The sequence below is a fragment of the Chenopodium quinoa genome, unplaced genomic scaffold (assembly GCF_001683475.1).
Source record: "Chenopodium quinoa cultivar QQ74 unplaced genomic scaffold, ASM168347v1, whole genome shotgun sequence".
Taxonomy (NCBI): domain Eukaryota; kingdom Viridiplantae; phylum Streptophyta; class Magnoliopsida; order Caryophyllales; family Amaranthaceae; genus Chenopodium; species Chenopodium quinoa.
Genome location: NW_018745275.1, coordinates 1358680 through 1430768, shown reverse-complemented (window position 1 = coordinate 1430768; position 72089 = coordinate 1358680). Strand labels below are relative to the sequence as shown.

The 72089-nt window shown below is 38.9% G+C and overlaps 1 protein-coding gene and 1 long non-coding RNA gene across 6 annotated transcripts; both read right to left on the bottom strand.

Annotated features, from left to right (window-relative positions):
- Positions 1 to 38178: 38178 nt before the first annotated feature.
- On the bottom strand, positions 38179 to 46363 carry LOC110711474. Of its 3 annotated transcripts, none has more exons than XM_021889856.1 (2): positions 40399 to 46363; positions 38179 to 38907 (listed from the first exon to the last, which is right to left on the bottom strand). In XM_021889856.1, the coding sequence occupies exon 1, from the start codon at positions 46337 to 46339 to the stop codon at positions 44924 to 44926; it is 1416 nt and encodes a 471-aa protein (XP_021745548.1). In that variant the 5' UTR covers positions 46340 to 46363; the 3' UTR covers positions 38179 to 38907; positions 40399 to 44923. The 3 variants fall into 3 exon arrangements, with proteins under 3 accessions (XP_021745548.1, XP_021745546.1, XP_021745545.1); XM_021889854.1 differs by having other exon boundaries at positions 38179 to 40572; positions 41944 to 46363; XM_021889853.1 differs by having other exon boundaries at positions 38179 to 42183; positions 42435 to 46363.
- A 1368-nt stretch (positions 46364 to 47731) lies between these two features.
- LOC110711436 lies at positions 47732 to 64301 on the bottom strand. Of its 3 annotated transcripts, none has more exons than XR_002509356.1 (14): positions 63691 to 64301; positions 61377 to 61701; positions 56292 to 57111; positions 55935 to 56207; positions 55453 to 55833; positions 55305 to 55376; positions 52668 to 52818; positions 51450 to 51519; positions 51246 to 51332; positions 49986 to 50126; positions 48762 to 49034; positions 48062 to 48665; positions 47857 to 47967; positions 47732 to 47771 (listed from the first exon to the last, which is right to left on the bottom strand). It is a non-coding gene; the product is annotated as an uncharacterized LOC110711436 (long non-coding RNA). The 3 variants fall into 3 exon arrangements; XR_002509357.1 differs by having other exon boundaries at positions 61613 to 61701; XR_002509358.1 differs by having other exon boundaries at positions 63728 to 64301.
- Between the last annotated feature and the right edge of the window lie 7788 nt (positions 64302 to 72089).

The window sequence follows — 72089 nt, the reverse complement described above, 5'->3', positions numbered from 1 at the left end:
CATGTATATCACTTTATATAAACACTGACTTCATGTTGCCATTTTGTTTTTGCTACAGCTTGAGTACACTGGAGAGCTTGTTGAAGGCAAGCTCGTCCCGACGGTAGAGAAGGACCCCTTCACCTTGGCTATGGGAAAGCCCTACCATCCGGGACGGGTATTAGGTGCTGGGGGGAGCTTGCTAGGATGGGAGAAGGTAATGGGTCCCGAATATACCAAATCAGGAAGATCCCGAGCAAGTGTGAACTCGCCACAGAACTTCGATGCCACAGTGGCATCAATTAAAGAACAAGTGCGCAATGAGATGCGCGAAGAGTTAAATGCATGGGCGAAGCAAATGAATTTGCCGACCTTGCCCTTTTCCTCGACAACACCGGCCGACGCAAGTAGCCACCCACGAAGAGAAGGAGAACAGGAGGTAAATGATTAGAATTCAACTCTATAAGTTTTGGTATGCTGAGTTACGTGGGTACGGTTCTAATTAATGTTTCACTATCAATACACTACTGCAGAATGATACTCCTTCACATGCGAACTCAAGGGGGCTTGATACTCCGACACCTCATCACTTTCCTATTCTACAGGTGATTTTGTGCTTACTTGTTTGGATAATGATATTTGTTTTTGGATTGTGTTGTGAAATGGTTAAGTTGGCTGTGAAATGGTCGAGTTCGCTGTGTTGTGTTGTCAGTATGCTTTGTTGATGTCATGTGTTGTTGTTGTTTGCTCTTCCTTCTCATTCTCCTCATTCTCCTCTTCCTTCTCCTTCTCCTCATTCTCCTCCTCCTTCTCTTTCTCCTTCTCCTTCTCCTTCTCCTTCTCCTCCTCTTCCTCCTCCTCCTCCTCCTCCTCCTTCTCTTTCTTCTCATTCTCCTTCTCTTTCTCCTTCTCCTTCTCCTTCTCCTCCTCCTCCTCCTCCTCCTTCTCTTTCTTCTCCTTCTCCTTCTCCTTCTCCTCCTCCTCCTTCTCTTTCTTCTCCTTCTCCTTCTCTTTTTCCTTCTCCTTCTCCTTCTCCTTCTCCTTTTCTTTCTCATTGGGAAGCGGAGAAGGTAGAAGAGGCTGCCGGAGGGGCTTCCGGAGAGGGTGCAGCAGCTGTGCAGCACTGCAGCAGCTGTGCAGCCTGCAGCTGCTGCCCTTCGCGCTCGGGTTTTTATTTTTATTTTGTTTTTGCACTCGTTTTGGTTTTTTTTTTTTTAACTAGCACCTAAGATACTTAGTGATGAATATGTATGGCTTGAAACAACCTTAAAAAAGCAATTTCACAAGTTTGAGGTTCATTTACAGTATTTACGGCTCCAAAATGGCCTAAATGAGTTCTAACTTGCCCATTTTTCGTCATTTTAGCTCAATGCTTGATTTAACTCCTATATTACACCTAAGATACTTAGTTATGAATATTTATGGCTTGAAACGACCTAAAAAAAGCAATTCCACAAGTTTTAGGTTCATTTACAGTATTTACGGCTCGAAATGCCCTAAATGAGTTCTAACTTGCCTATTTTTCGTGATTTTAGCTCAATGCTTGATTTAACTCCTATATTACACCTAAGATACTTAGTTATGATTATTTATGGCTTGAAACGACCTAAAAAAAGCAATTCTACAAGTTTTAGGTTCATTTACAGTATTTACGGCTCGAAATGCCCTAAATGAGTTCTAACTTGCCCATTTTTCGTGATTTTAGCTCAATGCTTGATTTAACTCCTATATTACACCTAAGATACTTAGTTATGAATATTTATGGCTTGAAACGACCTAAAAAAAGCAATTCCACAAGTTTTAGGTTCATTTACAGTATTTACGGCTCGAAATGGCCTAAATGAGTTCTAACTTGCCCATTTTTCGTGATTTTTAGCTCAATGCTTGATTTAAATCCTATATTACGCCTAAGATACTTATTTATGAATATTTATGGCTTGAAACGACCTAAAAAAAGAAATTCCACAAGTTTTAGGTTCATTTACAGTATTTACGGCTCGAAATGGCCTAAATGAGTTCTAACTTGCCCATTTTTCGTGATTTTAGCTCAATGCTTGATTTAACTCCTATATTACACCTAAGATACTTAGTTATGTATATGTAAATGAAGTATCTTTGTAATTGGTGCAGGAAGAGACCCGTTGTGAACTTCTTCACCCGGGCGAATCATATGATGGACCTTTGCATGTTGTTGCCTATGGTAGTGCACAACCGGCCGAACAAGGTACGGTCCATGGCCGACCTCTTCTGCCTGAGCATTATTCTGTCGGGATCCATTATGTGGTTCCCGGGTCCGAGGACCTCTTAGTACCTGTGCCCGTGGAAGAGGATGAGTTCACTACACTCTGGGCAGCAAAAGGTAGTTTTGTGCAATGGCCATCTGCTTGGATACGGTTGATGAACCATGTAATTAAGATTTAGATTTCACGCTTTAATCCTTAATTCCCAAGAGTTGGATGGAAATCTTTTCTAACCATTTGTGTGATCATACTTATTAGCCATCGAGGAAAAGCCAAACGCCAAAGAACAGAAGTGAACATGGCTCAGTGAGTGGAAAGGCGCCGATGAAATTGCGTCCCAAAACCTCTTACTTGCTCTTTTTTTGTAATCTCAAGCATTAGTCACCTATAACTAAGTGATAATGACATGTTTTAACTAGTTATGAGTTCAATAGACATAAAATATAGAATATAGGCATCCTAGTAGCCAAAATGGCCTTACTTGAGCAATTTTGGTTGAAATTGCGTCCCAAAACCTCTTACTTGCTCTTTTGATGTAATCTCAAGCATTAGTCACCTATAACTAAGTGATAATGACATGTTTTAACTAGTTATGAGTTCAATAGACAGGAAGTATAGAAAATAGGCATCCTAGTAGCCAAAATGGCCTTACTTGAGCCATTTTGGTTGAAATTGCGTCCCAAAACCTCTTACTTGCTCTTTTCTTGTAGTCTCAAGCATTAGTCACCTATAACTAACCCCAATTATTATTATTTCACTTCTACTAACTCACATTTTGTGTATTCTAAGTTTTGCTAGGGGCAAACGAGACTTCCATACACGAGCGAGGAACTCCATGTAATTCGGGAGATGTTGGCGACCTACATCACATTTAATTTGTAAATATCGTCATACATTTTTGTACTATATCATCTCTTCATCAATCCTAGCCTTAGATGTATAATTATGTACTATAAATTTTTGTACTATATCATCTCTTCATCAATCCTAGCCTTAGATGTATAATTATGTACTATAAATTTTTGTACTATATCATCTCTTCACCAATCACTTGCGATTGTTATTATTAATTATTTATGTTTTGTTATTAATGTTACTAATTATTGTTACTATTATCATATATAATAATAATAATAATTATTATTATTAATATAATAATAATAATAATTATTATTATTATTATTAATATAATAATAATAATTATTATTATTATTATTATTATTATTATTAATAATAATATTGCAGCAAAAAAAAAAAAAAAAAAAACAGGTCAATATTACTGCAGCAAAAAAAAAACAAAAAAACAGGTCAATATTAGTGCAGCCAAAAAAAAAATACAATACAGGTCATTGGCAACGGTTAACCGTTGCCAATGTTTTTAAAAATAAAAAATAAAAAAGCGCGCCATTTGCTTTGGCAACGGTTAACCGTTGCCAACTCAAGCAATTGGCAACGGTTAACCGTTGCCAATTACTTTTAAAAACAAAAAAAAATGCGGCATGGTCAATGGCAACGGTTAACCGTTGCCAATTGCTTGAGTTGGCAACGGTTTTGAACTGTTGCCAATTTTTTTGGGATTTGGCAACCCTCAAATACTCAACGGTTCAAAACCGTTGCCTTTGGGGGGTTTGAACCGTTGCCAATTTGTTGGTTTCGTGTAGTGTTGTCCTCCTTTGCCTTGTCTGACCGGGCAAGCCATGGCCAACAGGGCACAGGGAAATATTCTTCTTCACTCACTAACATCCTCTATAAACATTTAAAATACGTCCGATTTATCCAACAAGCTCCGTATTCCTATGAAACTAACAAAAATAGATTGAACACACTAGAGAAGAGATTGTTAGGAAGAAATGGCTCCAAAGAGCCCAAAACCATGCAAATATACATTGTAAAACCGGGATAAAACATGGTATAAAACTCATACATCAAATTCCCCCAAGCTAACCTCTTGCTTGTCCTCAAGCAAGGCAATCAAGAACAGCAAACAACCAAGTTAACATACTTCACCCCATAATGCAATTGAAAACAAAGGACTCAAAACCGAAATCAAACAAGCATACATCATAGCCAACCAATCAAATCACTCAAACCATCAATCAACCTAAATAGTTGTCAAGTGAAACCAACCATGTACAACTCAAGAATCGATGACTAGAATAGCTCACCTTGGTGGTCACTCAACACACTATTTATGTGGAAAGCTAAAAATGAGCTCGATCTCTCACCATCCCCACCAATAATGCAAACCTCCCATCTCACAACACTCGCGTGTTTAAAGGGTTATATTATCACTCAACCTAGTCAAAGGTCGACTCGAAATGTGACATATACTCCTGCATTTTGACAAAAGACTCGTTTCACATGAACACAATACCATGCACGAAGATCGGAAGGACTTTTTTCAAGCTTGTAATGTAGGCCGGGTAAAAGTGGGTAGGAAATAAATTTGGAAAATGTGGGCTATTATAGTCTAACCGGGGAGCTATCAAATGCAATCAATAAACACCCTCGATTCATCATTTTCGTTAACATGAGCACATACCCAAATTATTCAAGAAACATCCACCACTACTATTTATATTTTTTTCAACTTCAAACTCTTTTCTTTTTCTCATATCAACCAATTTTTCTTTCGTTTCTTTTTCAAGAACAAACATTCCTTCTTTTGTATCGATTTTTTCTTTGTTCTTATTTTTTCTTTTCTTTCTTTTTTTTTTTTTTCTTTTTTTTCCTTTTCTTTTCAAGTTATAAACCTCCATACTTATGATTCCTTCTTCTCTTTTTCTTTTCTTTCTTACAATTCCACATTCAACGCCAAACTCATAAAAAAATTACACAAAACACCTCGCAATGAAGCTCCCCCAAGCTAGACATGGAAAAAGTAACCAATTCGGGGCCAAGGGTTATATTTGTGAGTTTCACGAAAAATATGGACAAGCAACAACATGGGTGAGCAAGAAGGGAACAAACGTTCTAAATTCATCTGGAGGTCGCCTAATGAACATGGCCTTCGTCATTCTCATCGTGCACGTGCAATGTATCATGACACATTACTAAAATTCTAGAGTCAAAACTAAGATGAATATCACACCAGGAACTAAACACACATGAATGAATAAATAAGGCTCAAGCCTCACGATTAACACAGTCAAGCTCCAAACTCATTCATGGTTAACAACATTGACTCCTACTAGGGATCAAACAATTCGAGGTCAAATCATGATCTTTTAATCCGCAATGCTAGCCTTTCAATCGAGATTGAATCAAAAACCTTTTTGGCATTAAGGATAGGGGCACAGGGAAGCAGTTCATTGGCCGTTCATCATCATGATTCTCGTATTTTTCAATTTTTCATTTTTTCATTTTTTTTTCATTACTACCAAAGAAACTAACTACCAAAGCAAAAACAAACAAAAGAAAAAGTACTAAGAGAACGTACCGAAGAAAATATAAATATGCACAAACTTCCCCCAAGCTACACTCGGCAATGGCCTCATTGCAAGGTGTGGGAAGTGAGAAAATACTCACGAGCTCTCACTCGAACTCATCATCATCACCATCTTCATCGTTACCAGCTGCCCCGCTACTACCTGCGATGTCTCCCAAATCAGGAAATTTATACCACGAGGGATGGGAAGCATCCATCGGGATGTGACCTTGCCTGCAAAAATAATCATAGACAAGCTGCATAGACTGGCGAAAATCAGTCTTGAGAGTCTGAAGACGAGAGTATAGGCCTAACTGAAGCTCCTGTTTTATGGCCATGATGGCCACATGATTAGAAGAGACAGATGAAGTAGTGGAAGAGAAGGAGGGTCCAGTAGGCTCTCGCCTATGGTAAGTCCTCGTGGGGATAACTGGTGGATGTGGACCGCTAGGAGCCTCTAAAAGGTAGGAGGGCTGGTGAGGGTGAATCTTAGTGAGCTTAGGGGCAGGTAAAGGGATAGAACGCCTAGTGCTCTTGTCTAGAAGCTAGTTATAACAACCAAAATCCACCGACAACTAGCCGGTGGTGGTGAGGTAGTGCTGGTCCAAAGTGATAGGACCCGGCACAGGAGTGTGTTGGGCTTCATCAAAGCCCTCTTTGACCGCCAAATGAGTCATCAAACTGCCTAAAACTAGGGGATATTAGTGCGGTCTCCATTGGGTTTTATGGTGGTGAAAGTGGCCCCTTGCTTCCTAAGGTGAAGGGCAAATAAGTGGGCTATGTTCATTCGAAATCCCTCATCATCATTCCCGTACCTTAAATAACTACCCAAAATGGCTACCTCATCTGCCTAAACGTTGTTAGGTTCTAATCTCCCAAATATAGTCCACCCCGAGGAACGAGTCCAAAGCCTAAGGACGGGTTGGTGTATCTTGTGGGCTTGGGCATGTTGCATAGATTCTATGTTTTCCCCGTCATAGCCAACCACAATTCCCTTGAGGTAAAGTTATCCGGTTGCATAGTTAGTCCTGTAGAAGGGAGGCCAAAGTTTCTAGCAAAACCGTCTAAGGTAAGGCTGTGGGATTTATTCATCAACCTGTAAACTACATGTGTAACTAAAGCATCCCTCCTCTTAACAACATCAATGGAGCTCAAAAATTCAAGAGTTATGTCTTCAAATGTATAGTGAATCATGTTTAATAATTGAGACATACCAAGTTTAGCAAACAATGTTCTACATTCACCATCAATCCCTAGCTTAGATAGAAGAGAACGATTAATAAAGCGAGTAGGGATTACCTTTCGATGTTGAAGTTCAATTTAACGCGTCTTTTGGTTTGGGATCTCGGCCACGAACCTAATGTTGGGGTAGGCAGGGATGCTCTCCAAGTCGAGTTGGGGTTGTTGAGGTGCTCCTCTAGTCCTCTTCCTTGAAGCCATGGATGATTCTTGAAGCTTTCTCTCTCTAACCTAAGAAATTTGGGGTTTTGGGTTAGAAATGTATGTGGAAGTAAGAGAGATAGTTATGAAGGTTGAGAAGTGAATAGGGAAGATAAGGGATGAATAAATTAGAGAATTTGAGTGAGATTTTGTGGAGATTTGAGAAGGTAATGGAAGTTAAGGTTTAAGAAATTAGGGATTTTTAGAGAGCGAAAGTGTAGGAGTTTGGGAGTATGAGTGAGAAGTAAGAAGGAAATGGTGTGTGTTTCGTGAATATAGTAGTCAATATCGTGTCTACCCTTTCGCGCCCGATCGGGCTGGGCTTGCCCGGTCTGATCGGGCGGAGAAGATTGGAGTGGTTGCGGTTTTCTTCGTGTTGGTTGGTGATGTTCGTGCCTGATCGGGCGTGGGTTGCCCGGTCTGATCGGGCGGTGTGTGCCAAGTACAACCGGGCAGTGGGGGCTAGGAGATGTTCTCCGTATTCCCTTCTTCTTCTAATTCTCTTCTAATAAGTGCTACTCGCGCCCGATCGGGCGGGTCTTGCCCGGTTAGACCGGGCAACAAGTAATTCTCCCAAATATCAACCCTTGACAAATGATCTTAGCATCCCACTTCTTTCATATCTCGGTGTTCTATGAAAAACAACAAAATAAACATAAACACAACACAAAACAAAAGTAAAAGGGAAAATGAAAATAGGAAAAGGTTAAGAAAAAACGGGTTGCTTCCCGGAAGCGCTTGTTTATGAGGTCGTTACCTTGACTGTAGTAGTACTCATTGGCTTAGTGATGGAGAAGAGAGCGTGATGTCCACCTTCACTTCTATAGGATCTCCTACTTGATAATGCTTCACTCTTTGGCCATTCACCTTAAAAGTGCCCCCGGCCTTGTTCCATACCTCGATAGTGCCATAGGGATAGGCCTTGACAACCGTGAAAGGACCCAACCACCTATACCGAAGCTTACCTGGAAATAATTTCAACCTTGAGTTGAATAAAAGGACTTGGTCTACTTCCTTAAACTCTCTTCTCACTAGACCCTTATCATGCCACCTTTGGTCTTTTCTTTATACAACTTCGAACTTTCATAGGCTTCAAGACGGAGCTCGTCTAGCTCATTTAATTGTAACAATCTCTTTTCACCCGCTGCGTGTGCATCGAAATTCTAACTTTTAATAGCCTTAAAATATCGGTGTTCTAGCTCGACAGGTAAGTGGCACGCCTTTCCATACACGAGTTTATATAGGGTTGTACCAATTGACGTTTTGAAAGCCGTTCGGTATGCCCATAGCGCATCATCAATCTTAGCGGACCAATCTTTCCTTGTCCTTGCAACCGTCTTCTCTAAAATAGACTTGATTTCTCGGTTGGATACTTCAACTTGACCACTGGTTTGAGGGTGATAGCCAATTCCAAGCCTATGTTGTACTCCATATTTCTTCAACATTGCTACAAACCAATGCTCCAAGAAATGTGTTCCCCTATCACTAATCAACACACGTGGGATACCAAATCGGGGAAAATAATTTTCTTAAAAAATTTACTTACCACATGAGCATCGTTGGTTGGAGTAGCAATAGCTTCCACCCACTTTGACACATAGTCCATGGCTACTAAGATGTATCGGTTACCATAGGAAGAAGGAAACAGACCCATGAAGTCTATCCCCCACACATCAAACAACTCGACCTCGTGTATGTTGTTGAGTGGCATCTTATTCCTCCTAGAAATATTGCCCGTCCGTTGACATCGATCACATGCTTTGACATAGAAATACACGTCTCTGAACATGGTTGGCCAATAAAAACCGCACCGCAAGATCTTAACAGTTGTCTTCGAGGGACCTGCATGTCCACCACACAGTAAGTCATGGAAATGAGAAATAATATTATTTACCTCATTCTCTGGGATGCATCGTCGAATCACAATATCTGCACATAGCTTATACATAAAGGTATCTTCTTAGAAGTGTCTCCTCGCTTCATAAAGGAATTTTTTCCTTTGTTGAGATGAGTAGCCGTGAGGCATTGTACCCGTGGAAAGAAAATTAGCCAAATCAGCATACCAAGGTGATTCAGTTTTCAACAGAGCTAATAAATGTTCAGCAGGGAAAGAATCATCAAAAGGGAGATCATCCCCATCCTCAGGGTTGAGGAGAAGACGAGAGAGGTGGTCTGTGACGACATTCTTAGTCCCCTTTGTGTCCTTTATCTCTATATCATAGTCTTGCAATTGAAGGATCCACCGAATCAATTGTGGCTTGGCATGAGTTTTGCTCATCAAGTATCTCAATGCTGCATGATCTGTGTGAATTATTACTTTTGAGCCAACCAAATAAGAATGAAACTTGTTAATTTTCGAAAAATCCTTAATAAAGCGACGGTAAAAACCTGAATGTCCAAGGAAACTACGGACTCCTTTTACAGAGTTCAGAGGGGGTAAACGCTCTATGACCTCTATTTTGGCCTTATCAACCTCAATACCCTTATTTGATACGACATGACCTTAGACAATTCCCTATTGTACCATAAAATGACATTTTTCCCAATTTAAAATAAGATTGACTTCCTAGCACCTATGGAGCACCTTTTTCAAATTTTCAAGACTGGCATCAAAAGATGTTCCATAGACAGAAAAAAATCATCCATAAATACTTCCATAGAATTCTCTATGAAACTTGAAAAATTGCCATCATACAACGTTGAAACGTGGCTGGGGCATTGCATAATCCAAATGGCATCCTGCGATATGCAAAAGTGCCATATGGACATGTAAATGTAGTCTTTTCCTGATCACATGGACGAATAGGAATTTGGAAAAAACCAGGATATCCATCCAGATAACAATTAGCCAAACGTTCTAGCATCTGATCAATAAAGGGTAGGGGGAAATGGTCCTTCCGGGTGGCCTTATTTGATTTCCTATAATCAATACACATTCACCACCTTGTGACAGTCCTAGTGGCGACCGGCTCACTCTTGTCATTCTTGACAACAGTCATACCTCCCTTTTTTGGTACTACTTGTACAGGGCTAACCCACTTACTATCGAGATAGGGTAGATTATTCCTACAGCAAGCAGTTTCAGAACCTCTTTTTTCACTACCTCCATCATATTTGGATTAAGCCTTCTACAAGGTTCTACAGAGGAAGCATGATTGTCCTCAAGGATTATTTTATGCATACAAAAAGAAGGATTAATACCCTTAATATCATCAATAGTGTACCCAATAACACTTTTATATATTCTCAAAACAGTGAGCAGTTGCTCTAATTTTGTGTCCTTGAGCTCAGCATTAACAATAACAGGGTATGAATTATTAGGACCAAGATATGCATATATAATATTAGAGGGAAGGGGTTTCAACTCTACCTCGGGAGGCGTAGTACTTTCCCCAACACTCGCTGCACTAAGTACTTCACTGATTAGAGTAGTGATTGGGTTGGATTTTGCTTCCTCAAGTAGCCTGATGTACTCCTTTGATTCCCAATCTTCATCATAAACATTCCCCATTAGCACTGTTTCAAGCGCATCATCTGTTTTGCTCAAGGGGAGTTGCGCACTCTGTAGATCATCAAGGACATCCACTTGACAAATAGTCTCTCCCATAGAAGGAGTGCCCATAGAATTCAAAAGTGAATACTCCATTTTCTCGTCCCCAACCTCAAAAGTGATTTTGCCATTTTTCATGTCAATAATTGCGCCTACAATAGCTAAGAATGGCCTACCAAGAATGATGGGGACATGTGCGTCCTCCTCCATCTCCATCACAACAAAATTGCAAGAAATAAAGAATTTCCCTATGCAAAGAGGCACATCCTCAAGTACACCCAAAGGAAACTTAACCGACCTATCTGCAAGTTGTAGAGATTTGCGTGTAGGCTTAAGTTCACCCATTTGAAGCTTCTTACAGATGGAAAGTGGCATAAGACTCACACATGCACCAAGATCACATAATGCCCTGTTAATCTCAATGTCTCCAAGTTTCACTAGAATTGAATAGCTACCTAGATCGCCTAATTTCTTAGGAAGTGTGTTTTGCAAAATTGCACTACACTCTGCGGTCAATGCAACTGTAGCATTCTCTTCTAGCTTTTTCTTATTAGAGAGAATATCCTTTAAAAATTTTGCATAAGATGGCATCTCGGATATTGCATCTAAGAATGGAATATTAATATGAAGCTTTTTCAGAATATCCAAAATTTTCCATACTTTTTCTCTAACTTGGCTTGGGCTAACCTCTGCGAAAAAGGAACCTACTTTGATTCCTTGATAGGAGGATCTTCTAATTTCTTTCCACTCCTCAAAATTGCAGCATTCATATGCCCCTTTTGTGGTTGCTCTGTCAGACCTAGAAAAGTGCCCGGTGTCTTTAAAGATTGGCTAACTTGATGAGCAAGTTGACTTATCTGATTTTCCATGAGCTTACTCTGGTCTTGTAACTGTTGTATGGAATTATTTTGTTGTTGGATGGAATTGTTGGTTGTGGTGATAAAATTTTCCAACATTAGTTCAAGGTTGGATTTTTGAGGAGGTGGTTGCACAGATTGTTGGACTTGAGGTGGCCTTGGTTTGAAACCAGGTGGTGCATTGTAGTTGTTGGTTCGAGGTGGTGGTGGAGGTGGATTTTGTTGGGCTTGGGTATTCTTGTATGAAAAATTTGGGTGATTCTTCCAACCTTCATTATATGTGTTAGAGTGGGGGTCATATGGCCTTTTGTGGTTGGAAGTGTAGAATGCATTGGCTTCGTCAATCGACATGTCATTTGAATTTTGTGGGCAATTGGGTGCAATGTGACCTTGCACATTACACATTTGGCAAGTCTCAGGTAGGCTAGCGGATGTTCCAGCTTGGAGTCTATCAAAATTGCTTGTCAATGTCTGCACAGAGCTAGTCAAAAGAGTTAGAGCATCAACATCTAATTTAGCACCCTTTTCACACTATTTCGGCCTCTTGGGTGATAGTTATCTTTGGCTGCCATCTTCACAACTAGTTCCTTTGCCTCAGTTGGATTCTTAGTCAATAGTGAACCCCTAGATGCAGCATCAATGTAGATTCGGAACTCATGAGTTAGACCAATGTAGAAAGTTTGGATCAACATCCATTCAAGAATACCATGGTGAGGGCATTGTCTCTGCAATCGCTTGAATATCCTCCATTCGTCATATATGACTCATCATCTGACTGCCTGAAAATAGATAACTCGTTTCTCAACCTTGCAGTCTTTTCCTGTCCCAAGAACTTGACTAGGAAAGCCTTCACCAATTTATCCCATGTGTCAAATGAGCCAGAACCTTCATCTCTCAGCCATTCCTTCGCCCTATCCCGTAATGAGAAAGGAAAAAAGCGAAGTCTAAGAGCATCGTCTGTAACACCATTTAATTTCACAGTGTCACATTTCTCCAAGAAACTATCAATATGACTCACTGGGCAGTCATGAGTTGTGCTTGCAAACGAATCATTGGAGATGAATTGAATGAATTGTGGTTTCAATTTGAAGTTTTGAACAGTGACAGGTCGTCTGACAATGCTTGAGAGGAGTTCGGTTAATGTATTAGGAATACCGTACTCCAAAAGAGATTTTGTGCCGTCTTCTATGTTTCTATTGTTTTGATTTCTCCCTCTTCTTCTACCACTTCGTCTCCTTACAGTTGCTTCGATTTCAAAATCAAAAGGTTCTAGATCGTCTAACCCTGAACGTCGTGTTTGCATGCAACAAAGAACTAAAAGAAGAGTATCAAAAACACAAGGAACAATAGCCGAAGCAACGAGTAAAGCTTAGCAAAAACGAATCCCTTAATTAAAATACCCTTAAAAGAAGAGTATCAAAAACACAATACTTAACTTCCTAATCATTCAATCATATACTTCCGTGATGATCTTCAAACCCTTAATTGAAATACCCAAATCTCGTTAATATTCAACTTCCGTGGCAATAAAAACAAAGGGATGATAACAATACCAATTATTCCTAATCTAGTATTGGCATAAACACAATCAATCAAGCATGTCAATTGGAAAATATTATTGGAGAATTTAAAGATTAAATCTAGGCATTAATCATATCTGGGCTTTGCAAGATCTCGGATTATGAATCTACTCACACATAATAGCAAAACCAATAACAAGATTTAATAGAGAAAATATAATCAATAAGAAATAATAAATGAAAGAGAAGTGAGATAGATGAATACCAAAATTGCTTCAATTGAAAGAACTTGAATTGTTAATGAACAATAATCAAACTAAGAGAAGAATTAAAATGCTAAAAGAAAGTAAAACTAGGGTTCTTAGAGAAAACTAAAACTAGAGGATATAATAATGTGTGTTTTAATTGTGATTACAAAGGATATTTATACCCCCAAAAAGATAGAATTGCGAAAATAAGCAAATCGGCTTCCGCAAAGTAGTGCCCGGTCCAACCGGGCGAGAAGTGCCTGATCGGGCGGCTAGAGTATGGCCCAATTCTTCTTCGTTAATATTTTCGTTAATCTTCTTCCACCTCGGGCCTGGTCCCACCGGGCGAACCATGCCCGATCGGGCGCGCAAGGCGTTTCTCCAAATTGACTGCTGCCTACTTGTTCTTCAGTGCCCGGTCTCACCGGGAAAGCCATGCCCAACCGAGCACGTAGGGGCTGCAGCGTATACTTCATACTTTTCATAGCTAACCTTGTCCTTCTTTGCCCTGTCTGACCGGGCAAGCCATGGCCAACAGGGCCAGGGAAATATTCCTCTTCACTCACTAACATCCTCTATAAACATCAAAAATACGTCTGATTCATCCATCAAGCTCCGTATTCCTATGAAACTCACAAAAATAGATCGAACACACTAGAGAAGAGATTGTTAGCAAGAAATGGATCCAAAGAGCCCAAAACCATGCAAATATACATTGTAAAACCGGGATAAAACATGGTATAAAGCTCATACATCACGTATAAAGTTTGGCCATATCACAATCATTCAAGCCAAAAAATCGCTGAAAAGTAGGTTTGGAATTTGACAAGTTAGGGACATAAGTCACGGGGAGAGTATTTGCAGGAAAACTTAGTACAGCATCGAACTCGCCGAGTAGAGGCACTATTTTATCCCCTTTAAAGAGGAAAAGATGATGGTTAGAGTTCCAATGGTTGACAGCAGCATGAAGAAAATCAAAATTAATATTAAGTTGTATATAACTTAGTAGGGCATCTGGATGGTATATCTTAAAAGTTAGTTTGTCTTCACTCGAAAGGGAGGTCACCCACTGTTTGAATCGTTGCTGAAAGGTCTTCGCCATTGTAAGATTAAAAAGAAAGAAAATAATAGAATTTTTTGAGTAATACTAATTATGTCGGTGTCGAATGAATGTGAGATAATCAAAAGCCTAGATGTGACCATGTTTAAACAGACCAAAAGGGTCATATTTTTTTGGCAAAAACACCCAATGGAAAGTTTTCACCGCAAGTGTCGTGCGCAACTTATGAAGTTGTACGTGACGTCCACACGCAACCTTCAGAGGTTGCGGTCGACAACTGCGCACAACTTATGAAGTTGTATGCGACGTCCACGCGCAACCTTCAGAGTTGTGCGCGCCCAGTTCGTTGCACTGGAAAGATTTTTTTTTCCTTATTCCACCACGTGATTAAGGGAAGCTTTATTAAGGTTTTTATGATTAACTCACACGCTTTCCTTTTTTTTTATAAATCCTACTTTCTTTTTTTTTCTTTCTCTTTTTCCTTCTCCCTTTGTTTCCTTTTATTTTTTTTTCTTTTTCCTACTCTTTTATTTTTTTTTTATTTTTTTTTTTGCAGTCGTTCTTTTTTTGAGAGGGGTATGTCGGGAATCCTTTCCCTCCCTCAGAATTTTATTTGCTAATATTTTGAGGAAATATATAGAAAATACGTCGTATGTGCAAAAATTATATATAAATATTTTTCAGGAAAAAAAATGGAATCACGGTGCTCAGCGACTCTTGGAAGGTTGCTGCACATCTTGAAAAATCCAAATCAAAGATTAATACACAATGGAGTGAAAACTTTGATATAATAAAAAATAAAGAGAGAGAAAATTTACCGCAATCATTTGATGATCAAAGCATCACAAAGCCACGAGGGCTCTCCGATTAGCAGCTTGGAAAGCTCGAAGAGTCCTCACGATGCCATTCATGGTCTCGCGTGAAACCTGTTCCAAACAGAACAAGGAAAGTTATAGGTATGTATGTTATAGATAAAAATTTATATACATATACGAAACAAATCATACCGACTTGATTGTCCCTGGGACGTACGGTATGTCCTTATCCTCTATCGTCGTCCAAAAGCGTCGGTGTACGAGATCTCTGCCGCATGAAGCACCCAACCACCTAGCACGACCCTCTACAAAAAATAAACAACACAAACAAAACAAGGTCAATATTTGAACATCAAAAGAAATATAAAATTAAAAGAAAGAAAAGACGAATCGGAACAAAAGCTAGAAAAGGAGTTATCCTGGATGCAACAAAGGCCTGGTAAGAAACCCCATGTAGCACAAGGCGTGGCTCGCTAGCAGCACGCAAGTGCTGGGAGAGCTGGGTGATGCGTGTTGTGCGTGCATTGGAGGTGCTGGGCAGCAAGGCAGTGCTAGCTGGCACGCTAGCTGGCAACCAGCCAGCCCTCCTTCAGCCGGTTTTGTGCTTGCTTGTGGGGACCAATCAAGGGCCTTGGGGAGCAAGGCAAATGGTCCCCCAACCTAGCCTTGGCCATCACTCATTAGCATGTGATTGTGCGACTTGTCGCAATGTGATTAAGTTGATTATTTATTTAATTTGGAATTAAATAAATTGTTGATTTTTTTAACTCTCCCACATTGATGGGAGATTGGAAATCAAGGGTACACTTCCCTATAAATACCAAAGGCATGAGTATTGGGAAGATACATCCTTGAGTGGAATTAAAAAGGCAACTCTTGTAATTAGAGTAAACCTTTGATTCGTAAAACTCATATTTTTGTTTTTCCAGGTCTTGACTAACCTTCAAGACTTGGGACGCTCGAGTCGGGTCAAGGGTACGATCCGTCGGAGATCTCGTAGTTTCGGGATTTTGAAGTAAGAGCTCTTCAAGCGAAGAACACAACAAAGGTATAGTTCTTGTTCTTAGTCTTGCTTAATTATGTTTATTATGCTTGTTAATTGCTTTAATTAAGGGGCGGGTCTTGGGGGTTTCCTTCCGCGTAGTGTCGGGTCACTACGAAACCTTACAGCGGTATCGGAGCCATGCTCCATTTAATTTTTGCAATTACTTATTAATTAAGGTGTTTTAAAATAGTTTATTTTTCTGGTTCATGTTCTACTAATTAGATTAGATGCCCGTTTTAATTAATTTTAAAACTCGGTTTTATTCTCGATTTGGCTATCGAACCTAGATTTTGGCTCAAAAATAGTGAATTTTGGGTGGAATCGACCTTCTGAAACAGATTCATTCCTTTCTAAGTTCTGTCCAGAAGCCAAATTCGAACCAGAAACCCATTTTTTCTGGGGTTTTTCGTTTTTTAACGAAAATTTTAATTCTTTTTAAGCCTTGATCAATGCAAGCATTACAAGGTTAGATTAAATGCACATTTACATCACTAATCTACTGGTTTTAAAAATATCCTTAAGCATAATAATGGAGTTTTTATTAGTGCTTAAGTCGATATACCATTTTTCACATAAACTTGTTTTTCATAACTTTTGCAAATAAATTGCAATAAAATGTGAAAGCTTGTTGTGAACTTGTAATTTTAAGTTCCCAAAATGTTAAAGTTCTAATCTTTAAAGGTTTAAATGATTGGAACCCTAACCCTAAATTCCATATTGAACAAAGTTTGGATTTTTCATGTTCGGTTGATTAAAATCCATCAAGTTCAAATACTTGTGAGTAAAATTTGATTAATCTTCATATTGGAAGATGTAATCTTGGTATTTTACACAAGTATGAAAGTTGGAAAATTTTTGCATTAGATGATTAGTTTATTTTTCCAACTCCCATTTGTCAAATCCATTATTAATTTGCATATTGGCAAGATTTATTATGGACATAGCTCATTTTTTTTAAGCATAAAGAAAGACCTAATTTTGTTCAAAAATAAATTTTTTGGATAATTTAGGCTTGTGCACCGATAAAATTAAATTTATTTAGTTTTAATTTTAATTTCCCTTAAATTGATTCTAAAATGTAATTTAGAATTAATCATGTCACACACAAATCGGAATTAAAATTCCGAGGAAATGCACGCAAATCGATGCAAAACTCCAAGCATCACCAAGGCCAGCCGGGCTGCCCAGCAGCTCGCATGTAGGCTGCCTATGGTGCACACAAGGGCATTGCACCAATGCGCGTGGCTGTGTGGCAGGGAAGGTGCTGAGCGCAGCAGCATAGGCTTGGTTGTGTGGCTGTGTGGAGTGCGCGCATGCTGACTAGCATCAAGAGGCGCCAGCCCAGCAGGCCAGATGCTCGCAGACACCAGCGTGCTAGCAAGCATGTACAACATGCAAGCAGGCAGCTGGCGCTAGCAAGCATGTACAACATGCAAGCAGGCAGCTGGCGCTAGCAGCAGAGCATGCTGGGCACAGCGTACCTCGCTTATGCACCATGGCACCAGGCCATGGGCTGCCTAGAACCCATGGTGCGCACCCTTAAAGGGTTATGTTGGGGCAATTTTGCCTAAAACTTGGGCTATGATTTTTGCATTATCTCGTCTTTAAAATATTTTTGGTATTTATTTTAACGAGGTTAAAAACCTCGATTTTCAGTTTTGCAAAATTTTGACAAATTTTGGGTTATGCCAGCTGAATTAATCGGATTAATTAAGTATGGATGCGGAATTAGTGGGAGCTTATTTAATTACGTGAGCATTTGCGTTTAGAAATAATGGATTAAACAACTTTGACTAGTTTTAATTAGGCGCGTTAATCGGATTAACCACCTAAGTTAGTTACTAGTTTTGTGTGTTTAATTATGTATTTCGTAAAATTGCATGGGCCATTCACAAATAGTGAATGGATGAATGGAAGATTGTTTTCAAAACAGGTTATTGAAAATGACAACTAGTGGGGCCCGACTAGGATAGAAAATACGGACTGCGTTCCGTTATGTATTTTTGTAAATCTAAATACGGCCTGCGAACTGTTAAGTATTTTTGTACTATTAAATTAATCTTAGTCGTTCTAGCTAGTTTATTTTATTTTGGCCAAGATGGTTCAAGACGGCATTTCGATGAAGACGAGCCAAGATGAAGACCCATGGAAATTGAAGATTTCAAGGGGTCATGCTAGTTGCCAAATGCATCTATTTTTATGCTTTATATATATATATATATTGTTATTATATATGATTGCTAGATGCATGTCTAGGATTTCTATATGTTGCGACGATTAGTTAAGTTCACTTAAATCAAACCAACATAGAAACCCTAGGTCCCTTAATAATATTGAGCTAAAATTTGTCGTTCCAAGAACAACACTTACCGAACTAATGCGCGTACGTGATGGACTACGCCAAAGCGAGACATCACTACTTCCCTAGGAACGTAAGGTATACTAGGTATACAAGTTATCTTGGTTAAACTCAACGATATCGGTAAGGAGTCCTTAGATGTCGTGGCAAAAGAGATAAAATGTCAAGGATGCATTAGATGCGACATTTTATCAAATCGAGAGTAGCTTAAAGCTATAAGCAATTGGATTGCTTACTTTAAGATATCTAATGATTAAGCCAAGCCAAAGCATGCTTAACCATTTCTTGATCTTTGGGATCTCAGAATCATTTTATTCTCGGCTAAAAGGGACAATTGTATAAATGCGTGGATAAAATGCTCAATAAGATTGAAAATATGCATGAACGCTTTTAAAATTTCAACTTATTGATTTAGGAATGGTTTTTCATTTCAAATTCTTTCAATTGTAGAACCATGTCTGCAAGTAACTCTAACAACAACCATATATGCCCGGAACTCCCCGAGAAGTTGGCCTTTTCCTTAAACTTGGTCATTTTCAAGGAATGGGAGGAGGAACACAGGAAAACTCTCCGGAATTGTTCCTTAGAGTACACTCTAAACACTCCCATTCCAAGCTTCTACTCTAAAGGAATCATGACCGATGAGGCTCATGAAGAATGTGAAAGGAATGGTGTATTCTTACAAGTGTATTCTTCCGATAGAGGGTTCAGAATTATTACAGGGCTAATTTTTCAGTAAGGTCAAGTGATCGGAATGCCTAGGTGGAGGCCGCTTCCGATCAGTGATATCAATGTGCAATTGATGTTACAGCTTAATCTTAACTGAACCCTTCGGGTCGAACCCAATCGAATCACCAATCCGAGACGACGAATTAATCCGAAAGGATTTAATGAGTCGACAGAGTTTTACGAATACAGACGTCGGACATCAAGCCTAGGGCGTCGAGATCGAGCGTCGCAAAATCACAATCGACAAGTATGAGCGTAGCCATAGCTAGGCTAGGCTAGCTCATCACAGGCACTAGGAGCGCCATAGAAGCCCTAGCATCATGCCTAGGCGCTATCGCAGCCTTAGCGTGATGGCTAGGCACCATGGCTGGCTATCTCTAGCACCAGGCGTGCTAACACAGCCCTGACATCATGCCTAGGCGCTATCGCAGCCCTAGCATGATGCTGGGCGCCATCGCAGGCCCTGGTGCTGCGTGCGTGCGTGCCTGGCATGGCAGCACCATCGCAGGCACCAGGCGCACCATCACAAGCATTGGGTGCTGCGTGCGTGCGTGCCTGGCATGGCAGCACCATCGCAGGCACCAAGTGCTAGCATGGATGCTTGCCTAGCATTGACGCACCATGTGTGTGCTAGCTTGTGTGCTAGCCTTCGCATGGCAGCACCAATCGCAGCACATGCAAGAGCGTGGGCGCAAGCATGGTGCTAGGCCACGCACATCAGCCCAGCATCACCACGCACCAAGACTGCTGTGTGATGCATGGGCGTGCATGTGGTGTAAGGCCAATGCACGCTGTGCATGGTGCGTGGCTAGTGTGAGGGAAGCTGCGAGATGTGTGCGTATGGTGCGAGGCATAAAGGGGGGCCAACATGCGTGGCTCGCTAGCAGCACGCATGCTGGCTGTGCTAGCAATGGCGCGCAAGGAGGTGTGCGTGGGCTGCTGGGGGCCAGTGCCAGCACTAGGTGCTAGCAGCGCCCAGCGCCAGCACGTAGCACCAGCACAGCCCAGCAGCAGCATGCATTGGCTGGCTGGCTGGGTGCTGGGCAGCAAGGCGATTCTAGCTGGCACGCTAGCTGGAAGCCAGCTAGCCCACTTTGACCCGGTTTTGGGCATGGTGTGTGGGGACCAATTCATGGCCTTGGGGATCAAGGCAATGGTCCCCCCAAGCCTTGGTCCTCACTTGGCTTTCTTTATAATTGTTCCATGTGTCGATTTGTGATTGAATTGATTAATTATTTAATTTTGGAATTAAATAATTATCATTTTACCAACTCTCCCACATTGATGGGAGATTGGAAATCAAGGGATCATTTCCTTATAAATACCAAGCTTGGGTATTGGTAAATGATACAACCTTGAGTGGAATTAAAAAGGCAACTCTAAGAAAAGAGTAAACCTTTGATTTGTAAAACTCATAGTTATTTTGTCCGGGTCTTGACTAACCTTCTAGACTTAGGACGCTCGGGTCGGGTCGAGGGTACGATCCGTCGGAGATCTCGACTTTTCGGGATTTTGAAGTAAGAGCTCTTTGGGAGCGAAGCACGCGTCAAAGGTATAATTCTTTTTCTTAATCTTGTTTGATTAAGTTTATTATGCTTGTTAATTGCTTTAATTAAGGGGCGGGTCTTGGTGGGTTTCCTTCCGCGTAGTGTCGGGTCACTACGAAACCCTACAGCGGTATCAGAGCCACGCTCCTTTTAATTTTTGCAATTATTTTTTAATTAAGGTGTTTTAAAGGAATTTAATTTTTCTGGTTCATGTTCATCTAATTAGATTAGATGCTCGTTTTAATTAATTTTTTAAAACTCGATTTTATTTTCGATTTGGCTGTCGAACCCAGATTTTGGCTCAAAAATAGTGATTTTTGGGTGGAATCGACGTTCTGGAAATGTTTCAACCCTTTCAAGATTGTCCAGAAGCCAAATTCGAACCGGAAACCCAATTTTTCTGGGGTTTTTCGTTTTTCAACGAAAATTTTAATTCTTTTTAAGCCTTGATTAATGCAAGCATTACAAGGTTAGATTAAATGCACATTTGCATCATTAATCTACTGGTTTTAAAATATCCTTGAGCATAATAATGGAGTGTTTATTAGTGCTTAAGTTGATATACCAATTTATCACATAAACATTGTTTTTTACAAATTTTGCAAATAAATTGCAATAAAGTGTGAAAACTTGTTGTGATTTTGTATTTTAAGTTCCCAAATAATGTTAAAGTTCTAATCTTTAAATGTTTAAATGATTGGAACCTAACCCTAAATTCCATATCGAACAAAGTTTGGATTTTTTCATGTTTTGGTTGATTAAAATCCATTAAGTTCAATTACTTGTGAGTAAAATTTGATTAATCTTCATATTGGAAGATGTAATCTTGGTATTTTACACAAGTATGCAAGTTGGAAAATTTTTGTCATTGGATGGTTAATTTATTTTTCAACTCCAATTTGTCAAATCCATTATTAATTTGCATATTGGCAAGATTAATTTTGGACATAGCTCATTTGATTTTATGCATAAAGTTTGACCTAATTTTGTTCAAAATTGAAATTTTGGACAAATTTAGGCTTGTGCACCAATAAAATAAATTTATTTAAGTTAGACTCAATTTTATTTTATTTTCCCTCAAATTAATTCTAAAATATAATTTGGAATTAATTCATGTCACACGTAAATTGGGATTAAAATCCCGAGTCGTAGCACGCAAATTAAGGCAAAACACCCAAGTGCCACCAAGGCTAGCCGGGCTACCTAGCAGCCCACATGTGGCTGCCTGTGGTGCGCACAAGGGTGAGCCATGATGCTGCTGTGCGTTGCTGTGTGGCGGGGAGGCATGGCTGATGTGCGTGGGCAGTGGCTGGGGCTGGCTTGCGAGGGATGCTGCTGGGCAGCAGGGTAGCAAGCACCAGCCCAGTGCACCACGAGCATCAAGAGGCGCCTGCCCAGCAGGCCAGATTCTCGCAGGCACCAGCATGCTAGCAGGCAGCTAGCCTAGCAGCACTACTTGCTAGGCAAAGCAGGCCTCACCCACGCACCATGGCGCTATGCCATGGGCTGCCTAGCAGCCATGGTGCGCACCCATCATGGGTTTTGTTGGGTTGTTTTGCTTAATGTTTGAGCTATAATTTTGCGATAATCCCGATTTAATAATTTTAATTAATTATTTTTAACGAGGCTAAAAACCTCGATTTTCGATTTTGCAAAGTTTTGACTAATTATGGGTTATGCCGACTTAATTAATCAGATTAATTAAGTACGGATGCGGAATTTAGTGGGAGCTTAATAAAGTGCGTAAGCTTTCTGCGTTTAGAAATAATTGATTAAACCACTTTGACTAGTTTTAATTAGGCGCGTTAATTGGATTAACCACCTAAGTTAGTTACTAGTTTGCGTGTTTAATTATGTATTTCGTAAAATTGCATGGGCCATTCACAAATAGTGAATGGGTGAATGGAAGAATTGTTTTCAAAACAGGTTCTTTGAAAATGGAACCTAGTGGGGCCCGACTAGGATAGGAAATACGGACTGCGTTTCGTTATGTATTTTTGTAAATCTAAATACGGTCTGCGAACCGTTAAGTATTTTTGTACTATTAGATTAATCTTAGTCGTTCTAGCTAGCTTCTTTTATTTCATTTTGGCCAAGATGTCTCAAGACGGCGTTTCGACGAAGACGAGCCAAGATGAAGACCCATTAAAATTGAAGATTTCAAGGGGTCATGCTAGTTTCCAAATGCATCTATTTTATGCCTTATATATTGTTATTATATATGATTTCTAGATGCATGTCTAGGATTTCTATTATGTTGCGACGATTAGTTAAGTTCACTTAAATCAACCAACATAGAAACCCTAGGTCCCTTAATAATATTGAGCTAAAATTTGCCGTTCCAAGAATAACACTTACCGAACTAATGCGCGTACATGATGGATTACGCCAAAGCGAGGCATCACTACTTCCCTAGGAACGTAAGGTATACTAGGTATACAAGTTGTTTTGGTTAAGCTCAACGATATCAGTAAGGAGTCCTTAGATGTCGTGGCAAAAGAAATAAAATGTCAAGAATGCATTAGATGCGACATTTTATCAAATCGAGAGTAGCTTGGAGCTATTAGCAATTGGATTGCTTACCTTAAGATATTTAATGATTAAGACAAGCCAAAGCATGCTTAACCATTTCTTGATCTTTGGGATCTCGGAATCATTTTATTCTCGCCCATAAGGGACAATTTTAATATTGCGCGGATAAAATGCTCAATAAGTTTGAATATGTGCATGAACGTTTTAAAATTCAACTTATTGATGTATGAATGGTTTTTCATTTCAAATTCTTTCAATTGTAGAACAATGTCTGCAAGTAACTCAAACAACAACCAAATGTGCCCGGAACTCCCCGAAAAGTTGGCCTTTCCCTTAAACTTGATCAACTTTAAGGAATGGGAAGAGGAACTCAGGAGAACTCTCCGAGATTGTTCGTTGGAGTATACCCTTGATACTCCCATTCCAAGCTTCTTTGCCAAGGGAATCATGACCGATGAGGCTCATGAAGAATGGTCTTCCAATTGCAAAAGACTCTCACGACTCATGGCAAATTCCATCCCGGAAGAGTGGAAGGAAACTCTTTCTTCCTACCTTCCAAACATGTTCCTCAAAGCACTTGAGGACGTTGCCAATGTAAGAGTCACCAAGAGTGACAATGGCAACTTTGATGGACTCGTGTTTGACTTGACTAGGTCACTCTCAAACATGAGGATAAAGCCACCAAACATGGGATGTCTTTCTAAGGAAAGGCGACGCCTTTGGACCAAGGTCTATAATGTTAAATTGAGACCTGGCATGCCCCTCCGATCTCATGTGCTTGGAATGACTAGACTCTTCAAACACATGCAGCTTCTCGGAATTCTATTGGAAGATGAGATGGCGGGGCATATCTTGCTTGCTTCACTCCACTCGGGCTATGATGCACTTAGAGTGCATATCGCTGCGGGAAAGGAGACACACTCCCTCAAGGAGGTGGTGCAACTACTTAGCCAAGACACCGCCTATGGCATGACCAAAAGGCCCTTGAGAGCTAAGAAGAAGGAGTTCAAGAAGGTCAAGGCAAAGATGAGATGCTTCCATTGTGGCATGCAAGGCCACTACAAGAGGGAATGCATGCTCGTCAAGGAAGAGGGGATCACTCCGACTACCTCAGGTATCTTCCTTAACACTTGTTGATTAAGCTTATCATAGGTATTAGATACCAAGTATGACTCACTTAATGTTGCCTTTTCAGGAACCAAGTGAGAAGCTTATCAAGTGTTGGTGCATGGACAAAAAGACGACGAAGATGTTTTTTTTTTCGGTCGTGCTTGCATGCACTATATTGTCTATGACATGTAATTAAACTAATTCTAGTTTTTCATCATGCTTTGAACATATTATGATCCATGGTGTTGGACACCTAGGAATTTCAAATGTAAGACTTTGACAATGGTTGTTTCAAATTTGTCTTACAAATTTATGTTTAATTAAATTGCATGTTTTACATATAATTATACAAAAGTTGATACCACTAGCTAAGACCATCGAGTCGAATCAAACCTACTTGTGGCATTATCGTCTTGGCCATATTAACATCAAACGCATCAAGAAACTTCTTCAAGAAGGTGTTCTTGAGTCATTCGACTTAGAGTCGTTTGAAAATTGCGAAGGATGCTTATTAGGCAAGATGATAAAACAGCCATTCTCCAAGTTGGGAGAAAGGGCAAGTGACTTATTAGGTCTAATACACACGGATGTATATGGACCAATGAGCACACCCGCAAGGCAAGGTTACCGATATTTCATCACTTTCACTGACGATTATAGTAGATATGGCTATATCTACTTAATGTCGAATAAATCCGAATCCTTTGACAAAGTCAAAGAATTTCAGAAAGAAGTTGAAAATCAACTTGGCAAGAAAATTAAAGCACTTCGATCGGATCGAGGTGGCGAATATTTGAGCCATGAATTCGACGATCACTTGAAAGAAAATGGCATTCTTTCAGAGTTGACACCTCCCGGAACTCCTCAATGGAACGGAGTGTCCGAACGGAGAAATCGGACCTTGTTAGACATGGTTCGATCGATGAAGGGTCTTAGTGAACTCCCTATCTCTTTCTGGGGACATGCGCTACAAACAGCAGCACTAACACTGAATAGAGCTCCGTCAAAAGCTGTTGAAAAGACTCCATATGAATTATGGACTAAGAAACCTCCTAGGTTGTCTTTTCTCAAGATTTGGGGATGCGAAGCATATGTCAAGCGATTAATTTCGGACAAACTTCACCCCAAATTGGATAAGTGTTTCTTTGTGGGATATCCAAAAGAAACCAAAGGGTATTACTTCTACAATAAATCCGAGAACAAAGTGTTTGTTGCTCGTGATGGTGTCTTTTTGGAGAAGGACCACCTTTCCAAAATGACAAGTGGGAGGAAAATCGAACTCGACGAAGTTCGAGAGGACAAGCAACAATGTCAACCTAACAAAACTGACAATCTAGATACTTTTGAAGCATCTAAGAAGATTGGTCAGAATCAAACAGACAATGTAAATGCTCAACCGATTACCTTACGTAGGTCGCAACGGCAAAGATCTCAACCAGACAGATACCTCGATATCGTCTTAACCGATGATCGGGACATCCTAGTTATGGATGGTGATGAGCCGGCGACATACAAGCAAGCTATGACGAGCCCCGACTCTGTAAAATGGAAAGAGGCCTTGAAATTCGAGATGGACTCCATGTCTGAAAATCAAGTCTGGGACTTGGTGAATTTGCCCGAGGGTTATACACCCATTGGTTGCAAATGGACCTTCAAGGTGAAGACAGACAAGGATGGAAATGTATCAATATACAAAGCTAGATTGGTGGAAAAAGGTTATAGACAAGTCCACGGGATTGACTATGATGAAACTTTTTCACCAGTTGCAATGCTAAAATCCGTCCGGATCATCCTAGCGATTGTTGCATATTACGATTACAAAATATGGCAAATGGATGTCAAAACCGCCATCCTTAATGGAATTTTGGAAGAAACTGTGTATATGACACAGCCATAAGGTTTTGTTGATCCAGGCAACGCTGGAAAGGTTTGCAAGCTAAAGAAGTCCATTTATGGACTAAAGCAAGCCAGCAGAAGTTGGAATCTGCGATTTGATGAAGCCATTAGCAAGTTTGGTTTTATCAAGAATCCAGATGAGTCTTATGTAGACAAGAAGGTCAGTGCGAGTGATATTACATTCCTAGTCCTGTATGTCGATGACATACTGCTCATTGGAAACAACACAAAATTGTTGGAGTCCGTAAAGGGCTGGTTGGGAAAGTGTTTTTCAATGAAGGACTTAGGAGAGGCACAGTACATATTGGGCATTAAGATATACAGGGATAGATCTAAGAGGATGATTAGATTAAGCCAGAGTACTTACATTGATAAGGTACTGGCTCGATTCAACATGGAAAATGCCAAAAGAGGGCATTTACCCATGTCCCATGGCGTAACTCTCAGCAAGAAACAGTGTCCGAAGACACCTGTTGAGCGAGAAAGAATGAATCAGATCCCATATGCTTTGCTAATCGGATCGATCATGTATCCCATGATATGTACAAGGCCAGATGTATCGTATGCCCTAAGTGCAACGAGTTGATACCAATCGAACCCAAGAAAGGCGCATTGGACTGCGGCCAAGAATATCCTAAAGTACCTGAAAAGGAACAAGGATAAATTCCTGGTGTATGGAGGCCATAAAGAACTGGTTATTGAAGGTTACACCGACACTAGTTTTCAGACTGATAGAGACGACTTCAAGTCACAGTCAGGATACGTATTCTGTCTGAATGAAGGAGCGTTTAGCTGGAAGAGTGCCAAGCAGAGCACCACTGCAGACTCTACAACTGAAGCCGAGTACTTGGCCGCTTCAGAAGCTGCCAAGGAAGATGTTTGGATATCCTAAACTTGGTGTTGTACCCTCAATCAAGGGGCCGATAGACCTCTATTGTGATAACAATAGAGCTATCGCTCAGGCCAAGGAGCTGAGAGAACACTAGAAGGTCAAACACGTGCAAAGGCGATTTCACATGATAAGGGAAAGGAAATCCGAAGGTTAAATCAGAATCTGTAAGATTGGCACAGATGATAATGTGGCCGATCCTTTAACTAAACCGCTGCCTCAAGTGAAACACAACAAGCACATTGAGGCGATGGGAATCAAGCATGTGGAGACTGGCTTGAAATTCCCTGTACATGTGTTTTAATTAAATACGATGTTTAATGTAAGACACTGTATTTAAACCATTCATTTATGGAGTAATTAATTTTGTGCAAAATTATCATTCACTCCATTGCTATTTAATTGTGGTTTAGAATTAAATAATGAGTCCATTCGATTTACGGAAATATTCAAAACAGGGTATCAAGACCATGTCTTGGATAAAGAAACACCTGTTAAGTGAACATTGAATATTTAAATAGAAAATTATCCCTAATCGAGGTCATCTAACAGATGGACGATTGATGACCGCCATAGATTAGTGTGTAGTATGATTTACAGCACCGTTTTTTGTGCTGCGAGGACGTGACATTCATAAATCATTTGCACATGTACAGTTTGGAATTGTACTAGATAAGACCTATGAGAGTACTTTAAGAAATTTCAAAATTTTCATAAGTACATTTCTCATTATGACTATCGGAACCTGTTTCCTCCGACCATGAGTATTATGAAGTTTTCTTGTTTGAGTACTAGACTCTTTGATGTTTCCTAACGTCTGTCGTAACTGGGGATCATAACGGGAACACTCAGGAGACTAAGTCCTCTTAGTAAGAAGAACTTACAATGCAAGACTGGGATTGTCCCCCTATTAACAATGGGAAAATGTTTTGTTGTTTATAAGCACGCTCGAAGAGCGAGACTGTGAAAATGCATGACCGTGCTCATATGGATTTTAGAAATCATCTGCTTATTGGCAGTCGAACTCGGAGACTGTGAAAATGCATGGTCGTGCTCAGATAAATCTTACCTTATATGCACACTTGTCCGAAAGGACAAGTGGGAGATTGAAAGGAATGGTGTCCTTCCAACAAGTGTATTCTTCCGATAGAGGGTTCAAAATTATTACAGAGTTAATTCTTCAGTAAGATCAAGTGATCGGAATGCCTAGGTGGAGGCCTCTTCCAATCAGTAATATCAAGGTACAATTGATATTACAGCTTAATCTTAACTGAACCCTTCAGGTCGAACCCAATCGAATCACCGATCCGAGACGACGAATTATTCCGAAAGGATTTAATAAGTCGACAGAGTTTTACGAATACAGACGTCAGATATCGAGCCTAAGGCGTCGAGGCCGAGTGTCGTAAAATCACAAGCGACAAGTACGAGCGTAGCCGTAGCACCACAATGGTCTAACCATGTGGATGCTAGGCTAGTTCTAGCTAGCATGCACCTAGCATGGCTAGGCGCAAGCTTAAGCACTCTAGGTGTGCTAGGCGCACCATCGTAGCCCATCGCACCATCGCAACACAAGCATAACACCATCTCATGGCTAGGCTAGTGCGTGTGCTTGTGCCTTAGCTTATCGCATCATCACAGCAAGCATGCCTGCGCACATGGGTGCCTTTGCATGGCACTGCATCGTAGCATGCGTGCGTTGGTGCTAGGCACCATAGAAGGCCCCTCGCACAAGCACAACACCATGGTAGGCCTTGTGTGCGTGTACGTGGAAGGCATCGCAGCAGCAGCAGCATGCGAGTGTATGCGAGGCTGGTGCGTGTGGCTGGCGAGGCAAGGGGCCAGCATGCGTGGCTTGCTAGCAGCACGCATGCTGGTTATGCGAGCATGTGCGAGATAGGCTAGGAAGCAGCACTGCGCAATAGCTAGCCTGGCTGTGCGTGTGCATGTGCGAGTGTGTGCGATGGCCTGGCAGCAGCGCCCAGCGCCCAGCACAAGGCGTGGCTCGCTAGCAGCACGCAAGTGCTGGGAGGGCTGGGTGATGCGTGTTGTGCTTGCTATGGTTTTGTGCTTGCTTGTGGGGACCAATCAAGGGCTTTGGGGAGCAAGGCAAATGGTCCCCCCACCTAACCTTGGCCATCACTCATTAGCATGTGATTGTGCCACTTGTCGCAATGTGATTAAGTTGATTATTTATTTAATTTGGAATTAAATAAATTGTTGATTTTACCAACTCTCCCACATTGATGGGAGATTGGAAATCAAGGGTGCTCTTCCCTATAAATACCAAAGGCATGGGTATTGGGAAGATACAACCTTGAGTGGAATTAAAAAGACAACTCCTGTAATTAGAGTAAACTTTTGATTCGTAAAACTCATAGTTTTGTTTGTCTGGGTCTTGACTAACCTTCAAGACTTGGGACGCTCGGGTTGGGTCGAGGGTATGATCCGTAGGAGATCTCGTAGTTTTGGGATTTTGATGTGAGAGCTCTTCGGTAGCGAAGCACGCAACAAAGGTATAATTCTTGTTCTTAGTCTTGCTTAATTATGTTTATTATTCTTTTTAATTGCTTTAATTAAGGGGCAGGTCTTGGGGGTTTCTTTGCGCGTAGTGTCGGGTCACTACGAAATCTTAGAGGTCCACAGGAACTAAAGGCTCCTCGGACAAAAACAACCAGACAACGCGCTCGCCTAAAAACCACGCGTCTGCCCGGTGAATCAGGAGAGTCCCTGATAAAGTGGCCGAAAATGACAGTGAACGCTGCCTGCTCGGACAGCCTCTAGGATCCCACGACCAAGGCCCAAGGGCGAAGGTCGACCTGCAAATTACAACATCATGTAAAACAAAAAAAATGACCAAAACAAAATGATATGAACATATGTTGTAAACAAAGATGATCAAAACTAAAATAGCCCGCGGAGGAAAGCTAGTGACGCATGTTGACTCTATAAATCTCGAAGAGCTTCGCCACCTCGGGAAGGGAGTCAAACCGACTTATTCTACTACCAGAACCGTACAAGCGCATACTAGGCTCGATTTTGACAGGCCTAAAAAGAAATAACGAAAATGAAAGGAATGGTGTCCTTCCAACAAGTGTATTATTTCGATAGAGGGTTCAGAATTATCGTATAGCTAATTCTTCAGTAAGGTCAAGTGATCAGAATGCCTAGGTGGAGGCTGCTTCCGATCAGTAATATTAATGTACAATTAATATTACAGCTTAATCTTGACTTAACCCTTCGCGTCGAACCCAATAATTGAACAACCGATCCGAAACGATGAATCAATCCCAAGGATTTGATGAGTCGTCAGAGTTTTATGAACAAAGGTGTCGGATATCGAGCTTAGAGTGTCGAGATCGAGCGTCGCAGGTTGAGTCGAATTTAGAATTCGACGAGACGCGAAATTAATCAAGTTACAAGTACGAGCCTAGCCGTAACCACGTATTGGCCTAGCCATGTGAGTGCTAAGCTAGACAAGACCCATCGCAAGCCTAGCATGCTAGGCGTGCTAGGCTCATGCATGCTAGCTAGCCACCGCAAGCATCGTAGCCTTGCGTGTGTGCTAGCACGCCATGCGCCCATGCATCGCAAGGCTAGGCCTTGCTTGCATGCTAGGGGCTGGCGCGAGGCATGGGCTGGCACTGCTCGCCTAGCCATCGCAACCACGCACCATCTCATAGCAGCATGCTAGGCGTGCTGTGCTATTCGTGGTGCTAGGCACTGGCAACCTTGCTAGCACAGCATCGCACAACACCATGCGTGTGCGTGTGCGTGTGCCTCGCTAGCACATCACTAGACAATAGCAGCGTCCAGCTATCGCAGCTAGGCACCGAGCATCGCATAGCAGCGTGCTTAATATGCTAGGCACTGCGTGGTGCTAGGGAGTGGCGCGCACCCAGCACCCAGCCTCTTGCAAGCACGCAGCATCGCAAAGTCGGGCCTTGCTAGCAATGCGCGTTGTGCGTGCGAGAGCTAGGCTGAGCATCTTGCGAGGATAGCAGTGGCTTGCACTAGAAGCCTTGCTAGGTAGCACCCAGCACATGCCATCCTACAGCAACAGCACGCATAGTGTGCGTCGCTTGCTGGTTGTGCTCATACGAGTGCTGGTTGGCTTGCTAGCACAGCCAAGGCGCCAGTCGCCAGCAAGGCTGCCTTGGCTACCAAGCCTAGCTGGCAGCCAGTTGTCCCGTCCATTTCACGGTTTTTAAGTGGGGACCAAAGCTTGGTCTTCGCCTTGGGAAGAAAGGTGGGTTGGTCCCCTCTCTTGGTGGTCCTCGCCTTTTCCCTCTCCTCATCTTGCCACTTGTAACTTATTAATTGCTTTGCAATTTTATTTTTGTTTTTGATTAAAATAAAATGGGAAAATTGCAAATCTTCCACATTGATCAAGAGTGGGAATTCAAGGTTCATTTCCCTATAAATACCATGGTTTTTGGATTTGGGAAGAACACTTGAGTAGAAATCAATAAGGCATCTCATTGATTTTGAGAAAACCTTTAAGTTCGTAAGACTCTAGTTTTTATTGGTCGGGTCCCGACTAACCTTTGAGGCTTGGAGCGTTCGGGTCGGGTTCGTGGGTACGAGCCGTCAGAGACCTTGCATTTGCGGGGTCCAAGTAAGAGCTCGGGATTCGAGCGAAGCATGCGACAAGGGTAAGAATGTCTTTTCTTTCTCTCTCTTAATTGTTGTTTAATTAGTGATTGCATGCTTAGTCGCTTAATTAGTGTGCTTGTCTTGGGTGGGTTTCTCTTCCGCGTAGAGTCGGAATCTACGAAACCCAACAGAAATATAAACAAAACACGAGACACTCACTATGCTGCGCCAACCACGAATCGAGACATGGTGATCCGGGTCCTTTTTAAGGACCTGTGGATCCCAGTTGGGAGGAGCCTCCCACACCAACTCCTTGTGACGACGTCGCTCTCGCCCTTCCTCCCGCACCCTACGCGTGTTGTATACATCTTCTTTTGGTCCCCTATCCTGATCGGAAGTGCTATGACGATAAATAATTCTATCTTTGTGTTCGATTGGAGTGAAGAATGTTTATGGACTACTAATTTATGCTTAAACACATAAACCAACTAGATTGACCCAAAACAAAATGAACCTAAGCTTGTTAATACTAAGCCCGATAAGCAATTAGGCCTAATCCTGAGATTAAACCTAATTTTGACAAATTTACAAGCGCCTAGGTTAAAATCTAGGGCTGTCCCACGAAAAACCGTGCGCTATTCAAGGAGTCGCGCTGGTCAGGCACGCGCAACTCACAGAGTTGCGCTTGACACCCAGTGCAACTTCTAGTGATGCGCTTATAGAAGATTTAGAATTTCATAAAAATACTGAATCGAATCTTAGTTTAAAGCCACGAGCAAGATCATAGGTTGCGTTGCCCAGTGCAACGCGACTTAATCACTTACGCAGAGCAGCCGCGCGCAACTTGCTACAGCAGAATGTCCAAAATCCTAAATTCACCCATTCCCTATAAGTAGGGGTTCAATACGAGCTTTGAAAGACACATAAATTAACCTAAAAAGTTAGCAGAAACTTGTGAACTTATGCACTAATCATCTCCTTGTCCCAAAAACTTACCCCTTTTATTATTTGTTCTTATGGTGGAGGTTCCCTAACAAGAAGGAGTCTATAAGTGCTCTAAACGAAGATCTAGCATGGAAAAGTGGTAAACTCTCGAGCACTTAGATGAATCACCTTTCGCTTAAACAACTTTTAATTAATTAATTAGTGTTGCTTGATCACCTTAAATAAACTTTAATTAATTAATTTCACATAGTATCTTGCTTTAATTAAAGACTAGAATTGGAATAATTAATTGTTGTTTTATCACTTAAGTCAAGGCGAATCTTGTTTATTTTTTTCGTTTCACGGATTTGAATTAATAAGAACAACGACATTCGTTGCAATGTCATCTTTCTGTGATTGACGCATGTAAATAAAATCAACTAACTTAGTTTTAGGTATCAGGTTGCATATATTGTTTGGTAATGAAATTGGGAAAAAGGAAGAGCTAGTAGAGGCCGCACTTGGGTTAGAATAGCGATTCCTCCCTAAAAGGAACGATATTTTAGTACCCCGCTCCCGAACTCATTTTTGGTAAAAGTAGACCAATTTGGGCATGGGTAAACTTATGATTCATGCTAAATATCCCTTGCAAAACTACTTGGGCAAAAGGCATGAACAAGGTTTATGAGTTTTCCTAAAACTCATTGGCGACTCCTTATTAGTTTCTTATAAAAAAGCATAATGATAGGATCAACTCTTATTCAAGGTCACCAAACAGTCAGGAATAATTCAAATCCTAACACACCCTAAAAAGTGTAAAGTCCTAGGATTTTAAAGGGCCATGGGCATAGAGGAGAAGAATCCCCTGCAATGGGCACACTCTCCTCAAAGTGGCGACTCCACTGGGGACTTAGAGGTTACAAGATGTTCTTAGTTATGGTTCAAGGTTTTCAACTTTGGTTACCTGTGAGTTGTAACGAGGGGTAACTCGGATAATCTCTAGTTAGAGAGCAAGACTTGAATGCATAATATCTTCCTTTTTCACGAATGTAAAAGCCAAACAAGCAACATTGCATCATGCATAATCATAAGCACCTTTTAACCATTGGGGAATGACTTATTGTCTAGGGGTCGCCAACACCAGGCTTCTATCCCAAAATCAATAACAATCATCCCACCCATATCGCAAAATGTTGGGAGAGTTATGTCTTGGGTCAACACGTCGAGCGATTGATTCGTGCATCGTTCCTTAATATATAGTACCCTTGGACACCCAAAACCTTGACCTTAGAATGGCATTAATGTAATTTAATGGTTTTCTCGTATGCTTATGTGATTACATGACTATTTGCCACGTGTATAAAATAGTTTTTTTTCCTCCTTTTTAGTCTTAACTTAGGTTCCCAACTACGAAGTTTTCCCTTCGTAGTTTTGAGTAACGTTCAATGGATACCATATGATTAAAAAAAACGTTAAAAAAATTAAAAAAAAAAAAAAACAAACATAATAAAGAAAATACCATCGTTTGAAGAAAAAATCCTGCTCGAACAGGTGGCGCGCGCAACTTAATGAGTTGCGCGACCACGCAAAGTGCAAGTTCTTGGGCCGCGCGCCTACTGCGCGTGACCTAGTAGCTTGCGCGCGTCTTCTACTGCGAGACCATTTTTATTCTTCGTGAACTATTTGCTCGTCCAAACAATTTCGTTATTTATGAATTGTTGTAAGGCGATGATGTCTCTTTGAACGTAATTTGCGTCTTTTTTCTTCCTTTCACTTTCTTTCCTTTTCTTTCTTTTTTAAGCAAGCATGTAAGTTTTCTTAACTTCTCGTATTTCCTTTAAGGTTGGTTACCAAGCATGGGAACGAAGACACCGGGGCACTCGCATTCTACGTTTACCATCAAACAATCTACCCCTTTCGAATCATCTCCCTTTGTCAACTAATCTAGTCCAACGGTCAACCATCGAACAACTCTAACAAGATATTATTCGCATGAGAGGAAAAGGTTCAAGAAGCCGAGGCTAGAAGAATCAAGAAAATTGAAAAGGCCAAAAGGAAAGAGGCCGAGGCTTTAGCTATAAAACAAAAATGGATGCTTTAGCTGAACGAGAGAAGATGTTGGACTTACTATGGGGAACAAGTACTTTGACGCAGAAAAGTTTGCTCCTCCCGTGGGACTTACTTTACTTGAAAAGTTTGTAGCTACAGACTTACCAATATTTAAGGTGACCAATAATCCAAAAATCATTTAATGAGTTTTACCGGCACCATGGCTCTAAAGGGAGTTGATCCTAACCTCTATGCTTTGACATTCCCTTTATCTCTAGACCCAGCCTCAAGAGAGTGGTACTATGGGCTAGATGCCAAATTCATAAACACATGGGAAGATGTAGTTTTGGCTTTCATCACCCAATATGAGAGTAACTTAGAGTTTAAATCAACTTTGTGTGAACTTGAAATGCTTAAGTAAGGAGACGATGAAGGTTTCCTTGCTTTCTATGGTAGATGGCGTGAAAAGGCAGCTCACCATGCCCAAAGGCCGCCCGAACTCGAGTTAGTACAGAAATTCATTGACAATTGTAACGAAAAGTACAACAAGCATCTACGCTACCTTGGTCTAGACACTTTTCAAATGGTCTATTCTGTGGCCACTAGGATTGAAGATGATCTTGCCAAAGAAAAGGAAAACAAGCCTCATCATCATCAACCTAAGAACAACCACAAGGGTGATAAGCTGGAAATCACCACAGGCGAAGGACAAATGTTTGAAGAATCCAATGACGAGTCTAGTTTTGATTTTAAGGAAGTTGAGAATTTAGGCCTTGAGGCCATTACTGAGTCTTTACTTTCTAGTTCTAAGAACGAGAATCCCAAAAAGGATTCCTCTCCTGATGTACTTTCTTTTGATTTCCATAATATGAGCTCTATTTCCGAGTATATGCCTTCTCTTGAATCTTTTTAATGCTACAATAATCAATCTAAAAAGGTTGATGACATTAATAAGTTGATTGAATTAATGGACGAACGAGAACAAAAGAATCTTGTGATCGAAGAAACTGAAACGATCAATATAGGAACAAATGAAAATAAGAAAGAAGTCTAAATTGGCTTTAACATATATCGGAAGAGCGATCGAATCTCATATCGACGCTTAAAGAATTCGAAGAGGTGTTTTCTTGGTCATACAAGGACATGCCTGGAATAGATAAGGAAATTGCGGAACATACCATACCCTTGAACCCTATCTCTAAACTAGTAAAACAAAAACTTCGACGAATGAAATCTGACGTTGCTTTAAAAATAAAAGAAGAAGTACAAAAATAGTTGGACGCAGGTGTCATTCGCGTATGTAATCACCTGGAATGGGAAGAGAACATCGTCCCAGTCCCTAAAATGGATGGACGATTTCCATCTGTGTCGACTTTAGGGACCTCAACAAAGCTAGTACCAAAGACGATTTCCCTCTACCACATATTGATATATTGGTGGATAATACGGTTGAACACTCGATGTTATCCTTCATGGACGGATACGCCGGTTACAACCAAATTCTAATGGAAAAAGAAGTTGAAGAAAAGACATGCTTTATTACCCCTTGGGGTACTTATTGCTACACAGTCATGCCATTTGGTCTTAAAAATGCAGGAGCTATGTAGCAAAGAATGTCTACGACTCTTTTGCATGATATGATGCACAAAGAAATAGAGGTATATGTGGATGATATGATCTTAAAATCCAAAGATAGAATGGGTCATGTAAAAGCTTTATGCAAATTCTTTACTCGTATAAAAGAGTACAAGATGAGATTGATCCCACAAGAATTCGCTTATGGAGTAACTTCCGGCAAGTTACTCGGATACGTAGTAAGCACACGTGGCATTGAGATTGATCCCTCGAAAATAAAGGCAATTATTGACATGCCTCCCTCACAAACAGAAAACAAATTTGGGGGTTTCTTGGCAAATTACAGTACATTAGCCGATTCATTAGTAAGTTGACAAAGACTTGTGAGCCAATATTTAAAAAATTGAAAAAAGAAGAAAAACATGAATGGGATGACCAATGCCAAGAGGCCTTTGAGAAAGTAAAAAGCTATCTCAAAAGTCCTTCACTTTTAGCACCACCAGTACCCAAACTACCTCTTAGACTTTATATCACTATCACGGACACGGCCACAAGAGCTCGCACAAGAGGTAGATAAAATAGAATCTTCAATATAATATATAAGTAAAAAATTTATTCAATATGAAATAAGATATAACACTCTCGAAAAAATGTGTTTAGCATTAGTGTGGGCAACTAAAAAACTACGTCATTAAATGCTGCCCCACACCACTCATGTGATTTCTCAACACAATCCAATAAAATATTTGTTTGAACAACCACCCATACAAGGAAGAATATCCAAGTGGTTGGCAATGTTGGCCGAATTCGACCTCAAATATATTCCTGAAAAAAATATAAAAGGAAAGGTAATATCCGATTTTCTGGCCCAACATCCCATTCAAACAAGTTATAAAGAAACCACTCATTTTCGGATAAAGAAATTGTCATGACGCAAGACGACAAGTGGGTAATGTAGTTCGATGGCGCATCCAACCAAAGAGGGTGTGGCGTAGGAGTGTTACTCATAAGTCCAGAGGGAGCACATACTCCAATCTCTGCCAAACTGGACTTTGAGGCTACTAATAATGCCGTGGAATGTAAAGCGTGCATTATTGGATTAGAAGCAGCAGCTAGTATAGGTGTGCAAAAATAAGAGGTATATGGAGATTCTAGTTTAATAATAAATCATATACTCAAAAAATGGAAAATCAAAAACTCCACAATGATATTATACCAAGAACACCTAGAGCAACTCATCGAGCGATTTGATTATATAAATCATTTAAATATGATGCCATTATGTGTTAGAAAAGATGAACCAGCTTATCGCAATGCAATTGATCGAGGACTTAAATGACATTGAAGGGGCCGATTGTATGATCATATCCTCCAATATATTACTCATGGCACATATCCTGAAAATACTGCATCTAAAGAGCAGCGCGCCTTGAGAACGCTCGCAGTGCATTATGGGATTGTTAATGGTCGATTGTGTAAAAAAGGGACAAATGGTCAAAGCTTATTATGTATAGACCACACGCCTTATGGAGGATACTAACAAAGGTGTTTGTGGACCTCATGATACGACTATCGCGTGTCTACCAAAAATAAACCTAACTAAAACCTCCTAAAATGTAGTAGGGTAAGCTAGGGTCGATCCCACAGAGAATAAGATTATCAAGTTATTACTTGTGTATGTTAAAAACCCTTGATTTGAAGATGAGCTAATATATAAAACTACGGACTTGAAAATGAGCGAAGTACGGAGATATAAAACTAAAAGTAATAATAAATATTAAAAATCAAGAATGACAAAATAGGGATCGGGAGATATATTATAGCATTGGAATACCAATTGTTCATTGAATTACATAAATCATGCATATATCTTGATGTTAACTAATGAATACTAACTAGTATCCAAAACTTCCCTTAATTGCAAATAAACCAAACAAGCTCTTGGAATATTATCTAACTAACTAAGAATCTAAAACAAGCTCTCTAGACTCGATTAATTAGCAGCATTAATAATTAGGAAATAGAGCAACTCGGATTCGCTTCACCGCCGCTACACTGCTGCTCTGAGTCCGTTCTGGTTTGTGTTGCTAAATTTTGCTGCCCAGAATGTCACCTGTTCTCGCATGCAATTCAACTTCCTTCCTCTGTCATTTGGTACCCTCCAAACCCCCTTCGTTTTCTGCTGAAATACAGCCTCCCTTCTGTTTCAGTGTAGCTGATCTCCAGCTAATCCGAGTTTCTTGCTCCAATTATTATCCAATTTCATCTTTATTTCTTGCTTGACATTTCAATCCCAGAAATTTTGCTCAAGGTGGTTTGTTTTGTGTGTTAATGACAATAACAGTGAGAGCAAAGAAGAGTTTTGAGCTCTGTGACATATTGTTGTATTTTAAGCCCAACTATAAATGTTTACCCAGTAAAATAATTTTGGGCTTGAAATACTTGAGAGTCGACCACTTGCAATTTGCTTCTCTTAACTGGAAGTGTCGTAAAATGCAATTTGTACCAATACTTTCTTTCCTACACACAAATAAATAAAATAGTAGTAGTACGTGTCTCGGGAAGAAAATTACTTAATATATTATTAAACCATTAAATATCAATATAAAATCAAGAGTTTAATAGGTATAAATATTATATTTTATGACTCTATCAAACTCCCCCAAGCTTATAATTTTGCTTTTCCTCAAGTAAAGACATGAAATTACAGTGGAGTTAGACTCGATAAAACAATATACAACCTGACATGTTACAATTACTTCCTTGCTCAATTACAAATTCAAGCCAAGTATATTGACACATCAAAAACAGCTAAGCATTCTGTAATATCACTCCACTTTGCTCAATAACAACGTCAAGTCAAGTATATATGTAGGAGGAAAATCATTTTTATGATTACAAAATCAATTACCAACTCTTAAAACAATTACAGCCTACCTTCCGTCAACAATGTAGTGGAGTAAATCAAAGATCCTTAGGACATGAATCAAGGATAAAACAGGGCCAAGGTAAAGTGAGGTTTTTAGATAACATTTTGGAATGTGGTAAGAAGGATTAAGATTAGCAGAGCAAAATATACAAAACCACAGCCACAACATTAGAACTCATATCACAGGCCCTTCCCAATTCATGAAATTATTTATTTATTTATTTATTTTATTTTTTTTTTGGAAAGTGTTTCATGACTCTTAGTGTCAAGTATCTGACAAGCAACCCATGTAGCGAGCTTTCAACCAGTTACTCCCGGTCCAATTGGCCCAAGGCACTAGGTTTTAAGATACCCCTACGGATTTACTAACACAAGTTACTCAATCACGATACATAAAACATCACACGTACTTATATGGGTTTATTTTTATTTTTATTTATTTTTATTTGTATTTTTTTCCCATACATTGGTACGTAGAGCCTTTAACATGAAACTTATAAAAAATATAAACTTCACCACCAATTTACATCATTACCACAACGATAATTCAATTTACCCTTCGATGTGCTCTACAAATCTTATAGGCAAGTACTTCATGTCTCAGATATTTCGCAAGAAAAGTAGGTCTATAAAGCTCAAATTGGGTTTAACAATGAATCATGTCATGGGTACGCTTTTTGGCTGATGTAGTGTAAAACTTTGATGCCTAACTCATTTCTTTCTTTTTACTTCACCACAAGCTGACTTCCACCAGGCTAGCTATTGTTTACGGAATCAAATTAATTAATTTATTTTATTTATTTTATTTTTATTTTTTTTATTTTTTTTCTTTGCATACATACAAGTCTATCAGCCAAAGTTAAGCATTGTAGAGTGAATGTACTGTTAATATGCCAAGCATTGTCCAAATTTCATTGTCAGACTCAATACCATACCATACCCAGAGACATACCAAGAGAACGCAAGAGACCAGAAATAATGCATTCCCCCCCCCCCCAAGCTTAATTCACACATTGCCCTCAATGTGTGACTGTAAAAAAATAAAGGGATAAAAATTGAAAGAGATAAGGAAACGAACTCACTGGATGAGTTGAATATTGTAGGGTACTGACTGTGTAGCTAGTGTGATGGCATCCCCCCAAGCTTGGACTTACTCACGAAGTCTTGCTGTAAACACATTGGAGATAAGCAGGTGTTGTTTCAGCTCAGCTTTAACTCCACCATTGTGTCTAGTCAATCCCACTGTCCTACCACAACTGATACCAAATAAAAACAGAATTAGTTTCCTGAATATTATAGTAGGCTTAAAAATAGGAGCAAACGAAATATCAGAGCTGTTTTTTTTTTTCTTTTTTTTTTATTTTTTATTTTTACAAGAAAACAAAGTAAAAAATTATCAGAAAAAAAAAATTTCCTAAAATTGGGCTGCCTCTCAAGAGCGCTTTATTTATCGTTGTTAGCTCGACGTCTTTTCAGCATACTAGTCTTCATAATTTGGAGCCTCTAGCTCCATCATTTCAATGATCTGGACCTGATAATTCTCATAGTAAGGCTTTAGTTGATGACCGTTCACCTTGAATTCCTTCCTGGTCTCTTAACTACGAATCTCAATCGCACCATGGTCATACACCTTGGTAATAATAAAGGGCCCCACCCATCGAGAACGGAGTTTACCTGGAAAAAGTTTAAGCCGAGAATGGTACAACAGAAGTTTCTGCCCCATTGTAAATTTCTTTCGTGTTAGGCGCTCATCATGGAATGCTTTAGTCTTCGATCTCCTTGTAAATTCTCGCATTCTCGAAAGCATCATTTCGGATTTCCTCTAGCTCTTGTAACTGAAGTTTCCTTTGCTCACCTGCTACATCCATCTCCATATTGCATTGCTTCACGGCCCAAAAAGCTTTGTGTTCCAATTCTACTAGAAGGTGACAAGGTTTGCCAAACACTAGCCTGTAAGGAGACATCCCAATCGGTGTTTTATACGTTGTTCTGTACGCCCACAGAGCATCGTTGAGGCTGAGACTCCAATCTTTCCTGTTTGGATTCACAGTCTTCTCTAGAATGGACTTAATTGCTCGATTGGAAACTTCTACCTGTCCATTTATTTGTGGGTGATACGCAGTGGACACTCGATGAAACACATTATACTTCTTCAAGAGAGCTCCTATTGTCTTATTGTAAAAGTGTGTCCCCTTGTCATTGATGATGGCTCTTGGGAATCCGTATCTAGCAAAAATATTTGATTTCCAAAATTTTGCAACAACTTTAGAATCATCAGTACGGGTGGCTACAGCTTCCACCCATTTCGAGACATAATCGACAACAAGCAAAATATATTGAAAACCGATAGAAGAGGGAAGGGTCCCTTGAAATCCATACCCCAAACGTCGAAAATTTCACAAAATAAAATAGGAGTTTAGGGCATTTCATTCCTAGGACCTAATGTACCTGTCCTTTGACATTTATCACAAGTCGTACATATATCATATGCATCTTTGAATATAGAGAGCCAGTAGAATCCGCTCTCTAAAACCTTGTGTGCGGTTCTCTTTGGTCCAAAATGTCCCACACATGCTTAAGAATGGTAGAAAGTTAGTATAGAAAGAAATTCCGAATCAGGTACGCACCTTCTAATCAATTGATCTGCACAATATTTCCAGAGATACTGGTCGTCCCATATATAATATTTCGCTATGCTCTGCATCCGATCCTTTTGTGCTTTAGTGTAGCTGGCTGGAAACTTCCCAGATACTAGAAAATTTACCAAATCAGCATACCACGGAGTTCTTGAGTTCAAGGCATATAGTTGCTCATCAGGGAACTCTTCATTGATTGGGACTTTATCTTCATCAGCTTCAATAACTAACCTGCTCAAATGATCAGCAACACTATTGTCAGAACCTTTTTTATCTTTTATTTCAACATTAAATTGTTGAAGCTATAAAATCCAACGTATTAGCCTAGGTTTGGATACATCCTTTGACCATAAATATTTCAGCGCTGCATTATCAGTAAACACAACAATTTTAGTACCCAATAAATAAAACCTGAATTTGTCTAAAGCAAAATACAACTAAAAGTTCTTTCTCAGTTGTAGTATAATTAGCTTGAGCCGCACCCAAAGTCCTCGAGGCATAGTAGATGGCATGGGGAACTTTTCCAACCGCTGGCCTAGCACTGCCTCTACAGCATAATTAGAAGCGTCGCACATCAGCTCGAACGGGAGCTCCTAGTTAGGAGGTTGTAGAACAGGGGCAGTGACCAACTTGTCTTTTAGCTTGTCAAATGCTTGCTTACAGGCCTCATCAAAGTGGAACTCCACATATTTTTGGAGTAGTCTGCATAGTGGTTGTGCAATCTTTGAAAAACCTTCAATAAACCTTCGATAGAAACCTGCATGGCCAAGAAAGGAACGAACTTCCCGCACAGAGGCGGGGTAAGGCAGAGATGAAATAAGATCTATTTTAGCTTTATCGACTTTTATTCTTTCAGAAGACACAATATGGCCTAAAACTATACCTTGTTGAACTATGAAATGACGTTTTTTAGAATTAAGCACAAGGTTAGTTTCAAGACAACGTTGAAGAACCAAAGTGGGGTGTTCTAAGCAACTATCAAAAGAATCTCCATGCATAGTGAAATCATCCATGAAAACTTCTATGAAATTTTCAAGATAATCTGAAAAGATGCTTACCATACATCTCTGAAACTTCTATGAAATTTTCAAGATAATCTTAAAAGATGCTTACCATACATCTCTGAAAAGTCGTTGGAGCATTACACAGTCCAAATGGCATACGACAATACGCAAATGTGCCATACGGGCATGTGAACGTCGTTTTTTCTTGATCCTCCGGAGCTATAGGTACCTACACATAACCTAAATATCCGTCAAGAAAACAGTAATAAGCATGACCAGCAAGACGTTCTACCAATTGATCAATAAAGGGTAAAGGAAAATGATCTTTTCGAGTTATAGAGTTAAGTTTCCTGTAATCTACACAAACTCTCCACCCATTTTGAACTCGTGTGGGAACCATTTCTCCCTTATCGTTTTCTACCACTGTGACTCCTGACTTTTTTGGGACCACTTGCAAGGGGCTGACCCAAGGGCTATCTGATATAGGGTATATCACCCCTACTTTAAGAAGCTTCATTACTTCTTTCTTCACCACTTCCATTATAGGTGGATTAAGTCGCCTTTGCACTTGTCTCATAGGTTTAGCTCCCTCTTCTAATAAGATTCTATGCTGACACATAGAAGGGCTAATTCCTTTTATATTAGCAACCGTCCACCCTAGAGCTGTTTTATGGTCCTTCAGATCTTGCACCAGCTTTTGCTCATGAGTTGGAGTTAGATTACTCGCGATTATAACTGGTAGAGTGTCATTTCCTCCCAAAAATGCATACTTGAGATGGTCTGGCAGTGGCTTTAGTTCCACTCTAGGTGCCTGTACAGTAGAAGGCAGAAGTATGTTAGATGTGACAGGTAATTTCATAAAACGATCTGCATACCTTCCTTGCTTATTTGGAAGCACTTCTAAAGAAGAGAAAGCTTCCTTGATCTCATCTTCAAGCTCAAAATGTTCCTGCAAGTCAGTATATTTCTCTTTTTCCACAGGTTCAGTCAAAACAATATCTAACCCATCATGACCGGAGAGACAAAATACTCGCTCAATTAGTGCATCAATGACATCTATACTAGAAACAGATTCACAATCAGAGGGGTATCTCATAGCATCAAATAAATTAAAACGGATAATCTCCCCATCGAATTCCATGGTCAACACCCCACTGTGAACATCAATTTTAGTTCTGGACATTTTCAGAAAAGGTCTTCCTAATAAGATAGGTGCTGCACTAGGGGATTCATCATTTGGCATATCTAAAAACATAAAAGTCAGCAGGAAATACCAGTTCATTCACTTGCACCAAGACATCCTCAACTACTCCTACAGGGTATGTATTAGAACGGTCGGCAAGCTGAATAATCACTCGAGTGTCTTTCAAAGGTCCTAAGTTCAGAGCTTTATAGATATATAAAGGCATGACATTAACAGAAGCTCCTAAGTCTAGCATGCATTTATCGTATCTCGTGTTACCTATTTTACAGGGTATAGTAAAAATACCTGGATCCTTGCACTTTGGAGGAACTTTCCTCTGTAACACAGCAGAAACATTCTCACTTACACTATATTTTTCATCTCCACTCAATCTCCTCTTGTTAGTGCACAACTCCTTCAAGAACTTTGCATATCGCGGCACTTTTCTTATAGCTTCCAGTAGAGGCATGTTCACCTCAACCTTGCAAAATATATCTAGGGTCTCTTTCTCCTTTTCTTGCTTTTTCTTCTTATTCTTAGATGATAACCTGCTAGGAAATGGAACAGAAGAAGAAAACTGATTAGTATTAGGAGAAACAACATCACTTACCTTAGGGAGCTGCTTATCTTGCTCTAAAACAATAATCTCCTGTTCCTCTTGGTGTTCTGCCAGCCCTTCAGTCTTTTTCGCTGGGATCACTAATTGCTTGCCACTTCTAAGTGAGATTGCACTCGCGTTCTCCTTCGGATTTCTCTCTGGTTGACTCGGAAGCTTGTTAGAGTTCTAAGCTTGGAGCTTTCCCATAGCTAACTGAGAAACTTGGTTCTCCAAGTTCTTTAGACCACTTCTTGTCTCTTGCTGAAAATGCAAAGTGTTGTCAGCCATTGCCTTCACGATATCTTCCAGAGACATGCTGCCAGATTGTGGCTGGGAAACTTGCAGATTTTGAGGTCGCGGCTGATATTGGGGTTGCTGATGAAAACCAGGTGGAGGATTAGATGCTTGCTGCTGCTGGAAAGCTGGTGGTCTGAGGTTAGAGTTGTCTGCCTGCTGTTGAGCATTACCATATCTCAGGTTTGGATGATCTCTCCACCCCGGATTATGAGTCAGAGAGAACGGATCATAACGTCTTTGCTGCCCCTGACCACCACCAATAGAATTCACTTGTTCTTCTTGCATAGTAGGATACATATCAGTTGGGTGTCTTACCATTGAACAGAGGCCACAAGCTTTTTCTTGCCCTTTTTCGATCATTACTTGCTCCACTAAGGAAGTGAGTTTAGCTATTTGTTGCTCGAGGTTAGAACTCACCACTTGATTAACCTGACGTACAGAAGTGGTTTTGATATTTCGACCTCCTCGATACTGAGAGTTTGTAGCTGTGTTTGCAATCAGTTTCTTTGCCTCTGCGGGTGTTTTGTCAACCAGTGCTCCACCACTTGCTGCATCAACTAAATTCCTATCTGTCTCCCTAAGTCCTTCGTAAAAATATTGTACTAATAATTGCTCACTGATCTGATGGTTTGGACAACTATCACATAGTTTTTTGAAACGCTCCCAGTACTCATGAAGTGTCTCTGCATCGTCTTGTCGAATCCCACATATTTCTTTCCTGATATTGGCTATCAAAGATGCTAGAAAATATCTTTCTACGAATACTTTTAGCATTTGATCCCATGTTGTGATGGTTCCAGCAGGTACTTCAAACAACCACTCCTTAGCAACATCAGACAAGGCAAAAGGAAATGCCTTCAACTTGTGTTGGTCGAGGGTGACCCCAGCTGGTTTCATCCCCGCACATGCTAAGTGAAATTCCTTAAAAAATTTGCTAGCCTCATTCATGTGAACTGAACCCAAGGAGTTAGTATTACGGAAACCTGAAAATGTGGGAAGAGCTCTAATCAACCCAGGCTTGATCTCAATTTCTGCCTCATCGTCTACTATGCACAATAAATTTGGATCAAACGTTGGAGCTGCGAGCTGCTTTAGTGTTTGATCACCCATCTCAAAAATATATTCACCCTCCTCGTCTGAAAATGAACTTTCACTGTGAGGTAACGGAATATGATGAGCTTGCTTCAGTATTTGAGCATGAGTCCTTTTAGCTACAAGGAGATTAGAAAAAGGATGAATTATAAGTCCCTGGTTCCTTGCTGCAAATTCCCTTAATCTTTGATTCTTCGAGCTTCTGTCACACATACACAAACAAGGAACTAGATGACAAGTTAGTAGGAAAAATTAGCAAAAACATAAGTAACACTAGGCGAAAAACATAAGTAGGCACCGGTTCAAACCACCGTATGGGCACCGATTTTGAACCGTTGAGTATTTGAGGGATGCCAAATCTCTGAAGATTTGGCACCGGTTCAAAACCGGTGGCTATTTAAAGATTTGGCACCGGTTAACAGTTGCAAAATACACTGTTTGGCACCGGTTAACCGGTGCCAATTACCCATGGCGTGTTATTTTATTTTTTATTTTTATTTCAATACAATAGGCACCGGTTTGAACCCTAAACTGGTACCCTTAACTTTGTTTTTTTTTTTCTCCAATAAATAATAATATTAATACTAATACTAATAATAATAATGAGAACCCGTACATCCTACATTAATTCTACAATTATTATATAACAGTCACAATAATAAAAATAATTATTTTTATAATATTATAATTAATAATAATAATTTGTAAATTGAAATAATAAAAATACATAGATATTAATTAATAATCCCAAATGCAATACTATTTACAAGCAATACTAATTTAAAAAAAGTGTCATAATTACGAACAATACTAATCAATAATGTAGTTAACAAGTTCAAATAGAAATGATATTTACAAGTTAAATGTAATGAAGGACGCCAACATATCTCGAACTTCATTAAGTTCTTTGCTCGTCAACGGACCTCCCTTTTGTACCTTGGATAACTTGGAATAAACAAAGAGTATGTTAGAATTAATTACTTAGGTTATGCATGTAAAAATACATTTACAAGTTCAGTTAGGCAAAAATTTATTACTTAGGCCTATTTGACAACTAGGATGCCTATTTCCTACATTTCTTGTCAAATGAACTCATTCTTTCTTATAACATGTCATTATTACTTAGTTATAGGCGGCTAAGGCTTGAAATCACAAGAAAGGAGCAATTTAAGTGTTTTAGGATTCATTTTCATCCAAATTGGCCCAAGTAAGGCATGTTTGACTACTAGGATGCCTATTTCCTACATTTCTTGTCAAATGAACTCATTTTTTCTCATAACATGTCATTATTACTTAATTATAGGCGGCTAAGGCTTGAAATCACAAGAAAGGAGCAATTTAAGTGTTTTATGGTTCATTTTCATCGAAATTGGCCCATGTAAGCCCCATTTGACATACCTCATCAAGCTGTAGTGTGTCTATACAACGACTCACTATGTCAAACATGAATCTCATCACGTATAGGCCACAATCAAATCCGTTATCTTGTTGTGCGCACTAGCATAGGAACAAAGAACATGAATCAAACATACATATATAGCAAATTAGTAACTCTTTACGCATTGTTTATTACGAAAATCACAATATCATGTGGCATTACCATGTGGGACCTTGAGGAGCTCGACAATTTTTCTTCTTCATAACACTATAGAAAAGTAAATTCAAATTTGGTTAGTATGACTAATAAATGAGTTAGGTAATGATAATCAACACTAGGTAGCTTTATTTACTTTTGCAGTATGGACTTCACAAGAAGCTTTTTTGGATGAGGGAATCGAGCTGAATCAAAAAGGAAGATTGTGTTATTGGAAACACAAATCACTAGCAAGGCCCAATGCAAACTACATAAATTCACAATAGACAAATAAATCAATTATTAGCCATGTACAACATATAATCAGGGGAAACAAATGAATTTGACATGGTTACACATACTCCTCATAACATGGGGCCAATATGAACTTATCTCCCGCACGCACTGATTCCTTGATACTCCGTTCAACATAGTACAACATGTCAAGGTGGTTGCCTAAGATTCTAGGTGTGGAGTTCTGCTCGGGGCATAACCACGAATCAATGTCACATAAGTGCTCCTGTAGTGCTTTGCATGCATGATAATAGAATATTAATGGAAAAATAAACGACAATCACTGCTAATCTGAATAACATACTTTGAGCGGCATTGAATTACCTCATGAATGTTTGAATGAGGGAAATGTTAATCATTGATCCACTTAGAAATTCCTTCACATCTTCTTTGCTGAGCCATGCAATTGCATCGTCATCACAGTGGAACAATGCCTTAGGTAGTGCAACTTGAACGAGAGTGTCACTAGGCAACATACTAACACGGTTGTGTAGATAAGTTAAATCTTCAGAGAGCGATTGAAGGACCGTGTCTGCAATAAGTGGAGTTGCTTGCATAGCTGAACCTCTTGAAGAGTTCTTCTTCGACGCTTTTTCACTCTCCGACCGTTTGATCAATGCTTTTAGGCTACTCCACCCTCCTTCTCTTTGAAGTTTGGCTTTTCTTCGAAATCTGATATAGCAAATCTCCCAATTGGTTAGAAAATAAATCCATCCAACTCTTGTGAAGACAACCGGCATAGAGTAAAGAGTGAACCCAAAACCTTACCTCGTTGATCAACCTTACCCAATCACATGGCCATTGCACAAAGCTACCTTTCGCTTCCCAGAGTGTAGTCATCCCATCCTCCGCTACGGGCACCGGTACTGGGATGTACTCGAACCCCGCAACCACATAATTGATCCCGACCGAGTAATGTTGTGGCCTTAGCGGTCGCGAATGGACCGTACCACTGGTCGGTTGTGCACTAGCATACGCAACCAACTGCAAAGGTCCACTGTTTGATATCCCCGGGTGTAGAAGTGCACAACGGGTCTCTTCCTACACCAATTTGGAAGATCACTTACAATTGAGCACCAAACATATCACAAGTGGCCAAGCATCCACAAACAATAAAAAAAAAACCGAAAACAAAACAAGTGAAGGCAAAAAACTTTTCTAGTTAACACCACAACACCGAACTCACCTACACAAACAAGCAACACACACAGTAGAGAGAAGCACCCAAACAACACAAAAAACAGCAACACACTCAAACAGTAAACAGCAACACAGCAGCCAACAAACACAGACACAGCAACACAAAAACAACAACACTCAAAACAGAAAATAACAAACTAGCAGCCTGCAAACAGCAACACAAAAACGGAAACAGCAACACAGAAACAGCAGCACAGGCACAGCAGCACAGAAACAGCAAGACAGCACACTAAGCGAAAAACATAAACAGGCACCAGTTCAAACCACCCAATGGGCACCGATTTTGAACCGTTGGGTATTTGAGGGATGCCAAATCTTTGAAGATTTGCAAAGATTTGGCTCCGGTTCAAAACCGGTGGCTATTTAAAGATTTGGCATCGGTTAACCGGTGCCAATTACCCATGGCGCGCTATTCTTTTTATTATTTCAATACAATAGGCACCGGTTTTGACTTAGAACCGGTGCCAAAAGTCCCCCAAAATATTTTTAAAAAAAACTTTTAGCACCGGTTCTTTTCCAAAACCGGTGCCAAAAATGCCTAAAAAAAATAATTTTTTTTTTTTTTTTGCATTTTTTTCACTTAAATTGTACCAAATACTTATATATAATCATAATATACATAGAACACATATATTTTCTTCAATAACTTGTAATATTACACTTTAAAAAAAAAAAAACACTTGAGATTTCAGTTGAATGCTGAACACATATGACAACTCAGCAACATAGCAGCACTGCAGCAGGTGGCAACAACCCCCAGCAAAACAGGCCAACAGGTGGCAACAGACCAACCTGCAGAAAACATTAGGCACCAGCAGCAGCTACACTAAAAGAAAAATAGCAACACCCCTGCAACAGGCAGCCTAACAACAGCAGCAACAGCTTCAAAAGGCAAGCACTAAACCCCACACAGGCCACAAGCACAGCAGCACCCTGAAGCCAAGAACAAGGATGCACTTATTATTATTTCAGTAGTCCAAGCAAACCAAACCTGACATGCAATTATATAAGAAGGGATTAAAGATCAACACTATTCATGAAAAGCAAAATGTTAAACTTTAGCCCGGCAGACAATGCTTCTTTACATATGGAGCAACTACCAAACAAAATCCACTAATTCAAACATAAATAAGGAAGTAAAAATATAAATAAATGTCAAAGTGTACATTTGTAAGTCTCTCTCTTCTATACAGGCATAAATCATTAGAAACTTAGAAGTTGGATAACTTTTCATATAAAGTTAAAGTAATAAAGATTAAGGTTTAAGTACCAGACAATGCTTGAAGATTGAGGCCTCAAATATTCACAAAAGGTTGAATCAGAAATTCAGAGTTAATTCATAGAAAATTGGAGGTTTGGTGCCTTTATAGTCCAGAATAACTCCTTCACACAGGATGCTTAATTTATTTTTGTTCCCCCGTTGCTGATAGATAATGAAACTGTGACACTTCCCATCAACCTTCTCAAAGGAGATGTTATAATGTCCAGAATACCTTTATCACACAGAATGCTAAAGTTATCTATGCTTCCTCATTACTAATGGATAAAGAAACCATGAAACTTCCCATCAACTTAATCATACCTCCATCTAACTTAAAACTGCATAAAAACGATGACACCTAACACGTATCCATGCCTCCATTGATACAAAAAACATTTTTAAAAGAAAGTTTAAAGCTTTCCGGTTCCCAAAACATTCTCCCACAAATACCTTCTTAAATGTGAATTATCACCGACCAAACTAATTTTAGATTAAATAAACAAACTTTATTAAATACAAATTCATTTAATGCATATATAAAACAAGATACACAAATTAGTTTTCTGATCAACACATTTGTAACCCACCACGATGACAATCTAGATCTACACACCAATCCAAGTTTCAACTTCAATCCAGTTCTCAGCTAATATGCATAGCTAATTTAAGAAGCACACACAGTAAGCATAGCTAATTTATAGAGTTTTTAGGTTAAAAACCAAAGTTAAGTCAGTATCTGAATATTACATATGTTACCAAGTTTGCAAATAAGATGATGCTTAGAAACTTACCATATATTCAAATATAAAAAACAACTCATTATTTTCTCGTACTTCTTTCAGCTTTATGATGTTGGGGTGACTCATTCTACGGAGGGACTGCAAAAGAAGTAGATGGCTTGTCAGGGCACTATCACAGCATGAAAGTAAATAGTGCTACAAACAAAGCCTGTAGTATTCAATGTTTCACATTAGCCATGGTAAACGTAAAAATACCTTCACTTCCCTCAAATTTAAACATTCTTCCCAAAAAATAGAAATTCCTCTTCAATTTGTTGACAGTAACCTGTAAATAAAAGGAACAGTCCATCGATCAATCTGACAAACCAGGTCTAACAACAAATTCAAACCTCAACCATCAATATATGATATAATACTATCACAAAATCAAAAAAGAAGCAAATACATAAGAAGCAAGTATAAAAGATCCACACAAATCACAACTAAACAAAAGAGAGAGCAATAACAGCCTTTTCTAATTTGAAAAAGGGTTCACTGTGGTCCATTTAGGTTGAGAAAAAGCAGGTCACGGTAAAGGGTTTGCCATAAAAAAATTGAGTTATTTAGGCTTTAAGCAGCAAAATCTTCCGGAAGTGCTTGTATGCCAGAAAAACAAGTGAAAGAGATATGTGTGCCAGAAAAAGAACAAAAGGAGATTAAAGTCCTAAATTTGAAAGATGAACCTATCGATGACTCACTGTCAAAGCAAGAACTAGTAGAAATAGTCAGACCACTGATGATTCAACAATGAGAGAGCCTGAAGACTTGTCAGTGGATTTAGAGGCTATCACTTCTACAGCAACGACCGAGACAAGCACAGAACCAACGAATTATTCTGAGCCTTCCTCACAAACAATAAAATATAAAACCAAGGTGCAGGATTTAAAATCCACTGAGTTCCATGAGCTGACAAAAAGTTCTCAGGAGGCACCAGAGCCTAAAGGTGAGGAGCTGAGCTAGCTAAATTAGTAATGCCTAAGTAAAAAATATGGCTAATAATAGGCAGAAGTAATGCCAGTATGGCCATATCAATTTAATGAAGCAGAAACTGCTCTAATTTCTCTTTAGTCACATATTAGGCAAGAGATGAGGATTAACGCCCATGCTAAATAATTCAATTGCTCGAGGATATTAACAACATCAATGATTTAAATAAAAAATAACAACATTATATTTTAAGAATTTTCATCCTCAAGTGAAGCTATCATGTCCTGCAGCCACTAATAATAGACATATGGTTGACAAGAATAGTGAAATCTATTCTACAAACATTTTCATGCACAGTATTTATTAAGACAAAGATAACATAATAGATATGAAGCAAGTTCACTATGATGATCCCCCCCTCTGACAATCGATGCATTATAGTATAAAAACTTGAAGATCAGAATTCAAACTAACAATTCAAACAAAAAAAGACGTACAAAAACATACCAAGGTGCAAAGAACTCTACAGCCCAAACACCTTTGCTGTTAAATCATCAAAGTTACGTGAGTTTGGTTCAACTGATGCACTGGGCTGAGATGACTTTTCACTTGATCCTCCTGCTTTTCCATTTAAATGATCCTTCATAAGTGCATTTACCTGCACACAACTCACACATCTCAACATTTGTGTGTTCTCTTTCCAAAAAATAATTCAGACTATGCTTGCCAAATATGCATCAATAGTTTAATGCATCAACCACTTCAATTCAATCCAAGTAAAACAACAATACCAAGACCAATTCAAACAACAATTCGAACAACAACAATCCAGCAACACCCCAAAACCAATTCAAACAAGAAAACAACAGCCCAACACCAGTTCGAATAACAACAAGTAAACAACATCCCCACCCGTACACCAATTCAAACAATAAGTAAACAACATCTGAACACCAATTCTAACAACAACAAGTAAACAATACCCCAACAATAACAACTCGAACATCAATTCCCAATACTGATTTCATCCTAATTTCATCGAATTACCACTAAAAAAGTGTTAGTGCTGCATGTGATCGAATAAAACCAGCACCCCCTTGTTATCAGGGCATGAGTGACACCCATTTAGAAAAAAAGAATACACAATAAGAACAAATGAAAATATAAGAGGCTTACTTCAACATCATCAGATCCAAGATAAGTAGATAAAACTATAAGCTAGAAAAGCTACATTCTTTCTTTCCTTGCTGTATAATTTCAATGAAATGTAGCTTAATAATTTAAGCCAAAGTACATAACAAAGTCAAAATTCTATGAAAGAAGCAAAATTTATGACTTCAAGGAAATTCAACAAAGGATTTCTATAATCAATTAGGCTTACGTTATTGGTATTAGTAAAAAAAAATTTGGCAATCAAGCATAAATTGACAAACCATTATACTGTATTTCCTCTGTGCAAACACTCCTTTCAACCCATACTACTTACATATAATTGAAAATTTACAGTAGTAATTGAAAATTTAGTTTTTGTCTTAATTTATCATGAGATTTCTAGCCCTATAATCAGTCCTACCCTCATTTCAAAACGCACACATCTCATTACTCAAATTGGTGTATACTCCATTAATAAAACTATATATATATTTCTAGGTTTTCTAAATATTTCTCGATTTTTATTGATTGTTATTTTTGTTTTCTGAATATATATATATATATATATATATATATATATATATATATATATATATATATATATAAAATAATGTTCATATAATCCTCATAAAACCTAGGAATTCAACCAAAAAAAACCAAAAAAATAACAATCGAAAAATATTCAGAAACCCTAGAAATTCTACCCAAAAAAAGCAAAAAATAAAACAATCAATTAAAGTCGAAAAATATACAGAAAACATAGAAATTCAACCCAAAAAAAAATCTTAAAAAAAGTAAGCAATTAATAAAAATCAAAAAACATTCAAAAACCTAAAAATTAACAAATGAGTACAAAAGGGGAAATTACCAGAAGAATGAAGGCATCGTCGTCTTCGTCAAGGATTCACAAAAGACACCCACAAATCAAGGCAAAATTTTAAGAATCGCCATTAAATTGATGAAAATGGAATACAGAGTAGCATACCAAATTAACAAAATTGTAAGACTAAACCCTAGACAAGAAGTTGATGATCTAAACAAAATGGTACCACCATTGGAGGAGACAAAGGTCAGAAGCCGCTAAGAGCACTTTTGAAACTCCTTTCGATCGAGGGTTCAAGAAGACCCTTCAATGGAGAAATTCGAGTACGCTTCAATGGAGGAGAGAGAGAGAGGCAGATCAGATGAGAGAGGAAGAAAGATCGAGGAAATGAAAGCAAGAGAAAGAAAGATGAGTATATTCAGGTTTTTTTTTTTAATTTTACAATAGATTTCCCACCGGTTCGAACCGAACTGGTTCCAAGTCCCTTTCTCCCCTTTTTTTTAAAATAAAATATCTTTTTTATTTGGCACCAGTTTGAACTGGTGCTGAAAAGATAATTTGCCATCAGTTTGGCTAGAACCGGTGCCAAAAGCTTATTTTCAAATCTCGCCCGTTTTTTTAACCACCGGTTTTCAAAAATCGGTACCAAAGGTAGGGTGCGTTTGTCATTTTTTCTACTAGTGGCAACAGCAACACAGCAACAGCAGCACAGAAACAACAAGACAACAACAGCAGCACAGAAATAGCAACAGCACCACAGAAACAACAACAGCACATAAACAATTGCAGCACAGAAACAAAAACAACAACAGAAACGGAAACAACAACAGCAGTAAAAACAGAAACAGAAACAGAAATAGCAACAGCAGCACAGAAACAGCAACACAGTAACAACAGACATCACAACAGACATTAGACAGCACAACAGAACAGTAGCAGACAGCACAATACAGCAACATAGAAACAGCAACAGCACCACAGTAGTAGCAGACGCAAGCAGCATACAGAAGCAGTAGACAAAAGCAGGTAGACACAGGCACATAGCAGACAGGCAGGGGGAAGCAGGTAGACACAGGCACACAGCAGACACGTAAGCAGCATACAGAGCTATCTTATCATGTCAACGCTTACAAAGAACTAAACAAATTACAAAGAACTAAACCAATTACCTGTAACTCTGGAAAGTGAACCGGTGTTGGATTATGAAGCTCCCTCGAGTCCGCATGTGTAGGAGTACAAACCTGCAATAGTAAGTTAATAATGCCACGTTAGATCTCACGTAACTCAATATGCTAAAACTAATAGATATGAAACTACCTTATCATCGTCTCCATGTATCTCATCTTCTCCTTATCATTGTGGGTGACTACATGAGTTGACCAATGTAGTCACGGGGAAAGGCAAGCCCGGCAAGTTCAGTTTCTTCGCCCAAGAATTGAATTCTTCTCGCATCACGTTGCGCACTTGTTCCTTAATTGATGCCACCGTGGCATCCAAGTCAACCGGTGAGTTCACACTTGCTCGGGATCTTCCTGATTTGGTATATTCTGGACCCATCACCTTTTCCTATCCTAGCAAGGTCCCTCCCGCACCTAATACCCGTCCTAGATGGTAGGGATTTCCCAAAGCCAAGGTGAAAGGGTCCTTCTCTAGTGTTGGGACCAGCTTACCTTGAACCAGTTCTTCAGTGTACTCAAGCTGTAGCAAAACCAAAAAGGCAACATGAATATAGTTAATGTTTTTGTAAAGTGATATTTATGCTAAAGCTTCATAATGTACACTAGTTCATAGTTTCTTACGAGTTTATCTGCCATTTCTTTGGTTTCCGGAGCATTGATGACCCATTTTCCGGTTTTCTTGTCACGCGAATGCAGAGAACAAATTAAATCGCTAGCACTACTCACCAACGTATTGGTCATGGAATCAGAGGCTTCTTTGGAGTAACCTAGAAGCGCAGTGGGGTATACATCCTCCTTCACCCACGTTTCCCTCCATTCACCAAATGTTTTAGGCCCCATACGATGGGTGTATTGCCTCTGCATTGCATTTTTGGAATTTTGCTCCCTCAGTTCCTACATAATTAGACATGTTAGTATCATTACTTAAAAAAGAGTTAATATATTATACAATTGTCAATCAGATTTACTTAAACTTACAATTGCTTCCTTTTTACTTTTTTGAAGAACGAAAGCTTTCCAATCATCCTTCGATACGCTTGGCCATTTTTGCCAGGGGAGTTGCTCTTCCTCGATGACTTCATCATCATTGCAACCTCCTTTTTTTTTCTTTGGTCTTCTCACCCTTGTCTTTGTGATCCACGTACGAACTAAGAGGGTCTTAAAGCCTCTAAATCTTTCCGCCAGTAAAGATTCAAACACCCTTCGCTTGGCGGCATCATTAGGAATGTTAAACACACTCTGCAAGCACAAATAAAAGAGATTATTAGTTTCCCCTTTTAAATAACAATATAGTGAAGGTATTCATAATTGTGTGCAAACAAAACACTTGCCCGAAGACACTTCCTGCCAACCAAGAGGAATGGGGATTTTGCGCGCACAAATCCCAATGTGAATAGCGTATTGGCGACGCCATTTGCCTGTAGGTTGGCCTGCCTTGTTATAATCCAAGGCCATGGGACCGACGGGTTTCTTCAAACTTGTCGTCGGACCCCTCGCCTTTTTCTTAGCCGGTGCCTTCACCCCTCCTCCACTTTGTCCTTGGCTTTGAGTGCGGGAAGTAGGGCTCTCACCAACCGTCTCAGAAACTGCATTATTGATAGGAGGCGCTTGTTCAGCTAAAATCTCAAAGTCATCAAGCTTACGCTCCAACTCATCCTAAGCCTGATCTTCTGCCTCACCCAAATCAGGCTCCTTGTTCACATCATACAGCTCGTCCTCATCCTCAGTAAAATCATCATCATCCTCTACATCCTCGACACAAATACGGTCCTGATCGTCCGCCATGAGATGTAAACATCTTCCATTACAAACATAACACGTTATTAGTTGTAATATAAATAAATTTGAAAGGTAAAGTTATAATCAAATATAAATTGCTGAATTATAATACAAATCAACATAGAAGATGGGCAACTGCAGGTCGTTTTTATTCCATATTTCAAATGTTTTAAAAGTTACTTCATTCATTTAAAAGAAAATGTGAAAAATGGGCAAGTAATTTAACACTTTCATTCATTTTCACCTAACCTGTGATTTAAACTTTTAACGCCTACAATTTCAAAATTGCTGAAAAATATTACCTCAATCTAATATTACACTTTCATTCGTTGTGGTTTGATCGCATATAATTGGCTTGGTCGTCTATGTCATTTGTTACAACAGGTCTAGGAACAGTGAAAGGTGCCGAGTCATCAAACGCATCATATTCTTCCTCATCCTCGACATCTCCAATGCCTAGGATTCCTCTTTTTCCAGCTAGCACAATAGACCATTTTCAATCGGCTGGGTCGGTTACGTAAAACACTTGCTTAGCTTGAGATGCAAGGATGAATGGTTCCGCACAATCATTTAGATGGCCAAGATCTACAAGAGTAAAGTCATCATATTTGACGTTACGCCTGATATTATCAACCCACTTACATTGGGAAAGAGCAACCACGAAGTTACAATAATCAAGCTCCCATATTTCTTGAATTCGACCATAGTATGATAACTCTACATCAACGAGGTGATTTATCCTTAGCACTTGCAAACTCCCTTGACGATGCCACAAGCGTTACACCACTTTTTTGGGTCGAGGAAGATTCCAAATCCTGACGCTCAGTCCAAAGTGTGTACCCATTTATGTCATATCCCTCAAATGAGCGAACATCATCCCTAGGTTCATAAGCAAGCCACCTTGCTGTATCTGTGACACTCTCATCCATTCCACCCATCACTCGATCATGAAACCAACTCAAAAACTTCTTATTATGCAACTACATCAGTTCCCTTTCATCTTTCGATGGAAATTCATCACGCAAACTAGCCATGTGCTCGTCTAAATATGGGTGAACATCTGCAACATGGTGCGACACATGTAGGTGTGCTCGTAAGAACTTATCTCGATCAGGTGACATTCCTTTCGACCCGATTGTGCCATGACCATCAAGTCTCCCTTCATTTCAAGAAGTAGGAATACCAATAGGTTCAGCAACGGCTCTATAGTCGGCCACAAAATTACCAATCTCCTCAGCCACGGTCCCTTGAATCATACTTCCTTCCGGGTGAGCCTGATTCCTTACCTTATTTTGCAATGTTCCCATGTGTCTTTCAAAAGGATAGCACCACCTCATGAACACTGGACCTCACAATTTAATCTCACGCACCAAATGAAGAATCAAATGCACCATTATGTCAAAAAATGAGGGTGGGAAGTACATCTCAAATTTGCACAAAGTCACAACCACATCCGCCTGTAAAGAATCAAGTGTAAAAGGATCAAACACTTTTCTGCATATTGTATTGAAAAACAAATAGAGGCTTGTAGTAGCTTCCCTCATGTGCTTTGGTAAAATACCACATATTGCAATTGGTAGGAATACTTGCATCTGAACATGACAATCGTGGGATTTCATACTTGTTAGCTTCAATTCTCTATTTAAGGATACAAATCTTTTCATGTTAGATGCGTACCCTGATGGAACCTTAATGCCGTACAGACATGCACAAAACATCAATTTTTCTACCCTTGACAATGTGTAGCAAGCTGGAGGTAAATAAGTCTTGACATCCTTGGCTTTTCCCGCATATTTCTTCTTCAACGCATCTGTGGCCTTTCTCTTTCCCTTGCTCTTCCCCTTTCCTTTTTTCGAACTCATTTCATTTTCCGTTTCCTGTTCCTTTCCCTTTCTAACCTTTTTCTAAGCCCACAATTCTGGATGAACCCCCATCTTTTCCAATTCTAACCGTGCACCCTTTTCGTCCTTTGTTTTGCCTTGAATATTCATCAGCGTTCCCACGAGAGCATCACACACATTCTTCTCTATATGCATTTCATCAAGACAGTGCCTAACGTCATGTTTTTTCCAGTACATAAGCTTCCAAAAGATTGATTTTTTTTTAAAAGAGAGTAGTTGAGTCGGCAGCTTTTTCTGTTTTCCCAAATACTGTTCGTATACCCTTAACTCGAGCATAAACCTCCTCACCAGTCAATGGCCTAGGCGCAGTTCCCTTTTCCGTTTTCCCATCGAAAGCCTTTTTATGTCTACAGTACGGGTGATCGCTCCTGAGCAACCTTCGAGTATGCACGTACACCTCTTTGTGACAATTATCAAGGTATATGCTTGGGGTGTCATCAATACAAATGGGGAATGATTTTTTTCCTTTGTTCTTGTAACCAGACAAGTTTTCATATGCAAGAAAATCATTAAGGGTCCACATAAGAGCTGCACGCAATGTGAACATCTCATTCTTATAAGCATCAAAAACGGAAACCCCTTTGTCCCACATCTTTCTCAAATCGTCAACAAGTGGCGCAAGATAAACATTTATGTCATTTCCAGGTTGCCTTGGACCCGTTATCAAAAGTGAAAGCATTACGTATTTTCGTTTCATGCACAACCAAGGAGGCAAATTGTAGATCACTAAAAGTATTGGCCATGTGCTGTGTTGGGTACTAAGAGTGCCAAATGGATTCATCCTGTCCATGCACAAACCAAGCCTTAAATTTCTGACTTCATCACCAAATTCCCCAAACTTCATATCAATGTTCTTCCATTGCGGGGAGTCGGCTGGATGCTTCAGCATTCTGTTTTTCTTTCTTCCCTCTGCATGCCACCTCATGATTTTAGCGTCTTTTGGTGTTGAGAATAGACGCTTATACCTTGGAATAATGGAAAGATACCACAAAACCTTAGCAGGAGGTCCCTTTGTACCAACATTGCAACTCATGCGCTTGTAGCGCGACTTTTTGCAATGTGGACACTCCTCCAATTGTTCATATTTGTTTCGATAAAGAATATAATCATTAGGACATGCATGTATCTTCTTATACTCCAAACCAAATGGACACATGAGCTTCTTTGCGTAATAGTAAGACTTAGGAATTTCATTCCCGTCGGGCAAAATCTCACTTAACGCGGTCAACAAAGAAGTAAAATTACTGTCTGTTGACCCATGCTTCAACTTAATCTTAAAAAGTGTTAGCACGGCTGATAGTTTGGAGTATTTTTTTGCACCCAGGATACAAAGGTTTTTTAGAAGCCTCTGATAATGACTCAAACATCACACATCATCTCATCCACCCCTTCATCCTCGACCTCATCCACCTGATCATCCTCAAATCAAGCCTCATCACCATTAACAATAATATGTTCATCATTCCTATATTCCTCGTCCACACGAATGTCATTGCTTCTATCATCATGCACATCATTCCCATCAACATCCCCATTGTACTCTCCTTCTTCACCGTGCCAAATCCACACATAGTATTTAAGCCTAAACCCAAGACAAAGTACATGATCTCTAATGATATCAACATTATTGACCACCTTCACATTATTACAATCAACACAAGGACAATAGAGCCAATCAACACTCATTCTGCGCTGATAAGATGAAGCCCTCTCGCAAAACTCTTGAACCCCATCAAAGAATTCCAATGTATCACGTCTACCATACATCCAGCCACGATCCTTCTCCATTAAGTAAATTATCTCTAAACATGGCAACATATTACGAATAATGTATAATTGCTACATCTATTATATATGTAAATCAAATTCAAACACACACCATACATATAACATTCATATAGATACAAAAGTGCATATATGCTTCCAAAGGGTCCTTATCACTCCAACCTAACCCATCCTTGAACGTGTAATCTCACTAGTGAATATATGTCGACTTTTCAATTTTATGGAAAATCCGGCAGCATTTCCCCCCAGTTCTCCAAGTACACGATGTAGGTAATAACTTACCCACATATGTACCCAGAGAACATGGTGAGGAAATAGTAAGCCAAGATGTTCCTTAAAATCGAAAAAAAAGACATACATTCACCACCTAAGTGAGAGTAAACGTTCAAGAACAGTCCCAACCGAAGGCTATTTAAGATTTTCTCCTAATGAGAAAGCCTTGAACGGGTATCTAGGCGTATGATGATGCAAGCATTTCATATATTGTTGTATTTATTTGTCGTTAAATAATACACAAGTCGTAATAGCATGAAAAAACTTTTATTAAAACAATAAAGAGAAAGAAATATAGCTTATTAGTAAAGTGTATAATTCATACTAATATAGCAAGTACAATGGATGTATTGTTTCTAACTTCTCACTTGAGCGAAATGTGTAGTCTTCAAGCTTATAAACATGTGCTTCAATTCACATATGAATCTATAAAAATTTAAAACAAAAAACAAAAGTCTGGGGTTATGCATTGATCTTAATCAAACTCACCATACAAGAAAGAATTTATACAAAATTTGTATTCTAACACTTTAATATACGAAATATTAGCATGAGTAACACCTCAGCTATAGTCTCGGTCTCGAGCAAATGTCTTAACATTCTACCAGAATGTCACATGGCAGCAACTACGCCATGGCACCCAAAAGCCTCTGTAGAAACCAGCAACTTACATTAGCAGAATTCAACAACGCTGCTCTTGAACCAATTCATAAAGAAAAAGAGCATATGCAAATTACACTACAAAGTAGTCTTGAACAGATGCAAATTACACTACAAACCCTATATTACCATAACCCTGAAATTACTAAATTGAACAGAAAATCAACAAAAAACCCTAGATTGCAAAAGAAAATCAATGAATTCGCACAACCACAAGAAATACCTTACCTCGAAGCTTGTTCAATGGAAGTGAGAAAGCTCATAATCGGCCTCAATGGAGAATATAGAGCACGTTCAATGGCGTGAGTTGTTCAATGGCGTGAGTTCAACGGAGGCCAGGCTTGGTTCAATGTAGGTGCTGCTTCAATGGAGTGAGAATGTGCGTAAACCACTTCAATGGAGAGAGAGACTTGCTTCAATGGAGTGCAGAAGGAGATGCGAAAACTAAGAGGGAAATCAAGGGGGAAGAGCAGGAGATGCGAAAATGAGAGGGAAAACGATTAGGAGAGGGATGAGCAAGAGATGCGAAAATGGGAGGGAAAACGAGATGGAAAGGGATGCGAAAATGCTAGCTGATTCTATGGAGTGCATAAGGAGAAGAGCAGAACGAACGAAGAAGAGGGAAAGCAAGGGAAAAAGAAAGAAGAAGAAAGTTAGCATTAACCCGAATTTTTTTAAACAGTTGGCACCAGTTTTGTTTAGAACCGGTGCTAAATCCCTTTTCTGCTTTTTTTTTTCTTTTTTTTTTCCTTGTAATTGGCACCGGTTTGAACCGGTGCCAACTAGTTGATTTGGCACCGGTTTAAGAGGAACCGGTGCCAAAAGTCATTAAGCATATCTCGCCCATTTCCTTTGCCACCGGTTTTCAAGAATCGGTGCCAAAGGTGTGTTGCCTAATTCATTTTTTTACTAGTGTAATAATGTAATAAAAGGCCAATTCCCCGGCAATGGCGCCAAAATTTGATACAACTATCGCGTGTCTACCAAAAAAAACCTAACTAAAACCTCCTAAAATGTAGTAGGGTAAGCTAGGGTCGATCCCACTGAGAATTAGATTATCAAATTATTACTTGTGTATGTTAAAAACCCCTGATTTAAAGATGAGCTAATATATAAAACTACGGACTTGAAAATGAGCTTAGTACGGTGATATATAACTAAAAGTAATAATAAATATTAAAAATCAAGAATGACAAAATAGGGATCGGCAGATATATTATAGCATTGGAATACCAATTGTTCATCAAATTACATAAATCATGCATATATCTTGATGATAACTAATGAATACCAACTAGTATCCAAAACTTCTCTTAATTGCAAGTAAACCAAACAAGCTCTTGGAATATTGTCTAACTAACTAACAATCTAGAACAAGCTCTCTAGACTTGATTAATTAGCAGCGTTAATTAGTAAGGAAGTAGCTAACTTAAGCCACAAATCTCACAAGCTCGGATTTGTGCAACTTAAAGGCTTGATAATCATAGGAATCGGACAAGCTTCAGTCACCCATCAAACACCTAAGGGCTACTAAGGAATATTAATCCAGACAATTACGTATCACAAATAAATATTATAGCAATTAAACTAGCAAACTATACTCAAGATGGCCAGTCTAAAATATAACTCAACTAATTTATATCAATACAACAGATTATCACTCCAATCAATATATAAACATAATAAGCTCAAATAATAACACTCTTATTCTCACAACACAATAATCCAATGTATACTATATCTCCGTCCCGTATTAAATCTAGCCTAACATATTCAGAATTGAAATACTAACAATGACACTTACATAAATCATATTTCTGAAGTAGAAGATAAATAACTATAATAAGATAAACTGTAAAATTATTTGATAAAATCTAATAACCGAATGAAATATTAAAGACAAAAATTAACTTAACAATTATCCATGAATTGAAATTCTTGACGCAAAATTTATAAACTGTCAATTAAACTAAGAGTACCAAATTGATGGATGAAAGAACCATGAACGGTACTCACAACCAAGTTTCGTTGCTACTACCAGAACACCACCCGGCTATCCTCGAAAATGTCGCTCCAAAGTACTGTTTTCAATCTCACTAAATTTGCTGATTTTGTAGCAATTGGAGCTCCAAAACGCTGCAGCTTTTCTTCGGGTTCTATTATAAATTTCGCTGCCCAGCAATTCCCGTAGCAAATGAAAAATTACGGAACACAACTAAGTCACCTTGACTCTGGCTACTTCGCTTCACCGCCGCTGCACTGCTGCTCTGAGTTCGTTCTGGTTGTGTTGCTGAATTTTGCTGCCCAGACTGTCACCTCTTCTCGCATGCAATTCAACTTCCTTCCTCTGTCATTTGGTACCCTCCAAACCCCCTTCGTTTTCTGCTGAAATACAGCCTCCCTTCTATTTCGGTGTAGCTGATCTCCAGCTAATCCGAGTTTCTTGTTCCAATTATTATCCACTTTCATCTTTATCCCTTGCTTGACATTTAAATCCCAGAAATTTCGCTCAAGGTGGTTTGTTTTGTGTGTTAAAGGCAATAACAGTGAGAACAAAGAAGAGTTTTGAGCTCTGTGACATATTGTTATATTTTTAGCCCAACTATAAATGTTTACCCAGTAAAATAATTTTGGGCTTGAAATACTTGAGAGTCAACCACTTGCAATTTACTTCTCTTAACCGGAAGTGTCGTAAAATGCAATTTGTACCAATACTTTCTTTCCTACACACAAATAAATAAAATTTGTAGTAGTACGTGTCTCGGGAAGAAAATTACTTAATATATCATTAAACCATTAAATATCAATATAAAATCAAGAGTTTAATAGATATAAATATTATATTTTATGACTCTATCACCTCACATTAATGGAAAAATGCTCGCCAAAATAATCTCACGTTTAGGGTACTATTAGTCCACAATGGAACATGATTGCATCCAATATGTCAACAAATGTTCAGATTGCCAAATGTTTGCTAACGTACAACATCTTCCACCATCCGAACTATATAATCTCACTTCCACTTGGGCATTCTCAACTTGGGGAATTGACATTATTAGTAAAATTTCTCCAACAGGAACAGGAGGACACGAGTACGTATTAGTAGCCATCGACTACGTCAGTAGGTGGATCAAGGCCGCCTCTTACGTTAATATAACTTCTAAACATGTCGCAAAGTTTCTCGAACGAAGCATATTTTCCAGATATGAAGTTCCACACGATCTAATTAGTGACCAGGGATCTAAAATCAAAGCAGAAGTTAAATCCCTCTTGGCTCGTTATAATGTAAAACATCATCATTCTTCCCCATATCGACTTCAAATGAATGGAGCAGTAGAATCAGTAAACAAAAACATAACTGTCATAATTAAGAAAATGGTAGAACATTATAAAAACTGGCCGAATAAAATACACTTTGCTCTTAGGGTTTATAGAACGTCCATACGAACATCAATAGAACGTCCATACGAACATCAATAGAGCTTTTATTCCTCAATGAACGACGATTAAAAGCTTTGCATCATGTACAAGTCTACCAACAACGCATTGCGCGACATTTTAATAAACGGGTACGGCCTTGTAATATTAAAGAAGGTGACTTTGTACTAAAAGAGGTTAGAGGTCCTCCAACTAATCCAAGAGGGAAATTTAAGTCCAATTGGATAGGATCGTACCGCGTAATTGAAATTCTATCAAGAGGGGCAGTTAGATTAATAGATATTGGTGGTGACGAAATCCGTCAACTAATAAATATCGATCGCCTTAAAAAATATTACATAAGAATTCTGGATAAACTCGTTCATACAAATATTCTAAATCAAATTTTATAGAATTCAAATAAAAGATTCTAAGTGTTATAAATTTTACCAAACTTCACGGTAAAATTCATAACACTTAGGGGTGGGGGGGTAGACCAAAAAAAATTAATAATAATAAAAATTTCTCGTTTAAGTGTTAAATTTTACCGAACTCCACGGTTAAATTCATAACACTTGGTGGGGGGGGGGGGTAGACAAAAAAAATAATGTCAATCGAAACGAGCCATTCAAGTGTTCAGATTTTTTCGAACTCCACCAAAAATTCCTCACACTTGGGAGAGTAAATAAGATATATAAAAAAAATTCACTTGTTTCAAACCTTGGTTGAAAAAATAACACTCGCAACACAGGTGCCACACACAACTCACAAGGTTACGCCAGGCTGCCACGCGCAACTGAATTAGTTGCGCGCAAGCGCCATCCGATGACGAACTGCGAACTTAATGTTTTACACTCGAAAAAGATTGATTCCGATTTTTACTAGCGATAAAACACAGGGGTATTCAATTCTTATATATATTCGAAAAAAAAATTAAGCTTTGATTTTAATTATTAAACAAAGTTTGATTAATTTTTCATTTAATTCCTACAAGTAGGATTAAAGAAAAAAAAATTAATTTGCACAAGTATTATGATACCTGATTTCGTGATACAAATATGTAGGCAATCTTTGATCCTGTCAAATAAAATAACTAATTAAATAAAAGAGCTCTCTTTATTCCAAAGCATTCAAAAAGTACATCATAGAACTTAGATAGTAGTAGAAAATAAAAATAAAAAAACTTTTAGTAGTGATTACACTCTATTCAAAAAAAAAAAAAAGTACTACTAATATTGTGTAACACCCTAAGGTTTTACTATATCCTCGATCGTGATAGTCAAAGGAGGAGTAGTATCCTTTGTAGTATTGTTAATTGAGACGAACAATACAAGAGGGGGCGTGAATTGTATGTTAATGCCTATTCACTACTTTTGCGGAATTAAAACAGAATATAAAGGAACTTAGCAAAGCACAATAGATTTTACGAGGACACCTTCCAGTATGAGGAAATTTTCCAAGGCCCAACTGGAAGTAAAACCTCAACCCTCTAAGGGATTTCAAACTCTAAAGCACTTCACTATAATAGGGCAAACTCTCCTAGTTACAACCTATTATAATCAAACCTTTACTCACAAGTTCCTAACTGACCTTGCTACTTGATAGGACCCTATCCTACCTAATCTAAATCCAAGACTTAGATTCTACTCGACACTCCATGAATGTCTACTCACTCAGCTTCAACCTAAAAGCCTACAATCTGTATGCAATAAGCTAAACACTCACCCAAACCAAAACAATACAAACTCTTTTACTCTAATATGTGATAGGAAAGCTACACATGGAATCCGAAACCAATATGATAGACTTGGCAACTTACACTCAAAGCTCTCTTCAGATTCTTCACGCATAAACTCACAAGTTGTGTAAATTATGAATTCTACTTTATATACAAGAAGTACTCGTATGTAAAGTAGGGTTTTCAAAATGATAGAGACTATGAAATTACCAATTTCACAAACACATTTTATGTAAATCTTTTGTAAAGAAAATCATTTTGGAAAACTTATCAAAAATATAATTTATGAAAAGAATAACATTATGTAAAACCGGATTCTGTACAAATTTTTAGAAAATCTTTTTCATAAATTGAAAACTTATCTTTTATAAACTTTCCATTTTTAAGGCTTGCCAAGCTTTGTCACGTCTCTAATAAATTCCATGCATAAACTAACCTAACATATTTACAATAATTCTTAGATAAATAAACTTAACAAAAAGACTCAAATACTCTAGCTAGATTATCTCATCATATGCTGTATTGTTTAGGATACTTAGGCTTCACGCGGACCAGGATTGAGTTCCTGCTGTCCTTGACTCTCTAGCTCCTTGCTGGAACTTCGCAGGCCATGTTCTTATAGAACTTGCTGTCTTCAACGCAGACCAAGTCAAACTTCTCAACTTGCTGTCAAGCTCCTGTTAGAGAGCTTCTTTTCATGTTCTTGTTAGGGAACTCAGTTAGTTCCACTGAGGTACTCTTCTTCTACTTTCTTTAACTTTCCTTGGAGTCTCCTTGTGTCTTCATAGTCAGATTACTCTTTCACTTCCAAAGTCAACTTCACCTGTTTTAGTTACAACACTAAGAGAAATCACATTAGTTGAAGTTTGTTTTTATTCATCATCATCAAAACTCTTAAGCTTTAACAATTTCTCCCTTTCTTATGATGACAAACTTCGCAAAATTCTAGTAGGAAAGTTAAATAGAATAGAAGAACGTATTTTTTATTCTTTTACCAAGAAAAATAAAACACACAAAACCAAAGAAGAAAAAAAAACTTAGAAAAAAAAGTAAATAGAACAAACAGAACAAAACTAAGCTACTTTATACAAGGCATCAGAGAAATTTCTAATACTTTATCAGCTGGAACCCAGAACAACTTTCACTTTCAAGTTTGCTTCTTCTTTTCCCCCTTTTGGCATTATCAAAAAGTCCAGCAATTCAAGTTATTAAACATCTAGCGACAACCCCACAAGCAATTCATCGAGTGTGGGAAACTAAAGGCAGTGCTGACTGGCTCCCTTTAGCTAGTCCTTTCACACAATCTTGCACATAAGTTCATAATATACAAAACCCACAAGCAAGGTTCCAAATTAACATTAAAACATCAAAATATCACCCTATTTTAGAAATTATAGACCAAATTTTGCAAAATATCAAACCTAACAAAAACAAAAGAAATTGTTCATGACATAAACAGAGAAAGGCTAGGATTAGGCTAGGCTAGGGTAGGCTTTAAGGTAAGCTAGGTCAATCTTGAAGAAGCTCATGGATATTCTTGTTGTCCTCCTTCTGTAATTCATTGCTGGCCTCCAACTTCTCTTCCAGACTCTTGATAGCCTTCTGGAACTCTAACTTCTGTCCTTTAAGACTCTTCACAAGACCCTGTACACTCTTTTTCAGCTTCTGAACTCTCCCTAAAGCATCTTTGAGTTGTCTCTCAGCAACTTCCACTTTGTCAGAGAGTTTAGCAACCTGCCCAACCATCACCTTTGTATCCTCCTCATCAAGTTCCAGTGGCTCCTCCATGCTGATCTTAGGGAAGGAACTGGCTTTCAGCCTTCTACTCTTTGTCACAGGTTCTCCTCCACTAGCTTCACTCTTTTTCTCCTCTACCTTCTGATGTTTTCCTTTTACAACAGTCAAGCTCAACCCTTACAATGTCTTTTCATTGATATCATTCTTTGCTTTCTCTTGCAACCTTCCATAAACTCCCTTGAGTTTCACTCCAAGTTCTTCAAATATAATAAAGAGTAGAGCACCATAACCTACTTTATTCCTATTAGGAATGCAGTGAGCTAAGTTTTGATACATTAGAGAAGGAAAATTAATTTTGATCATTTTCACCAGAAAAAAGATCATTGTCATATCCAACAATTTTGCTTCATCTTTCTTTTGAGTTCTGGGCAGGATAACCTTCTTTACCAAATTAAACAACAGTTTGTTCATGGGGCTAAAATTGTTGCGATTCATGGTGTTTACCCCCCTTTTTCCTTCATGGAACTCAACTATATCACCTCCTAGATAATTTCCCACCTTCTTACCTAACTTCCCTTTAACATAAGCCTCATAGCCTTCTGTAGGAACTTTTAAAATACTACCCAACCTCTCAACATCAAATTCAGTTTCAATATTATTGATTTTTCTAGAAATTATTCATTCCTTTACTTTAAAATTTTCACAAAATTCATTCATAGCCACAGGATATATGCAATTGTTTGATGATTTAGCTAACATGTCTTCCCATCCTTGAAAACGCAATAAATCTAGAAATTCCATAAATCTAGCCTTTCTACACCAAGTTAAGTCTAGTCTATAGCCAACAGCATACCTTGCACACTTTTTCTCAAGTGCCTTTTGATCTTCATTCTCCTCCTCTACAGCCTCTTCCTCTTCTTATGATTGTAATTTCCCCTTAGCAAAATCTTCGACTTCCTTGATGTGTTCTACGAGTGATTTTTCCTTTGCCTTCTTCTCACTTCACTCCTATATCATTTGGAATACATTTGATTAAGAAGATACATCAACTCTAGTTTAACGCTTCTCTTTAGGGTTTATCTTGGTGGTTGAATAAGTAAGGGTGTTTACTTCTAGAACTATATCGGTTTTCTCTTCACTCTTGTCTGGTGCTTGATAGATCACCATGGCTAAAGTAGATGATTCTTCTGGTTCCTAGTGTTGTATTGATTGGATTTTCTCAGATGAGTTTTTGGATGATTCAATTGCCATGATTTTGGAAGGTTTAAGGGTTTTAGAGAGGTTAATGGTTTTTATAGGAAGCGGTTTAAGTGATTTGAAAGAGGCAGTGTAACGTGGGTGAAAGATGCTTTTTATAATAAATGAAGCGGTGTGAGGGATAAGAATAAGGCAACTGTTTTCCAAAAATTAATCAGGATGAATTTTTTAACAAAATTTTTCTTTCTAAACTCGTTTAATTTACAAAAATTAAATTTTCCAAAAGTCTAAGGTATTTGGAACATGCTTTCTACACATATGTAATGTACATTACTACTTATACACGCTTTCAAGTGTTAGTGAACTAACCTCTAAGAATTCACTAATGATGACGCTTCAGCTATGTTTAGTACACCAAGGTTGTGCTAGATGTTCTTTTAGCTCTTTCCACATTGTTTCTGACTTTTCCATATCTTGGAACTTCAGAAGCAATCAAGTCAGCTTGATCATCCCAAGTTCCAATCTCACTTTCTCAAATCTTTCTCTGTTCAAGGGCTTGGTTAAAATATCAGCAATTTGATTTTTAGTATGACAAAATTCTAACTTTATAATCCCTTGTTCCACATTGTTCTTGAGGAAGTGATGCCTAATGTGGATGTGCTTGACCTTTGAGTGTTGAACTGGATCTTTAGAAATACATATAACAGTAGTATTGTCACAGTAAATAGGTACACATTCAAATATATTACCAAAATCTCTAACATGTTGCTTTATCCATAACATTTTAGAACAACATGCTGCTGCAGCTACATATTCAGCTTCAGCTCTAGTAATGCAACTGTGTTTTGTTTCTTGGAACCCTAAGATACTAAACACGCTCCTAAAAACTGTATTATACCTGAAGTGCTCTTTCTATTAACCAAGTCACTTGATAGTCAGCGTCAGTAAAACCATTTAATTCAAATGAGTCACTTCTAGGATAAAAGAGAACCAATTCATCAGTTCCTTTCAAGTAACGAAGGATTCTTTTTACTGCTATCAGGTGTGTCTCCTTTGGATTTGCTTGAAACCTAGCACATAGACCTACACTAAAAGATATGCCAAGTCTAATAGCTGTCAAGTAAAGTAGAGAACCAATCATACCTCAGTACATAGTTTGATCTATGCAAGTTCCTGATAAGTCTTAATCAAGCTTAATTAGTTGCAACACCCATGGGAGTTCTATTGTTCTTAGCATTTTTAAGCTTATATTTCTTGATCAGTTCCTTTATGTAGTTTTGTAGATGGACATGATCCCTTCTTCAGTTTTCTTAATTTTCAAACCAAGAAAGAAATTTAACTCACCCATAATGCTCATTTCAAATTCTCCACCCATGAGGTCAGCAAAGTACTTACACAAAGATTCATTAGTTGCACCAAATTATATATCATCAACATAAATTTGTACAACTATGCTCTACGAGCTTGCTTTTAAAAACAAGGTTTTATCAATTTTACCACGTTTAAAACCATTATCCAAAAGGAACTTGGACAACCTTTCATACCATGCTCTAAGATCTTGCTTCAGTCCGTAAAGGGCTTTGTCAAGCTTGTAGACATGGTTTGGGAACTCTAAATTTTCAAACCCATGAGGTTGTTCCACATAGACGTTTTCTTTAAGAAATCCATTTAGAAATGCACACTTGACGTCCATCTGCTACAACCTAAATCCCATATAAGCAGCAAAAGCGATATGTAGGCGAATGACTTCTAACCTTGCTACAGGAGAAAATTTCTCATCATAGTCGATTCCTTCCTTTTGATTGAATACTTGAACAAAAATTCTTTCTTTGTTTCTAAAAAAAATACCATGCTCATCTAGTTTGTTCCTGTATACCCATTTGAGACTTATAGTATTTGGTGACTGGGTCTAGGTTCCAGATGCCAAACTTTGTTTCTTTCAAACTCATTCAATTCTGCTTGCATAGAATTAATCTAATCTGCATCTGTCAAAGATTTAACATGGTTCTTAGGTTCTATGGAGGATAAGAATGCATAGAAATCACAAAAGTTCCTAAGCTAAGATCTGGTCTAAGTTCTTATAGTGATATCACTTATAATTGCCTCCACTAGATGTGATCTATAATACTTCCAAGACTTAGGTTGAAAATCTCTGATGGAATACAACCTTTCTTGTGTAGCATTGTTGATGATACTTTAGTTGGAAATTCTCCTTGAGTTTCAGCTTGGACTTTTACAGGAACTTCCAATTGCACTTGTTGTTGATTCTGGAGTGGAGTTCATGGT

Excerpts from the sequence above, each read along its gene's own strand:
- LOC110711474 (XM_021889856.1), bottom strand. The coding sequence starts at position 46,339 with ATGTGTGACAGAAGCTCGAAGAATCAAAGATTAAGGGAATTTGCAGCA.